Source organism: Anguilla rostrata, chromosome 5 (assembly GCF_018555375.3).
Source record: "Anguilla rostrata isolate EN2019 chromosome 5, ASM1855537v3, whole genome shotgun sequence".
NCBI classification, from domain to species: domain Eukaryota; kingdom Metazoa; phylum Chordata; class Actinopteri; order Anguilliformes; family Anguillidae; genus Anguilla; species Anguilla rostrata.
The window spans coordinates 41,677,060-41,749,148 of NC_057937.1; the positions used below are offsets into that span (position 1 = coordinate 41,677,060).

The following is a 72,089-nucleotide window of genomic DNA, read 5'->3' on the forward strand; positions in this document are numbered from 1 at the left end:
TGCAGGTTGTGATTCGAGAATGAGGCCTCACAACACAAAAAAAAATGGGTGGACCCACCACGCTATTGGCATCATATTTTTTGCCATTGTTTCAGTTTTATACATAAATAGAAAGCTTGCACCATCCTTTATGCGCTGTCAATATTCTGTGGCTCTCAGTTTAAAAATAACATCATTCAAAATACTAGGTTACTAAAATTTGTCTAATGTAAAATTTGTCAAAGTAAAATGAAAGTTCTCAATTTGTAAAAAATATCATTTTTGAATATACAATTTTTTTTCGACCATGCGGATGGCATGCTGTTGCTCTGCAATCAGCTACTGTGTTCTGCTATGAACAGAAAAATCACTCGATTGGGCCCAATACATCTATGATTGACAGCACATTGTACCTTCACTAATTGTATGGTTCATAAAGCCTCACTCTACCATCACAGATGTTATAGACAGGCAGATCCAGGGAGTGACTGACTTTGTTCTTTGTGACTGTGGACTGCCTGTATAGAATACATCCAGATATCAGTACAAAATTATTCAAAGGTACATTCACGCTAATGTCAGGACTATTTTCACACCAGGAGCTTCCTAATACATCAAACAACTCTCCAGGTTGAGTTGTAGAAGTCCAGACCCTTGGGGTGTTTAAGACATGGCTTGACACAATCAAAATGTGGAAACGAGATGGCCTGAACAGCCTGTTCTTGTTATCAAACATTCAATAATTCAATATATTTTGTTTCTATGTCCTTGGGATACAGCAATGAAACAATCCCATATGAGTCTACTTTCATCTCATTTTAGAACCGCATATTTTTGTTCAGTCAAGGGAATGGAGATTTTCCTGTTCAGTTAAATCCTCCCGAAAAAAATCTCCAAAAGAAATGTTCAAAAGTCTCCCATTTAACACAGACCAGGTATGGAGGGGAGAATATCTCGGGGACGCTTCTTAATCAGATTTCTTGGATTCCTCAGCATCACCCACTCCTCCCTGTGGTCACCCTTCTTTGGACTGACTGTCTTGACCTGCAGATACACATGTTTGCCGTTTGCTCTAGCATCTCATTCTGCCCCAGTTTAGGCCAGGTCATTTGTGAAGAGCTTGTGGTAGCTTACAAAATCATATGTGAAGGCTCTCGAGCAGGCCCACCGTGTGTCTTGCTCGTGCCTGGGACAAGATGATCTCAAAAGCCCCCCCACACGTGTGCAAAAGATGAAATACAGCAACAAACTGAGACATGCTATCATTCCCAACTTTAATACTTTTAAGTTGTCCATGGATATAGATTTCACGAGATTTCACGTCAGATTTACATGGGAAAAAATACATATTGGGCCACCCCTTGACCCAGGGCCTGGGACAACTGACCCGGTGTTCCCCCCGTGTCGGCGGCCCTGCTCTCGAGTACCCACCTCAGCAATAGTGTGGACTTGTGTGCACTTCATGGCCCAAGCTTAATCTAGACTGTGCCAGTACGACTGTAGCCATGAGTCCTGTTTAATGGGATTAATGGAGCACAGATTTGATTATTTTTCAGTGGGCATTGTATTCGCTGCCTCATCACCTGAAAGGGACAGTCTGGTCAATTTCCTCCAGTCTGCCAGCCCAACTGAATCAACTGTGCAGTATTACTGGACAGTAGTCATCGTAGCTGTGAAAAGAAGTGGTTTTGAGAGAAGCACATTCTTGTGCACAGCCCTCCCAAACTGTCAGGACGTTGCAGCGATGGAATGGGCCTACGGTTGCTACGAGGAATTTTTTGGGATGCAAAATAGGGTCAAAAAATGGTGAGTAAGCCTCGAGGAACAAGAAGCAGGGATATCATTCCTGCCACGGCTTGCTCGGTCAATGCTGGCTCATTTTTTCCCACAACCCCCTGCACCGTTGCGCAGGCTACTCTCTCAGGCTATATCAGCGACAGATTGACAACGCACTGCCCTGATACCGCAGCGGACGGCCGTGTCTGGCAGTGGTGGTGACAGCTACAGCGGAGCTTTATCTACAAGGGCAGTCGCTGTGGATGGATAGGCTCGGAATTCAGGAATCGCAGCACACAAATAAAAGGTGAGACTGGAGCTGCCAGGAAAGCAACAGGCACATGGCCTTTGACTAAACGCCACCATTTGCCTACACGTTCTTGATGTCCATTTAAATTGGTGGTGGGACAGCCTCTCTGATGATCATAGCAGTCAAGGAAGGAATTCAATAAAAAAAAAACAGATCCTGTTCTGTTCACAACATATAACATTAGTGTTACTTTAAGCCCTTTACATGTTACAAAGCAAAACATAATCATAAACCCTACAGCATTACTTGCAAAGGACTTGCGAGATTTGTTTCCCTGTTGGGCTATGGGTGAAATCATCATTTAACCCTTGAGGGTCTTGAAATGGGCAAAAGAACAATGTAAAGCATAATAGCCATTTTCATGAAACAATGTTTATCTTATGAATTATGCTACATGTTACTGATGAAATCATGTACCGATAAGAGAAAAATAAGAGGAAATGACTGAAAATGAAGCTATAAAGCCTTTAGGCACACACATACTTGTTTTAGCAGAGTGTGCAGTATGTGAGCCGTGGGAGCCTCCATTGCAAAAGCAGAAAAACAGCCAGCCATCTGGATTGACGTTCATACCTGGAGAGAACGATTAGATCTTGTACCTTGCAGACTTCAGAACCTGAGAAGATTGGAATGATTAAGCCACTCTGTCTGTTTCCCATAACACCACACCTTACATCCAATTTACCTCCCTAGACTTCAGTCAGTGGCAGTGATAATCAGTATTTCATCACACTTAGTTTGGGAGTATCTGTTGTATAATATCTCACTTCTCAATGCAAAAGTATTATGTGCAATGTGTGCAACGTTCTTAACTGGCTTAAAAGTCAATGACCTGTTCTGAATTCAATTGAACATTCAATTGAGTTTCACTTGCTGAATACAAGACTGAAGGCAAAGCATGCCAGAAACAAACAGGAACTGAATATTGCTGCAGTACAGGCCTGGCAGATCATCACCAGTGTCTGGTATGGGCAGTGATCAAACACAAAGAACCAGGTACCAAATACTTTATTTCAGATTATGTTAATTTGTCCTATTACTTTTGCTTCCCTAAAATAGGGGTTCTATGTATGAAAAGGGTGTAAGGCAGCAATTCCTACATGGATGTCTTCAATATGGACGCAAATACTGTGAAATTAAAGCTGACAGTCTGATTTTTTGATATATTCTTTGTTTTATTTCAAATCCAATGTGCTGGAGCCAAAACATCAAAAAAATTGGGTCACTGCATCAAAAGTTTAGAATTTAACTTTATATATAAATATGTATATTAGCATGTTTAGAAGGGCAAGGTAATAAAACGTAGCCTACAAATGCCTTTCAATACTAAATGTTTCAAGTATAATTGCTATTAAAGTCTCATATTTGCAATAAAAATAGGAAACAAACTGGTCTCTTTCTACATGTTCCCATGTGTCTTCAGCTCACCTTCATTTCCAAAACCATCGCCATAGCAACACCGACCTGTCATTCTAGCGGTGGCAGAGCGATGGCAGAGGAGATTCTGGAGCGTCCCGATTAGCCACGCTACCCAGGAGCCCTCCGGCCAGTCCTCGGGATCCTCCTTTCCCACCGGGATCATCAATACGCTGCTACAGTCTGTCATAAGCGTTCAAATCGAGGACAGCGCACAAATCAGTTCCCACAATTCTGCAGGGCGGCTGGCCACACACACGGGACCACATATACATCATCGGCTGGGTCAGGCTTATCCTCACGGACAATGCAACGTGACAACAAGTGACATCCAACACAAAGGGAGGGCGTGATGTCATTATTCGCCCTTCATTATCAAGTCGCGGGCATTATTTCTGATACACTCTGCCTCATCATAAAGCCTTCCATCACAGTACAGTCCTTTATGGGCAGTTGCTACGTCTTTGTCTCCAAAAACAATTCAAACTCGCACAGAGGAACTGAGACACATGCTTTGATCACAATGCGCATCCTTGGGTCCCTCAAACAATAGGTAACACAGGCCCAGAGCTGGTGCAAGTTTGTCACCAGTTAATATGGCACTGAGCTAATAAAATTAGGATATCTATATTTACAAAGGAAGACATTATCTGCATGCATCCATCAACATGTTGCACCTCTCAGATATAATATTGTTCTTAATATCCTATATTTTAGGATGTATAACAGCATTGTTTTCTTATGATAGCCCTTATTTATATGAGCTGATACAATGATAATGCAGGATGAAATCTAATTCTGAAGGACAAATATTGATATGATCATAATTATCATGGTTTTGGATGCTTTTAGAATACATAGTAACATTGTTTGTGAATATACAGTATGTGAAATGAAGTATGTGAAATCGGATAATTAAATTACGATAATAAAGTGATTAAGTGCTTCATATATTATCTTTAAGAAGCAGACTGAATGAAAACACATTGTTGAGAAAATCTGAAGTAGACTGACAACATTACATACCCTCAGTTTTCGGGAACAATTCATTAAAATGTAATCCAGAACCATATAATCCATGAATCGCTATCATTGTGACCATTACTGGCAGTTAATAAGTGGATGTTGTTCATCACCCTTTATGGCTGTGTAAGACAACGAGCCAGTTTTCGCTGGCTCCATTTGGGAAAGACCCCGAGTTCCCCATGCAGTAGCTGGGTTTCTCCCTTCCATGTGAGAACAGGAAGTTCAGACGTCGCTGATCATCTGCCATCCATTCTATTAAGCAAATAGCCCATTTTCTTTTCAGGCTTACAGTAAATTTCCCCCGGCCGTACGTCCCTTTATTTACTATGTCATAGTGGTTCGTTTTCTAAACGGCCCAATGAAATGATTTTCATAAAGACCTCTTAAATTCCTCATTGTGCAACGGCACTTGTTTTAGTTCTCCAAAAGGGGTTTTAACGTGATCAGTTTTTCTCCTTAGTACGGAATACCCAGATGCAGAATTGGCCCTTTCACCATCTCTACAGCATGTTACATTGTTTCTTGAGGGCTACACTACCATGGATGTCCTGCAAAATGATTGACATCAGCTGACCACTTCATCCCCGCACCTCAGTCTACTGAAGGGCTGCATCTGATGCAGTTGGTTCAGGACTATCACAGGTAGGTGAGCAGCCGAAGAGCTACTGAGCGATCAGACGAGAGGAGCTCTATCGCTTGAAACCCACCCATCCTGGGGGATTCTGTGGCTGATCATGTCTCTACCCACAGGGCTCCCAGCCACACTGGCACTGCCATGTTTCCAGATTCAGTCTGAACCACAGGGCACATCACTGCACCACAAGCAAGTGCCTCAGTGTGGTTCCTGTGCACTTTACCTGGGGAGATAAACATGCATTTAAAGTTAAACAGACTAAATTAAAACAATAGCGCTTTTGTCATATTTATTTTATATTCAATTCAATCAAGAGATACACTTTTGAAAACATACTGGGCATATATACTGAAAAATGTTTTGATAGGGAGTGAGAAAACCACATTAATAAGTCAAATACGTCAATTAATTTCCTCTGACTGACAGTAAACATGAACAGTAAAAAAATGTATTCAAATTACTTGTCATTAGATATGTATTTTCACTTTGTTTGGAGGCTGAAAATGGGGTTCCGGATGAATTCAGGACGAGGGATGAGACCAAGGAATGGGGAAGAGGGGGGGGCGACGGTGGGGTGGGGTGGTGGGGGGGAGGGGGGTGTCGATGGAAAGGGGCAAGGAATATCTGGCGCCAGCGGCTGGCGATCCCCACATGCCTGGGGAAGATTTAGTGCCAGGGACGGAGGGGGGGTTTTGGTGGGGAGGGGGGGAGCGCGAGGGCCCATTGAAGCGGTGAATGCGGAGGTGTTCAGGGCAGATTTCATGCCTGGCTGATCAGAGGCTGCCAGGGCGGGCCTCGCGACAGCTGCAAGGCCCGCTGGCCACCCCGGCACAAAGGCAGCGCGGCGCAGCACAAGAGAGCGCTTGACAGGTTGTTGACGATGGCAACCGTGCGAGGTGCGGGTTTTGAGGCACAAAAATACTGGTAGCGTTAATCGAGTGAGGGGAAAAAAATCACTTTCCCAAACCTCACTCTCCCCCCCCCCCCCCGTGTCATTCCTTTGTAACACTGTGCAAGGTTTTTTGTTTTTTTTACCCTTCATGATTTTTTGGCTATTTTATTTCCTAAGCATAATTTTATTCATCCACTCAAAAACATGCCACCATGCTTCCACAAAACCGCATCCAGATCCCTCCTCAGACAGGATGCTATGCTCCGACTCCCGGGGACGTTCGGAGGACTTGGGGCCGGAGCCAAGGCCGTGCCTTCCGGCTCTCCTTGTACGTTTCAGCCTGGGCTAACTTTCAAAGGGACGGGGCTCAAAGAGCTGCCATGCGCATTTTATGCTGCCCTCCCCGACGCCCTCCCCCGAGCCGTGACCTTGGCCAGCACCTGCGTGTCGGATTCAGGCCGTGCCAGAGGAATGCGAGGTTTTCGCAGGGGCTCGGGAGGCCGCCGAACACAGGACGGTCCCACGCGCCTCACATTAACGCAGGGGGGCCGCAGTACCTCCGGGCTCCAGGAGGGGGAGCACATGGAGATGGCTCCGTCCATCCCCTCAGGGCAGACGGAGGAAGCCCCTACACACAGCAGGCACCAAAGGGGTCTCTGATTTCCACTGCTTCACAGGTCTGTTTAAATGAGTTCTCTGTCAGGATGAAGGCTATGTCATATGCAGTCAATAAGCTACTAACTAAAAGCTAGCTATACCATGGGACAGCATGAACACATGAATATTCAAATGTTGAAATGTTCAAAAAGAAGACTTATTTACACTTACTGGGTGCTTTGAATGTGTCAATAATCAACAAATTAAAACATAGACTTTGTTTTACTCTCAATAACATACCACATCAGGGTAAACTTAATATATTATGGTTGATAGGCATGATACGCCAATTGGGCCTAAATGGTGTTATTGTACATTCCATGGCTCTAAATGCAGTGTTCATTGGCTGTTGTAAACAAGCCCATTGCAAATCACAAAAATATGGTATGAATCATTTGAGCTTTTGAGTAGTAAGTAATTTTGACAGAAATGCAACTGGTAGCACTTTCAGACTTCACAGTAATGATTATTAACTGATTATTCAAAATTTAAATCTGAGCAAATTTGCAAGATCTGGATTTGAAATACCGTTATTTCAAAAAACATCTAGCACCACACATTATATTTACCCTGCACAGTTCATATTTATAAAGGCACCAAAGGGATAAAATCAGGCAAACTAATTACAAATGGAGACCCAGGTAAAATTCCCATACTGTGTAGCAATTGTAATGGTAAATGGACTGCTTTACAATTGATGCCTCTCACTCGCCAGAGCAGTTAGGGTTGGTTAGGTGCTTGCTCAAGGACATTGGCCAGGCGGTTGAACCGCAACCCTCCGACTGCCAGACAATCGGTCTTACCTCCTGAGCTATGTCGCCCCTTGTACTTCCTGATGTTCATTATTAGGGAAAATGCATAGCTGAAATATAACTCATATGAACTGATACAACATGTAACCCAGATGTGAATGAATGATCCCAGGATTACAGCTCATACCTTCTGTACAAACCTAATGAAATACTTATTGAGCCCAAAAGAAATTGAAGACAATTAATTAATTGATAAATTGGTCAAATTGGCGGGATTTAGGATGGGATGGAGAGGGCGCACGGCTAACGATACATGTGAAGGTCTGTCCCATGGCGCCCCCCTCCCCAGTGTGCGTGGTGCACCTCCAAGGGGACGCGCTCCACCCAGCTGACTGAGGGAAGGAGAGTTCCCCAAATCCCTGAGCCCAAACCATCACCACCGGCTCCACCCGCGTGCCAGCTACGCCCCCCGGGCTCCGCTCCAGCGTGTGAACCGGGGCCCGAGCGTGCGGATCACCCGTCCGGTTCCACCGTGTCTGCCGGCGGACTCCGTTACCGTAGCCGGCTGCGGCTTTCAGGGCTCAGGCTCCGGGCCTTTGTGTGCCTGATATCGGACCTGGCTTCCGCTAACGCTGCCCTTTGATGGAGTGTAAAATGTAGAAGCGTGTACAGCGCTGCGGTCTCAGCCAAGGGCGAGAAACGGCATTGTCGGAGAACATGCCCTTCACGCAATCGCTAAAACCCTCAGTGGGAAAGAGATTAGGAATACACACAAGGGAAATGGATATGCTAGGAATGTTCATGAGAACGCCGCAGATTCTGTGAGAAGGGAAAACGTAGAATAAATTCAACCTGATTTCTTCTGACAAAAGCACACAGTCGTGCTTATCAGAAAAACAGCAGTCCGCAGCAAAAAAAAAAAAGCGGTGTCAGGTATGTTATATCAATCAAGCTCAGGCTGTTATTGTAGGTAACAGGCAATTATATTGGGGGGGGGAGTACATTTTTGATTTACTCAGACAAAAGGCAATTATTGCATTTACGCCCACACTTCCCATCAACACAAATCTCACATATCGACCAAGCCAAGCAGCACCACTTCCATGTTGAGAGCAAGACCAGTCATGTGACAGGAGAAAATATGTTGGATCACCATCAAATCCGAAAGGTTTTTTTTTTTAAACTACAGGTAACTGTGTTCAATGGTCCAAGACTGGATGCATTGTCCCGGTGCTGTGGGAAAGTCTGAATACTTCCTTCAAGAGCGATTACTAGGAAACTTAAGATGCAGTATCAGTGACACGTCTCACTTTTGTTGCTTTAGCAGAAATATGTACAAATCCGTGCCCCGCCATCAAAGATGACTTGGTTGAAGCGTTGCTCTCTGCCAGAGTGATATCAGCGAAAGACGAACACCGGCCTCTTATTTAAAAAAAGGAGTGGCAGGGAAGAGGAGGAGAAACTTGCAGGGGCACGGCATCACCTCCTACAGGCTTTGTTGTGAGGCCCAGGCCCTGACATAAAATCCAATACTTTGACACTGCCCACATAAACAAATTCCTGTCACAGTCAGATTTGGCTGGAGATAAAGTCGAGATGCATTAACAAGACAAGCATTGTCTCCTTTTTTAAAACAAGTTTTGCCATTTTTATTCTTAAATTTGGACCGTAAAACTGTGCCCCTCGAGTCACCACTGGAGTCGAGCCAACTTACATCTAGCTTACCCCCTATCGAATGGCTTTGTCCCACGACTGCGGGCTCACGGGCCTAGTCGCATAATGACAATGCCTAGATTTGAACTTGCAACCATAGAGAAGATAAAGAATTGTGGAGTGGAGACACTTGATGGTTGTGTGAAGCTATATACCATGAATGGGGAGGAAAGAGTACATTAGATACCCATCCCATAATTGTGGCAATACTAAATGATAATGAGGGTTACATATTTCATGTACAACCTTCTAACAAATACACAAAATGGAAGGCAAAGCAGTTCCTCCATGTAATTATATAAATTGATACAAACTAAATCTATTTAAAAAAAATGGGAACAGAAATAGAAAGGGTATCTGAACTCAAAATAGCATAACACAGATTTATAAAAAAAAATGATATGTAAGATCAGTCAACTCTTCAGCGACATGGTATAAAGAGGTAGAAGGAAACAATTAAGATGCAGAAAAATTAAGCATAAAAATGTCTAAAAATCTTTTTCTATACTTTGAAAAATACATTTTTTATCATAATAATTATCTGGATAAATAAAGAAAAAATAAAAGGAAAACCACTCAACATCTACTTCACTCTAAGAATACCTCCCATCATCCACTCTGTGCCCCCCCCCCATTCATCCTCCCCACATATTGAACATAACTTGCACACACTTCCATGAATTGCAAAAAGGATATACTACTGCCATCTGGTGGACCCTCCAGTCCCAGCCTGCATGGTAAACTTGACCAATGCGAGGACAAGGACTAATCCTTCCCTTTCAGGTAATTACAGAGAGACTGGGACAGCTGCTGGGAGGTCTTCAAATACCAATATTGACCTGAACCTTTTGAAAAACTCACTTCACCTCCTACACCAACACTCATTCTCAAAGCTACCCCCCTCCCCTCCGCCCCCTCACACACACTCTACATTCTATCCAGTTCTGGTTCCCTCTCTTTCTTCTTCTCACCTGTATGCAAATTGCTCATTCTTAGACTTATTAATCTGGGAGGGGTGCGGTTACTGGAACTGGGACGTTATTAGGGCTTCCTATCCACAGACCATTTATTGTACTTTGGCCACAAGTTAATTTTTACTGGAGACCGGGGTGGTTTTTGAGGACATTTGTTAAAGATCCCTTTCATTCGCACACCCGGCTCCAAGTTCTTTGAACTGCCGCTTTTCCCCGAAATCATTCAGCATTGACCAGGGCTTCCATTGGCTCGAGTTCCCTTGTTTGTGAAAGTGGACGTATTCTTGAGACCACCGAGACAGAGCTGAATACCAAAAATTCAAATGTATGTTTCACCATTAAACACAATACATTTTTATAAAGAGGGACCAGTGATCTTTTAGAAAACAATATGTAAAAGGCTTAGCCTTGAATTACCCATTTTTATAAATATTTTTGATAAGAGTTGGTAAACCTTTAAATTCTTTTGTTCTACAGTGACTAAAAGCTAATATGAAACTTTCGCTTCATGAAAAGTCTGGTGAGCTGTTCATTTTAGTAAATTCTCACTGTTTTCATATTAGTGAAATAGCTAACATTTTATATTAAAGAGAATCTGTTTATGGAAACAGATGAACGCTAACCTGCATTTCAGATGCTATTCTGTTGTACATAAAGTTTCCTATTTGTAAAAACTGCTAATTAGTAACCAAAGCTAGTATGGCATAAGAAATTCCATAACCTGTTTATGTATACTTAATGTCACTTATAATTCATTTATATCTGAGGGTTATATGACAAAAATAGTGTAATATACAGTATGAATGTTTACCATATATTTTACTCTGGTTAATTGTAATGACCTTATGATTCAAAAGCACAATAGCTGTGTCCTGAGCACGACTTCCGCCAGCAATACAAAGTTCATTATCACAAACTTCTAAACCAAGTTAACATTGTGAAATGAGCCTATAATAAAAAATACCTATGCCTTAGCATCAACGATACTAATATCAGTAAATGCTAACCCTAATTCCTGTTACCCTAACCCTGCTGTCCTGTTTGTTACCCCTTAGCTTAACCATTGTGCCCTGACACCCCCTTACCCAAACCCCACTGCCTTGTCACCCCCTTACCCTAACCCTACTGCCCTGTTAGCACCTTACCCTAACCCTAATTCCCTGTCACCCGTGTACCCTAACCCTACTGGCCAGTTACCCCCTTACCCTAACCCTACTGCCCTGTTACCCCCTTACCCTAACCCTACTGCCCTGTCACTCACTTACCCTAACCCTACTGCCGTTACCCTTGTACCCTAACCCTACTGCCCTGTCACTCACTTACCCTAACCTTACTGCTCTGTTACTCCCTTACCCTAACCTTACTGCCCTGTTACCCCCTTACCCTAACCCTACTGCCCTGTCACTCACTTACCCTAACCCTACTGCCCTGTTAACCTTGTACCCTAACCCTACTGCCCTGTCACTCACTTAACCTAACCTTACTGCTCTGTTACCCCCTTACCCTAACCCTACTGCACTGTCACTCACTTACCCTAACCCTACTGCCCTGTTACCCCCTTACCCTAACCCTACTGCCCTGTCACTCACTTAACCTAACCCTACTGCCCTGTCACTCCCTTACCCTAACCATACTGCTCTGTTACCCACTTACCCTAACCCTACTGCCCTGTCACTCACTTGACCAAAACTGTCCTGTTACCCGCCTTAACCCCTCTGCCCTGTTATGGCCAGTCTCTCCTCAGTGCACTGGCCTCTCACGCCCTGCTTCCTGATGCACAGGGTAGCTGCTCCTGCTGCTGCTCACAAAGAGAAGCAGGAGAGTGCAGGTGGGTGGGGTGTACCCAGTGTCCTTATCCTGACACCTCCGAACAAAACCAACAAACGGAGAGGGCCGTGACTCTGATAAAGCCCCACCTGGCCGACAGGTGCTGGGGGAAGTACGGCCGGGTCCGCGGCTTACGGATTAACGGCACGGCTCGCAATCCTCACACCCCCCCTCCCCCCTTTTTTTTTACAGCAGGCGAAAAAGGGCCGGGCCCGGCGGACAGGTGCTGGTTCGTGTGACGGGGCTGGGGCCTCCAGCCCGGCGATTGAATTACCCCGCTCGAAAGAGCGGAGGCTGGAGGGGCAGGGAGCGTAATTACAGCCAGGGCGGCGGGGCCGAGGGCCCGAGAAGAAGCGGGGCGGGGGCAGCAGAGGGGCCTCCCATTCTCCGGCATCCTTATGTCGGTCCGTCACACCTTCCCCCCCCCACCTTTTCCTTTCTTCTCCGCCTCTGCCGGAGAGCCCGGGTCCTGACTCCCACCTTCGGAACCCGACGTGATCGTTTTCCCCCCGCACTGCAAGGTGTCATTTACGCCCGGGCCCTCTAATTATCTGCAACTCAAATCCTGATATTCCGAGGCTGAAACTTAAGATCCGGCTGCGATTCGGCGGTTTCAAAGGGGCAGCGGAGAAAAGAAACAGCCCGGCATTTGCATGGTGGACACAGGGCCAAGGCAATATGGACAGATCTCATCAAGAGAACCGTACATTTGAATGGGGAGGGACCGCAAAGTGCATTGAGATAATCCATGCATTTTGTCTTGATTCACATATACCAAGAGCCGTGCAGGGATAACCCCAAGTGCGCCAACTGTACAAAACTATAGCATCCCCAAATTATACACACTAGTGATGCATATAATGTGTGACATTATGTACGTTAAACCCCTAATGCGTCACGGAAGCAAAGTCATAACAATTTGGGTTGAACTTGATAGGTAAGTTCAATGGAATATTATCACAACGGGCATGTCTGATGCCCAATTATTGCACCATCAGCCTGTAATCATGAACTTTAGGTTTAGCTCAGGATACTGCTGTATTTAAACTTGAGGAAGACAGGCTCAGAAAGACAGCACAACGAGAGCTGGGGAGGCAGGGCAGTGTAATGGTTAGGGAACTCAAAGGTTGCAGGTTTTCTTCCCAGCCAGGGTGCTGCCGTTGTACCCTTGAGCAAGATACATAACTTGAATTGCTTCAGTAAAATATCCAGCTATATAAATGGATGGTATGTAAAAATGTACTACGGGTAAAAGCACCTCCTAAGTACTGAAATGTATATGTAAATTTAGAGTCCAGAACTCTCACGCCTCCTTGAAAAAAACCGTGCGACTCGTCACACATTGCTCAGATATTGACGGCATATTGATACATATCTATTAATCGAGACAGTTTAATCTGACTACTGTAAAAGGGCAATAACAGAACAGAACTATATGCAAAATCAAACATGTACAGAATGTCAAGAAAGCAGGCCCAACGAAACCCCCCAGATTTAAGAGGCCCATAGGCGAAAGGTCACGCGTGTGACGCCTCACTTCAGACATTATCTGGCTCTCACACTATGCAGAAAGAGGAAGGGGAGAAGTGTAAAAGATTGAGAAATGCCAGCCTTTCAGCTGTCCCTCTGTGTACACACCGCAGAGTTATGGCAGCAGCTGCTTTGCAAGTGCGGCATACCTTACCCCGGCAATAACTGATAAGCCAGAGCCAGAGGGGAAGATTCCAAGCCCAACCCGTTGCCAGGGGAAACAAGACAGCTGCGCTTCAGCTGGGTCAACGGCAGAGCGGAGCACATGACTCCACAGATCTCCACGGCGGTTGAGGGACGCACAGGTATGCCGGCTCACCTGTCTACTGAGATTTGTCAAACCCACCCCCTCCGGCCCGGCCGACGATTAAGTCACATACGCATTGGAGAAAAATACCCAGCCAACGTTAAATTTCAGCCTTTACGTTTCGCGTTGTTAGGTCTGTAGACCGTTTATCGCTCAGGAAAGACCGACAAGTCTCCTTCAGTTTTACAGTCAATGCTCATAACACAATGGTTCAATGCTACCTAACGTGCCAGGAGGATGGTTTCGCACAAGTGCTCTAAATAATTTAAAGAAAAACGCAAAATCAGGGGGTACGGCTCCCCCAGAAGTTGAAGAAACAATTGGCCTCCTCACAATGGAGCAAAAAAGGAGAACTTCCCAGGCGCGACAAGAATTCCGTGGGTGGCTAATACCTCAGATGCTCTCTGCAATGGCCTGTGAATTCCTCACTTTATTTCATCCTCTTTCACAGAACATGCGAGGGGGAGTTTCAGGTCTCATCAAGGACGGTCTGACAGATCGAGCACAAGGATGATTATGCACTGGGCTGGCCTGCGTTTAAGCTGCCGCATTGCTATCATGCCACAGATGTGTTGACATCATCGCCATCACTGTCATTTTTGGCATTCCGGCTAGCAGCGGTGGCACGGTGGAGTCCTAAAGGTGTGAAGTGACATCACTCAGCCATGCGGGTAATATGGGAAGAGTCAATCAACAGAGCCCACTTTCGCCATATTTTGTCCTTTCACATCCTTTGTTCCCATCAGTGTCACTCAAAGCCAAAATGACCAACACAGAAAACAGTGGTAGGCTATGCTAACCAGTACGCAACTAATTCAATTGAACCAGCCATGGTTACAAACACGTCTCAAACAAGTCTCTCTGGCAGAGAAGATAAGTTAATAATCCAGCCAAGAGATGAGCAATATTGACGGTTATATCAGGTAGTGCTGGACTATAAATTTAAAAGTCTGCACAAACATCTGACTCATCCCACGCTAACTGAAACTAATGAACAAAGATACAACTTATATAACAAATGTGCCAGTAAATTTGGTTTGCTTGCTATGGGTTAATGTTGTGACTCACTTTGGCCATCCAGTAGATGTCCCTGAGCCATTGTTATCTGGGCCCAACTGAGGCAAATTCTTCTAGATATTTTTGTGAATAAAAAGTGAGAAATCTGTCATAAGTCCCTTTTATGAAAGCTGTTGATCTGTTCCAAAACTGAAAACAGACTGAGCATTTTTAGCCAGTCAATGGGATCTTGGTATTTAATTTGAACCTCAGCAGATTAGTGGTTTGACAGAAACACAGACCTCACCAAGGCCTAAAGTGGCTCGCGTGTGCTGTGGTGGGCGGAGCCTAACTTGGCCTGCACTGGGAGTGGCGTTCCCCAGATTGAAGGGCAAACAAACAGCGGAAGACAGCCGTCACTTTCAAGCATGACCCTCAGTGCCTAGTTTGTGCTGAGCCTGTTTTGTGTGAATGAGCTCCTTGCAGCTGCTGTGTTTGTTTGCCCAGTCTGCTGAATCAACACCCCAGTGAGAACTCTGACCACCAACCCCCCTCCCCACACCCCCCCTCTATGGCCAAACATCCAGACGTATGTGAAATTGAGACCAACTTTCTGCGCTAACACAGAAAGAGAATCACAATTGTTCACTTCACCCAGACACATCCTACAGTGAAAAAGAAGCCACTTACAGTATGTACAGTACTAACAACAGCTTATGTCTTATATCTTCTCAGAAGTACGAGCATCTGCATGCGTCTGTCTATGTGCGGGAGAATTACTGCCTAGTGGATGGGGAAAAGGATGCCATCCAATAATTTTTGCCCTTAAAAAGTGTGGGGGATGAATTGTGCTCTCTCAGAAGGTGAAGGGCACATTGAGCACAGTTAACAATGTCCATGAATGCTGTTCAACCTGTTCTGGTAGGAAAATTAAATGGTGATCCATCCATAGATATAACATTCCAGTGATGGAATTATTGGATTTTGCAACCAGTTTCCAATTGTCACGATTAAAGCCGCATGCATGATGTAATCTTGGTAGAGGAATACAGTTTTGAGAAGTATCCTTGACAGGATTCATCACAGTGGTTTTAACAGAATTAATAAAACTCATTCTAGAACAGTACTGTATCGACTAACTAAAAATGTGTAGTCACTGTTATTATTTATTTAATTATTTTTGACATAATGTATCAAAATGTTATCTGGATTCCACTACCCACCTTCTGTGCTTTCTGGAACTTATATATAGTGTGCAACTGCAGAATATAACATGTAGCGTCATAGCTTTAACTGATGGCTTCTTTTGACGAAAGCTTCTGGTTCAAGTTGGTTTCCACTGAAACTGACAGGTGATGGTATCGGCTGACTGAAGCCATTGGCATTGCTATTGTACTTCAGCCCTTCGGAGATAGTAATTTTATGACTGACAACGCATGAGACTGAGCCATTATGAAAAGTCTGCTTTGTCACCTGACACATACATGGCATCGCTGTTCATCACAATGAGCTGTCAGTCTTTCCATCAGAGATAAATGTGTTTCACCCACTGTTCTCATTCCAGCCATTTTCTCAGCTGTGGGAGGCAGGTATGTGATTAAACCTTAGTACTATGTCTTCCACCCCCCCCCACCCCCCGTCCTCACCCCTTCCACCACCACCCATGTACACACACACACGCACACACAGAACATTCAAGCTCTGTCAAACAAAAAATGAACATATGGAACAGAAAAAAACAATTCAACTTAGGTAAACAGTTAATATAAAATCATTTTTGAACAGATACCTAGGGAACCACCACAATGCTTTCTACAAAAAAAAGCATATACATATACATCCAGGAAAAGCAGTATTCACAACAGACAAACAACACAACAGATAACAGATAATGCAGTCAACATGAGTACCTTTTACCACACTGAAAACTCTGGAACTCACTCAACCATCAGAAGTAAGAAAGAATGAATTCAAATGTAGTCAAATGAAATTAATACCCTAGAACTTGTGCATCTTGCTTCTTTTGAAACTTCACTCTTAAAAGACTTCCCTTCTTTAAACAGTGCGTCATCATCACAAAAAGAAAGGCTTAACATTGTTGTAAAATCCACGTCCAATAAAACAATATTGCAAATAAAACCATAGCAAGCAAAATAAAACATTCTGTATTAAGCCAGTCTGACATTTAAACATTAGGGAACTATGTGGATTGGTGGCTATATTATCACATGACAAACTATAGCTGGGATTCAATCAAAATGTGTCCTTGACTGTAACCATTAATTTTTTTTTCATCACAGCAAGCAAGTTCAGTAATCATTAAAACTAAGTCATCCAGCTGAGATTGAAGAAAAAGTGTCATGCGTTTTACTTGTAAGTCAAAGTAAAAGACAAATGTTGACAGAAGCCGAAACTGAGTAGGCCGTTTATGCATATCAAAGCACATTTCTTAAATACAGTTTGCACCTGAGGCTTTGGTTCATGGCACAGGTAAATATAATGTTATCAAATAGGCATACACATGTCATTTGTCAACATTTGATTAAAAAATAAAACAGAATAAAGTGCACTATAGTACAGCAAATAAATTTTAAACTAGTTCACATAACCACTCGGCTTAGGAGGCCACATGTGGCGACTCAGGACTGGTGTTCATGACACATGACTGGTGATTGCAGTCATGAGCCGTTTGATACTGTACCTCTCACCATTACACAAAATGCGCTTTCCATTTTGCGTGGGAGAGCAGTGTGGAGCAGAGATGGAGCGCGTTTTGGTGGTGAGATGAGGTGCAGATTGTTGTCACTGGTTAATATTTAGGTGGGGGTGTTGGTGTAGCTGGGACATTAGTTCCTCCTCTGTGGGCTCTTGTATGTGTTCTCTGACAAATGGCACAGACAGAGCATAAGAAACATTTAGTGTGTTTGTATGGACCTTTGCTTGTGTTAACCATCCCAGAAATCAAACAATCCCATGGAAACCATTGCAGGCCAACACCACACTTGAGTATTCGTGTGATTTCAGCAACACAAGTGCATGCAGTTTGCAGTAGTGTGAGAATCTATTAAGAAGAAACATCATGAAGAAGAGGAACAAGAACCACCATAAGGAACACAGGACAGAAACAAAAGCCACGGCAACGTATCTAAACAGGAAAGTTAATCGGACTTGAGTCAGTAACATCGCTACTGCTGGCGCTGCAAAACCCGAAGCAAAACTCGAAGTCAAGTGCAAATGCAAATGTAAGCCAAAGGCCAGAGAAACTGCACAGTATCTCTGAAGTGATTATTGATTGGGTAAATAAGCAAAGCAAGAAGCGTGGCCAAATCCAAATTCAAATCCAAATGCAGATGCAAAGCCAAGTCAGCCTATTCAAATACAGGTACATTCTTCTACCTGAACATTAGCTGGACTGTCGTCTGCAACCTCGTGTTCTCCATCTCCGAGGCAGAACTGGTATGGCTCCGGTCCCACTTATAGATGAAGCTCTGTGTTAGGAGAGAGGAAGACACTGTATTTCACATTTTTCCAGAGGTGCCCATTGGGCTTCATCAAGAACACAGACTCTTTTTTTCTCTCTAGACCAGGGTTTTCAGGCTCTGAACATACCTCCAAGATTAAAGCCACAAACAGGTTCACCCACATGACTGATGAGGTAAGCCACCAGGACACGAAGTAGAGCATTGACCACCTAGAGAGCAGGAAATTAACACATGAATGACATTTACATTAAGAATGGAAATGTATTCTAAATATTGATTTCACTGCTATGGAATCATACTTCTTAGTTTCACAGAAGTTGTTTCTTTAGCATCGCTAAACACACACATGCACACACACGTACACACACAAACACATGTACGCACTGTGAAACTTTTAAATTGAGTAATTACAACTCAATTTAAAAGCGTATTTAACTTAGAAGTTAAAAACAAGGATCATTCAGCAGATTAAGTTTCCCTCCATAACTGAAGCACCAAATACTTTGATAACAAGTGCGACCTCTAGAGGACCAAACAAATACATTAATCTGTTGTTGGCCGTGTACCTTAAAACAGGACATCCCAGTCTTGGGCAAAAACAAAGTCAACAGGTTCTGGTGAACCTCAGCACTTTCCATTATCACCTGAATACTGTCTTTAAACGGCTGTACTGTAACAAGCCAATCCAGTTCTGAGACTCTGCATATTGACTGACAGCAGTTTTATATGTTAAGAAACACTATACATGAGTACTGCAGTGCTCCCTAGTGTCACCCCACAAGAATAATACTTGAACAATGGTAATTGAATGAAAGTACATAAAACAACACTACAATATAAGAACTATTGTAAAGCATTTAAATGTGTTGCTGCATTTAATCATTGGATGGTGTCTAAACTAGCAAGATCAAGCTGAAATAACAATAAAAACTAACTGTTAAAACAATGAAAAAACCATGACCATGAAAATGGCAGCCCACCTAGATGTAAACTACACGCATCAGTGCAGACATATCCTTCTAGGGCGTTCTGTTTTGCACTGAACATGCTACAAATGTCTTTGTTCTATCTCTCAAATGGTTGCTGCTGTGGTACGACTGATGCTCTTTCTACAGTCTATTCATACATTGCCTTTTGAGATGCCTATGTATTTTTACAACATACATTCAATGGTTTTCATAAAACAAACAATAAACCTGAATTAACTGTGTGGGCGGATTACAGTTCCTTACTCTAATTACCCGGCTGTGCACAAGTCCCTATTAAGACTTGTCAGCACAATAACTAGAGCAACAAATGGCTATAAAACAAGCATGAAACCGTGCAGACCCACAGCGCACCAGCACAAAGTGTCATGAGTAAAACTTGGCTAACTATATAGCTAGCTAGCCATGGCATGACCTCACCTCTGTAGCATTATTTGTTGTCCTCCGTGTGTCCATACATCTGTATCGGTGGTACGCGCTAAAGTACGTTAACTAAAGTAGGCGAAACGCTAACATGTTAGGGTTAGCTAGAGTAACGTTAGGCGATAAAGCTGTATTTAAAAATCTTGTGCCATTCGAAGTGGTGATTTCGAGAGATGCACTTGCGCATGCGTCCTACTGAACGAATCACCACCTGCACATGCGTCCCACCAAACGTCCCTCTCAGGTCATCCATGAGTGAGTAAGTGACCACAATTTGCCATGCATAGCCCACGGCGGCAGTTCCTGCGCGCCGTGGGAAAAAACAACAGGTTCCTTTTGGAATCCTCAACCATTATACATCCCTCACTTAAAACAAGATAGACTCCATTTCCAAAAGTATGTGGACACCCCTTCTAATTAGTGGTTTCAGCTATTTCAGCCACACCCACTTCTAAAAGGAGCATAAATTCAAGCATACAACCATGCAATCTCCATTGACAAACACTGGCAGTAGAACGGGTTGTAGAGACGAGCTCAGTGACTTTCAACGTGGCCTTTCCAACAAGTCAGTTTGTCAAATTTCTGCCTAGCTAGAGCTGCCCCAGTTTACTGGAAGTGTTGTTATTATGAAGTGAAAACATATAGGAGGAACAACATCAGCTGCGAACCGGTAGGCCACACAAGCTCACAGAGTGGGACCGTCGAGTGCTGAAGTGTGTAGCGCGTAAAAATCATCTGTCCTCGGTTGCAGAGGTAGTTGCAACTACCTCTGAAAACGATGTCAGCATAAGAACTGTTCATCAAGAGCCTCATGAAATGAGTTTCCTTGGCCGGGCAGCCGTACACGACAAGCATACGATCATCGTGCACAATGACAAGCATGGGCTGGAGTGGTGTAAAGCACATCACCACAGGACTCTGGAGCTCTGGAAATGTGTTCTCTGGAGTGATGAATCATGCTTCACAATCTGGCAGTCTGACAGACAAATCTGGGTTTGGTGGAATGCATAGTGCCAACATTACTGGCCAGAATAGTGACAACTGTAAAATTTGGTGGAGGAGGAATAATGTTTTGGGGCTGCTTTTCATGGTTTGGGCTACGCCCTTTAGTTCCAGTGAAGGGAAATCTTAAAGCTACAGCATACAAACACATTCTAGAGAACTGCACTTCCAAATCTGTGGCAACAGTTTGGAGAAGGCTCTCTCCTGTTTCAGCATGATAATACCTGCGTGCTTAAAGCAAGGTCCATAAAGTAATGGTTTGCTGTGTCTGGTGGGGAAGAACTTGACTGGCCCACACAGAGCCCTGACCTCTACCCCACGAAACACCTTTGGGATGAATTGTAATGCAGACTGCAAGCCAGACCTTATGTCCAACAGCAGCGCCCAACCTCACTAATGCTCTTGAGGCTGATTGGAAGTTAATCCCTGCAGCCATGTTCCACAATCTACTGGAAAACCTTCCAGCAGAGGCTGTTACAGCACCCAGGAGGCGGGGGTCCACCTTCATATTAATGCCCATTGTTTTGGAATGAAATGTGCAACAAGTACATATAGGAGTGACATTCAGGTGTCCACACACGCTACATTTCCAAAAGTATCTCCATGATAATGAAACGGCAAAACACTGTAAAACGTATGTCCATACTTCATAAAATCATTTGACACACAAATCTGCAATCTTGGCTCCTCCTTCAGCTTACCTGGTAGTGTATCTGGAGTAGGCGTCTATGAATACCTGCCAGTTGTTCACTACCATGATGTTGTAGAGAAGCACCAGTGTGGACTAGGTGTACACATGGAGGAGATGGCACACAAAAGTGTTAATGTTAAACAGGCAGAAGTAAACCTTCATATACAGTATCAGTCTTGGACATGGACGATAAACATTTCCCGAGATTTATTTTCTAGTTCTTTCATCTGTATTCACACTAGAAGCTCCCTGTTATGTAACTGCTTCAGAATGGCACTCTTTGTGACTTTTAAATACATTGTACATTACCGGTTTATTACCTCACATGTTTTACTAACTTGAACTGACTTTACATTGCTAATAGTTCATATGCAACCTATTTATATAACGCAATGTTATACCAGGTACTTTATCATTAAGGTTAAGGGTCACAATTAAGGTTATTATGAAGTGTTCACCTTAAATTACGAAACCTCAATTTTGCATTTGGGGCCAAAGTACAATCCAAGTACAATCCTGAGTACCACTGAGGTTCGGCTATTTAAATGCATCTGTAATTGGGTACAGTGCAGAGCACACTCTTAGTGTACAAAAGACTAGGCCTTTTCCTTCTTTCTTCCAGGTTTGTTTATGCATTAACAAACTGATTAAATAAGCCAAGGTATAACCTAAGAGAATTATTAATTATCAATTATTAGAAATACATGTGAGAGGAAACAGCTCCCAAACAGCAGATTCTTCTGATGAGCTTCTTTGGAGCTTCACCGGTCAGGAGTGTGATTTGTTGGTACTCACAGCAAAGTCATCAAAGTTGTTAGGCCAGTAGCCTAGTTGCTCGTATGTTCCACACTCCATGCTGAAGTTGGCAGTGCTGGAATTGGTGATCAGGCTACAGGTAGACAAACAGGAGCCTGAATTAACAAACATTGTTATTTTAAATATGTTTAAAGCTTACTGATGAGTTTTCCCATCATCTTTCAGTGCTGATAAAAAGATAAACCAAAATCAATGGCAGTCCTAGTCGCTACTGTATCTATGCATGAAGCACATTGGGACAAATTGTGTGGAGAAGAATATATTTGGAGGACGATATACAAATTGCCATGAATAAGGTTCCCTGTTAAGAAGGGCACTTATTTGTGGCCCCTGCATAAAGTGATATAGATTCCACATTGAACGAGCTTACAGATACACCGCACTCATAAATCTCAAGTGCACTCAGCTCACTGACGGGCAATCAGTTACTCTGTTTTAAAATGGGACCACAAAACCAAAAAGCAGAGGCCAGCAAGACAGTGTTTTATCCATGCTCTTGTGTGGGTCAATGAGAGACTGCTAGGTCACATTACAACCCGGTTCAGCCCATGCTAAACATTTAGAAGTGCAAATGTACCATTGCGATTTTATCTGTATTTTAATTAAGACTGACCTTCCTTTTAATTCTGTAGCTACACGTTTATTCCAACACAAGCACTGTAGGATCTCAGATATAACTCACCACCTATCATGAAAATATATATGACAGTACCTCCTACCCCTGATGCATCTGCCACAGAATCCTTTCGTCTAAGTTTCAAATTAAAAGTTTCTAACGTGCTCATAATACGCACTCTTAAGTGCAGATAGAGGAGAATTCTGATGGCATGCATGAGAAACTCAATTACGTTTTGCATTTGAAAACACGCTGGAATTTTATGTTCCACACATTTATTATGTGCAATGGTAGATTAGAGAGAGATGTACCTCGCGTTCCCTGGAGCTGGGATTGCTCCCTCGAATAGCCAGATTCCAAGGACAGCAAAGATGTAGTACACCACCTTCACACACAAGGGAAGAGGAATGTTGGAAGGATATTGGATGAGGAGTAATGTAGACTTAATCCCAAAGCTCTAAAGTGCTCGACATATCTTTTTTTTAAAATACAAGGCTTGGTGGCTTTTGTGAGTAAATCTTTTTACATGACTTGGATGGCTGTGGAATTGCTCACCACTAAAATTCCGGCAAAAGCTCTGAGGTTTTTCACCAGATCCACCAGAGTGCTGGCAACGAGGGACATCAGCTATAGAAAAAAAGCGTACATTTTTAAGTACAACAATACACAGACTTGAAATGAGAAGTGAGATATCTATTTGAAGTGTCTTCCAAAACAAAAATCTTAAACACTTAACACTTTTAAATGGGTGATCTTATGTCACGGCAATGAAAGAGAGACCTCAAAGTAAGTTTTCGCCACTGGATGGCGCCAAACACAAAGACATCTCAGAAACTAAACCTAAGTTAACCCATTTTAAATTACACAATTTTCCATGGAACAGAACTGGCAGAATACTTTCATAATGTAGCGAGGAGCCCATCAGAGAACTAGGGGGTCTGATGTGGGAGATGAATTATCCGGGAGAAAGAAGAGTTATAATCAGAAGAATGTGAATATGTGCGAATGTGTCTGAGAGCACCTTGATGGTGGGGATGACCCTGAGGAAGCGAAAGATGATGAGCATGTTGACCAGGCGAACCATTTCCCACAGCGAAAGCCTACGGCACAGGGCACACATCAAGCAGGTGCAACAGCTGCATACAGTGCTTCCATACAATCACATTCCTAATAACGTCCGGCAAGGTAGCGATCACATAATAGATTAAATAAACAAAAGCAAAATAACCAAAATAACTTACCAGTGAGGATATGGATATTTGTATGTGGCAAATATGGATATCTGGAGAACCTTTAGGTTCAAAGAAAGAGAATATTGAAAAACCTAATGAAATATAACTATTACATTAAACCACAAATATAAAATGGTCAAATGGTATTTCTAAGTATGACACTTCCACTTAAGTAAAATTATGCCATTATTTAAAAATGGCATGAAAGTGGCTCAAGCAATGTATTTCATCATTATCAGTCACCCAAGTAAAACAGTTAATATAAGTGCCCCTCCTCACACACTGTATGTGTGTGCGTGTGTGTGCGGATCATCTTAAACTTGATCTCATCATTCCACATCACGTACCAGAAGGATGATTGTCATCAAGCCATCAAATATATTATTTCTGTATGAAACGTAGCCCCTCCATCCGAATGCAAATATCTTCAGTAGCATCTCAAGCAGATACAGTACAATGAAGAAACAGTTGACGACCTGCATACAAATCAAAATTCAAACCTTTAATATCATTAAGAAAAAAAAACAAAATCTGAACATGAAGAAAGATTAATCGAGCAAACATAATCGGAGTTGGTTCAATTGCAGAATTAATGCTTCTTTTAACTTTAGGCAGACTGGGAGGCTAAGCAAAGCACAAGACCGTTTTTACAATATACATTGTTATGAGCCTGAAAGTACATGTCCTTCCAAATGGTGTTGTCATTATTTACTTAATATTCAAACTGGTGTAGTTCCTGGAAAGCATTCCGGTTGGCCGAGGTACTTTCATCATTAAAAAGATATTGTGCCCAGTAGGGAAATTGGGACGTAGCATTCCAGAAGTCTGTATTTACCTCAAACACATAGTCATCCCTTTCTGAGACAGGCTTATCTGACTCCACCAAGAGTAAGACCTGAAAGACAGCACAACAAAGACTGTACACATAAATACCCTGAACTGCAGCTTGCTAACAACCTGGTGAAGGTCAGGAGTATGCACCTGGAGATTTTATATATGGAGAAAATATATTCCACATTGAATAAGTAGTTAAATAAACTACTGAAAATGGCTTAGTAGCATCTGTACACCTTTACCCTCACTGAGAATTCCAGAATCTATGAATATGCAAATTGACAACGCTTGCTGCTGTGGTTCAGGGATATATAGGTGGCGCGGCAACCAGATTCAAAATATATTTCTTTATGAAACCCATCGACTTCTACATGAGGTTTTGGAAGCAGATAGTCATCTGTAAAATGTGCGCTACAAACACAGATTCCCTCTATGCTGTCAGATACATCCACATGAGTTTTATTAACAAATTCCACCCATTTTTGTTTTAGAATGGGATCCGTTGTTGACGAATGGAACAAAGTCCCTACCACGGGATTGCATCCTGAAACAATGTGGTCTGCCATGTTCAACACTCCAACTGTCACAACAATGTCGCTAACTAGTCAGGTTTCTGTGAGCTACGTTTATGTTTACCACATCGCTTTCCTGTAATTTGCACATCTTTGCATAGTGGACCATGATAGGTTTAAAGTATTTGCCATGTGGCAAATTTTGCTCTTACATGCGCATTTCCAACTCTGATTTCAGGGAAGTACAAAGAAGCTCTCCGACTACAGTGTAAGAATGTGATAATGGTGCTCTGGTAAAAAAAAAAAAAAAAATTCTGCACAAATATCAATCAGTATAGTAAAAGTCATGCTTCCAAGAGGAGTTAGCCATTTTTAAAAAACCTGACTGAGCCAAAAAAATTGAATTCAACTGCAAGCAGTACAATTTATTTTATCTGACTAACAGTACTTACTATTGCATTGTTAAAGGCTCAGAATTAAGTACCTTTTTCTGCAGTTACTGTGCCTCCAATTAACCTATTTGAATGCACTTACGGAACACAATTTGTTTCATCAGTCTGGAAGAGTGATTTTTACAAATGGCTGTGGTGTGTTGCGCTCTGACAGCAGCAGTAGGTTATTGTGCCTGTGCCGCAGGGTTGAAACGGTAAGGTATTTACAGCAGTACTGAAAGGTGTTGTGACAGCAGGGCATTGTGACAGTACAGTAAGGTGCTGTGACAGCAGGGTGTAAAAGAGTAGGACTTGGTATCACAGTTATTTAGCAAAGCTGTCAGTATCTGTAAGGAGCAGTGAAACTGAATCTCGCCTTCCAAAAGGTTTATGGCGTGGTTATGTTGTTGGGGAAGGGTAATTTCCAGCAGTATTTTTTCCGCCAGTGGGAGGAGGGCTACTCCTTTGGGGGAGTTTGACTAAAAACATGACAGCTGTGCAGTAGACTTTCAACTTCTGCACATCTGCTTTGTTTGTCACCAATATGACCTGCTGACCACTAGGTGTCACTGTACACCTGAATTTAACTGAGGCTTTCATGACAGCTGAAGGGCTCTGGTTATAAAATGCTTCATGTCCATGACCATGTGGTCACATGAATGCCTGCCAAAACTAAAATCTGTCTTGCACGGGTTACCTTACACAAATGCACAGCATGTTGGCCAGGGCAATGAGGTTCCCCACCACGGTCACATAGTAATGGCTAAAGATGAACTGGAGTTTCTGCAGGAAAGGAGAGCTGTACTCTGGCAGTGGAGGATGCTGGAGAAGAACATTAAAAATATAAATTATCTGTATTGCATATATTCCATTTCACTGTGGTTTACCAACTTTCATTATGTATGACATGGGAAAGAGATATGGAATATCTATACAATATTTACAGTAATATTTAAATGGTTATTATACCATGCTTTCTTGTATACCAACCTCCAAAGGAATCTCAATCCTCAGGATACAGGCTTAATCAGTGTTTGCTCTAATGTTCACTTGTATTCAGAAAATCCTCCATTTAGTTCAGCTTAAATCAGCGATAAAGAGAAAGATAGAAAGTGAAACAGTGACGAAGTGCGAGACAGGAAGTAATAAACAGTCAGACAGCCGTGGTGATGAACTGTGAGACAGAGAGCGATGAGAAGGAGACGGCGAGGCTCAGCGAGAAACACGCTAACGAAATGCAAGGCAGACGCAGGGCCGCACCTCTTCAATCCTGTCCTTGTCCAGCTCATCAAACAGTATCTGAAAGGCCTCCCTGGTGATGGAGCCTCCAGAGAGCTGCTGGGCTTTCTGGAGCCGAGAGAGAGAGTGCAATGAGAGGTGAGGTGACACGAGGACACAGCTAGGATTTCCAGGGAATTCGTTTAGGTTGAGACTTCAGGGCCCTGCTCACCGTGACAACAGCCCGTCTGTAGTAGGACTTCATCTGCACCAAGCGCATCACCTGCAGGACCGTCTCCACCTTCACACCCGTCCTGCCCATACAAGAGAGCAAGGACACCACAATCACTGCTGGGGTTCATAGAGAAACACACTGTCCTTCCCCCACCCACTATCACTCCAATGGCCACTGTAATCAGGTTAGCACTTTGTTACGACATTTTGTTTTACCAACCCTCTTCTGTGGGTTGAAGATTTCAATAAGATTTCAATAAATTTGAGAGCTGCAGTGCTTTCACTCTGCATACAGTTTGAATGACGATGAAAAGCTGTCTCAGTGAAGGAGTCTGTAGGACAGTCTTACTCGTTCTCTGCAGAGCAGGACGCTCCCTGAGCTGAGGAACACAGCACCTCAAAGGCCGCCCGGATCCCCAGCCTCCTCCTCAAGATGGACGTCTGGACGGACATCTGGAGGACAAGGGAGAGGAGGTGGGTATTGGTAAAGTGCATACATACTGCCTCAGAATCCGTGAGGCTTTTCGTCAAAACTCCTTGGCTACCTGTTTTTCTGTTTTTGTTGGTTATCTTATTATTTTCACAGACAGCAACACCCACGCACAAAGCTGGATATGAACAGTAAATCCTACGTCCAACACCAGGGCCACACCTGGAATTTGAAAACAAAAACTTGCAGCTTTTGTGTTTCCGAGTCCTGGGGCCTTATTTATAAAACTTTGTGGAAGTTCTACACCAAAAGTTCATGGTGAACAAAAGAGAACTGCGTACAGTCGAAAATATCCTAATTTATAAAGCCATCCGTACACTCACCAGCATGCAGGTTTCTCACAATCAACTTGAAATATCGTAGACGTTCACAAACCTAGTATTCTGGCTGGTCAACACCCACAATTAACCATAAATGGTCGTTGGAATCCTCATGTGATTGCTCATTCCTCATCCTCATTGAATTTATATGGAACTTTTCCTCTCACTCAAAGCCCTTCACTGTTATGGAGGGGAGATTTTCCTCAAGCACCGCCACTGCTGTGTCACCGATCTGGCGTAACCCCAAATAAATGAACATTTGTGGAGTGGTGGCACGTCACTGCAGCTGAAAACGCTACCAGCCATTTCGGAAATTAAAAAGAAGTCGTCGGGGGGTGTCTCGTGTGGCACAGCCCGTAGAGCGCTTTCCATATGCTCATTGCGAGCTGCGACGTCGTCGGTTCGAGTCCGACCGCCGACCTTTGTCGCATGTCTCTCCCCCTCTCTCCTCCTAGTTTTTCCTGTCACTCTACAATGATCTGTCAAATAAAGCTGAAAAAGCCCCCCAAAAAAAAACATTAAAAAAAAGAAGTAGTCGGATATTAAAGGGGAAGGAAAAGAGGGCGGTTCTGCACACCAGCAAAGCTTAAGTGCCACTGCAAGTGGTCAGGGGACAGAGGAGCTAACCCCCCCATGAACGTCTGGCCTATATTGGGGATACAGCCTCATCACTGGAGATGGAGGGAGACACTGATGGGGGAACCACATAAATGGGCCATTCCTTACTTGTATGTAAACACATACTCGTCATTTATGCTTATCATTTCATGCATGGATTCTGGAAAATACGCTCAGCAGATTACCTTGAATTTATTTCTTTATTTATGAATTTGTTTGGTTTCAGACCAATTCACATCATATGAACCCATAACGAAATGCATTATTTTAGTTTTTCGTAAATTAAATTTCAAATGTCAAATATATTCAGATGTCACTAATTAGAAAGTTTCTTCATGCATATTATCATTCAATGAAAATTGCAACGACTGTGTGATGGACATGGGAGAACACACTCATAAAGTAAGTATCACCAACTCACCAGTAAGTATCCCCTGAATTGGTTGTATATGATTGCAGTCAGCAGGTTCATTAAAAAATAGGTTCCTAGGAGAAAAACAATTACTTCAAAAATCATTGAAACTACTACAGTACAAAGATAGAAAAGAGCAGAAATGATAATTCCACACATTTTACCCAATAATAATAGTAATAATAATAATGTGCACCACCTGTCTTAGATTTCACAAAAGGTTCAGGCTAATTTTGAACAACTACATTAAGAGGGTCATCACAATTCCTTTATTAGTTCTAAATAAGGGCCATAACCATTTTCATGACCATACACAGACATTATGCCCAGCTTATAACAGCTGACCATAGGTGTAACCAACTGATGTATGAAGTAAACATGTATTAAGCGTTATATCCAACTGCTACAAGTCCCCTATATAACATAAAATTGTAATGCACTTATTATGCTATTGTGAACAATAGTACGTCAGACCCACTTAACATATAATGAAGCAATGAATGAGAAAGGTGCAGGTCATAGTGCTTACCAAAGCCACTGAAGAGGATGAAGAAGATGGAATACCCTCTGTTTAAAGAGTAGGCTGGTATCATCACTGTTCACAGACCAAGAAGAAAACACTTATGTGATGCAATGGTTAAAAGCTTCGAATTAAAACCATAAGAGAGAGCTTCACAGTGTGATAGAGTTTCAAGATGAAAACCACACTTATGAAACCCAAATGAAGTGTACTTGCCATCAGGATTATTTGCAGTGGTTAGAAGCACAAGTAAAGATGTCAGAGACTGAGGGAAGTTTCTGAAATAGATCCTCCATTCTTCATTCTTTTCTGGATCCTAAAAAAGGTGAAAAAAGAGAACTTGATGCCATTGAGTTTGTAATTTGATTCCACTACTTTTAGACACAAACTTAGATTAGCAATTTATTGAGACCTAAAATGGAAAATCCTTAGTCCACCTGTAAATACCCGACCAAAATTTGTCTACATTATTACAGAAGCTGTGCCATAGTGCTGCAAAATCACGGTACCACATTCACCACAAGAGGGCACCTCAATAATAACACACACATTTTATTTATGTGCAAAAATTTGCATGAACTACTGCTCATAGCTCATTTATAATAGCAGCCAATGGCTGTTTACCCATGTGAAAAATCATATACTTTAGAATACTTAAAGTGCATGAAATTTAATTACATTTCAAATATGCTGAAGCATAAAATAGAAAACTTAAACTACACTGCAGCAAGCATACTATTTTTTCACATGGGTTACTACAGTCATAACAGAAGAATGACATCACCTCTCCCTTGGAGAAAAGTAGCATGCCAAACATGGTGAAGAGACACAAGTGCAGGGCCAGGAGGAGGATAACACTAGGAAAGAGAGAGATTCAATAAGACACAGCACAATGAAAGAACCTTGTCAGGCACAGAGAATATCAGATTAACAACAAAGAGGCTAACTTCGTGGAATGCACAGCACTCCTTTATAAGAAAGAAGTGCCTTTCCAAGGTGACTTCTCTCCAAGAAAAATTGTAAATCTCAAATTAGAGCCTGTTTTAGGACTACTGAGGAAGTACAACTACAAAGCCTCATAAAAATATTTCTTAAGAAATGAAAGGACATTCTACCAAAGAAGGATTCCATTTCCATAGCAATGTCTATCACAATTCAAAATAGCATGTCTAACACAGATTCCATAAAGCCATTTTAAGTTTTAGAACCATTCATAGATACACACGCTGATAGTAAAAAAAAAATACTTTGAGAGGGACTACCTTGCAATTTCTGGCAATGTCCTTTTGATGCATTTCAAGGTTTTCTTCATCAATGATGAATTTTGAAGGAGAAAGAAGGGACGAAGAAGTCGTCTGATTCTCAAATGCTGAAAATGGCAAACATTGTTGCAATACAATTTTAAGAGCACAGTGGCTAAAACAATCCTATTACAAACACAGCTTATCTCTGCAGTCATAAACAGTAATAAATACACTGCAAAGCACAGTAAATCGTGGGGAATTGCTCTCATAAAACACACCATATGTACAATATTTCCGATTCATTCATTTACTGTAAAGAATGTAACCTTGCCTGAATCCGTTTAAATTGTACCATCACGTCATTCTATTTCTGTTCTCATGCAGTTAAAAAATGAGAATATCCCGCTCACCTCTTCGCAAAACATGCTCAGTGACAAGGTCCAATCAATGACACTTCCTGCAAGGACCACCATGTAGCCAATCAGCCATTTGTTCTTTCGGAACTCATCCCAGCCAATCAAATAAATCTGCACCAGAGAATTGGTTATTTAGATCACTGAATCACCACTGCATGTAACGCTAAAACCTTTTTAAAAAAGAAAGAAAACTGACAGAATTGTTTCCTTTGGACTGTAGTTTCAGTCATTCAGCAAACATCACGTAGCTAAAGCACAGTAATTTTTGCTGGCATTTTACAGCAAATTCAACACTTAACTAGCATCAGAATGCAATGCAAAGTTATGGGGTGTTGGGTTGTGATGGGCACCTTCAGAGTGAGGTCAAGGGCGAAGACCATGAAGCACACCATCTCAATGCTCTCGGTCAGGCCACATGGAGGCTCCCAGTGGGGCAGTTTGTAGCGGGGGTCAGACGTGGCAGTCAGTGAAGAGGGCTTCTCGATGAAGGCTAAGGCCAGGATGAGGGCGATAACTGCACCCAGGCCCCTGGAAATGAAGAACAACCACCTTCCTCAAATTTATGGCCAAAAGACAGCCACTGCGATACAAGGGCAGTTATTTATTTATGTACCTGAAATATGTATCCTTGCCAAATGGAGGGAACAAATTTGGGTCAATGTCACATCTACAAGGAACAGATTTTTCAGGGAATGGTTTCATTTATGCAATGTCTCGCCAGGTCACGCAGAGTGTTCAAGACTATTACATTACAGTCATTTAGCAGACGCTCTTATCCAGAGTGACTTACACAACATTTTACAGTTGTGTAAAAAGAGCAGGCTGAACTTAGAGCTAGATAGTGCAGGCAAAATTGCAAACCATGTCTTTTCCATTATTACAATGTAAGACTCGTGTTTCTGTTTGGATGCAATGGCCACCGATTCAAATGTCATACATGGATTCTGTGGAAGCTTTACACTTCATCTTGTATAAAAAGAATAGTAGGCAGCCGTTATTTATTACAAAATAGTGAAAAGGTTGGTTGAAAGACAGATGCAAGATTGTCGACTTTTGCAGCTTACCATTGGTAGATCCTGGAGTAGTACCATCTGTAAAGCCAGAGGGATCTTGAATCCACTCGATGATTGATCGAACGATACTATGGGGGGAGCATTAAAAAGTCTTGATATATTCAATGTATCCACTATGCATATGGTTACATACACTCAGTGGCCACTTCAATGGGTACACCTGCTCATTAACGTCAATAACCTCCTCTTCCAAACAGTGAATCATGTGGCTGCAACTTAATACATAAAGCATGCAGACATGGTGAAGTGGTTTCGTTTTTGTTCGACCACACATTGGGCAAGATGGGCATGGGCAAGATGCATCCCCTTAGCCACACTGAACGTGGTATAATCGTTGGTGACACACGTGTTAGTTGCAGAATGTCAGAGACAGCTGCCCTCCTGCGGTTTTTACACACTACAGTCTTTAGAGTTTACAGACAATGGTGCAACAAAACAACACACCTGGAATTATGAATCTCAATTTCTGCTGCAACATCCAATATGGTAGGGTCAGAATTTTATACAAACAACATGAATCCATAGATCCATCCTGCAATGTGTCCACAGTGCAGGCTGCAGGTGGTGTAATGGTGTGGCAAAAAGAATGTTTTCTTGGCACACATTAAGCCCCTTAATTTCAAGTGAGCATAATTAAAATTCCACTCATTACCTAAGCATTGTTGGTGACAATGTGCTCCCCTTTATGACTAGTCTACTTTTTTTTCAAACAGATATTTCCCACAGGATAATGTGCCATGTCACAAATACACATTATCTCAAGCTGGTACCACGAACATGACAGTGTTCATGAATGAGGTGGAACAGGACAGGAGGTTTACGGCATGAATGTGTGGGCAGAGAAATGATGTGACGCTACTGACCAGCACCTCGTTGAATCTCTGCCACAAAGAATGCAAGCTATTCTGGAAGCAAATGGGGATCCTACCCCATTCTACACAGGTGTACCTAATGCTGGCCACTGATGATATTTTATAATTCTTATTGTACACACATACTACCATGACTGCTATCATTATTATTGAAAGTAGTAGTAGTAGTAGTAGTAGTAGTAGTAGTAGTGGTGGTGGTGGAGGTGGTGTATGGTGGTACTAGATCAAAATATCAAAACAAGAAATAAAAAAATGACAAAAAGGATACCTGTATGGCATCCTCAATGAAAACAACAGCTTGCTGGATGGAAAGTGCCTCATCTCCTAAATAAGGAAAGAGGACATTGGCTGATGGATTAGTGAGCTTCAAAACCATGCTATAGAAAACAGCAACTTTAAATCATGCTAGATTTTTAAACCACACAGATGAACAAAGCTGAACAATAAGTGAACAAAAGCAGTATTTAAACCTTGTCATAATTAATAAGTGCCAATTCTGAAGTGAAGTGAGGTTTAAATACTGCTTTTGTTCACTTATTGTTTCATGAGGCTGGAAAATGAACCAGCTAATAAATGGAGTAATGGTGACTCTGAACCTAGGACATCATGGCAATTGTGATAAGCTTTTATTTGTCCAATAACACACACCCAGTGCTTGATAAAGCTGCAATTAAAACATGAACGCAATCCGACATTTTCTATACAACACATTCTTCGACTAATTTTAGCAAGCACCTCCTGATCTTTAAGTACAGCACAGAAGGGGTTGACGTGAACCAATATTTGCAAACAGACTCTCCTGAGCCTCTTTCCCACGTGCCTCGAGACGTGCACTGCTGTTTTACAGCGTAACATCTTAAACGTGTTGATAAAGAAAGAAAAGATACACGTTATCGAAATAAATTATGCATAAACACCGACTCCAATCTTGGGGGGTGAGCGGCGGCGGTGTTGAGGTGACATACGGTCTGTGTGGACATTACAGCTGTGACTGCAAAATCACTTCTGCAAGACAATGTTGGGATATTGAGTAAAGTACACCGACTTTTCGGAAATAGGATAAGGTGTGGTACAGAAGGCCCACTGATGACATGCAAGCTTCGCAAGTTATCTTGCTATAAAGACACTGAAAAACGCAGGAATCCTGCAGAGAATTAGATTTGTTTCGTACACAGTCGAGGAAGAAAGTTAAAATCTCGAATGTCGTCGACACAAGCATAACCTTTACAAATGTCTTCACTGCGTAGACAGGAGATTAGTTTCAGGTGCACTCTCCACCCAGAGGCGCATCCACAAGCTCACCTGAGTTAATATTTCCGCCACATTGGATCGACTGGTCGGGAGGTGACTGTTAATTGCTTTTGCTGCTATCAACTTACCCCAGTCGACATAGCAGGAATGTCCAGTCGCTGAGTATGACAGCCGCCTTGCTTTTGGAGGATTACCAGAACGAAAGCCGTAGTCTACGGATCTTTGGTCCGTGCTTCCAGTGAGCAATGGTTCAGTTTCCATTCAGAAAAAGAAATAGTGTCGTATCAGAAATGAAACGCCTTTCGATAAGTTTGTAGGGTACTTTTCGAAGATGACCACAATACAAAAGGTAAGCGAATTTGCAGTAGAATGTTTCCTTTTCGAAGGAACGAAGACGCCAAACATTCCATAAAATAGGCTAGTGCTAGGTCTAGAATGTATACGCCATGAGTTCCATATACACCCGCACCTGAAACCTGCGTGTACAGTTGAAAACTTTGAGCATTATACTTGTTTTCAAGTAAAGCGCGATACTCTCATGGAGCCGTCCGCCTTATCCCTTCAAAACACCTGGAATCAATGTCGGCAAACCTGTTCCTCGCACCGGGACCAAAACATGAATGTAATCGGAAGACTGGGCGTGTAGTTAAAAACTAAACTGTAGCCTTAGCGTACTGTATTTCAGCCTTGTTGTTACTTTGCTTCGGGATGATTACAGTGATCAGTTGGCTAAGTAGTAATTTAGTATACTAAAGTCTCATAAAGAAGTCAAGTGGCAATTAAGGTAAAGAAATGAATTTGCAAAGAAAATTAAATAAAAATGAATATTTAAATATGGGTCTCTTATCCGCGCATGCAGATTTATGTAGACCTCTCTCTCTCTCTCTCTCTCTCTCTCTCTCGACAGTTATTCACAAAATGTATATTCACCTTAATGATCATACTAACTGGAGTAAACATTAGACAAGTTTGTCCTGAATAAATGTGTACAGTCAACGCGATAACTGCTTATTATTATTATTTATTTATTTATTTATTTTTGCTTTCATTTGGAAATAGTTATGTACAGTATGTTGCCAATGATTCACTGTTACTGATGCTTATGGTTTACCCCCTGGAAGGAGGCCCTTCTGGATGCTAAGTGCAGTTTATTTGACTTTCCTATGAGATCAGTGCTGGAATCTACTGTCAGCCTCCCCTGCCATTTCCCATGATTCAGCTGTGGTATGTTGGTTTCTGGATGTTTGTCATCCAGTACACAATACAGATGGTGGGTGAAATGAGTCATAGATGAATACTATGATCCTTTACAGCCACAGTGTCTGCTGCAAAACTATTGATAGCTATACTCTTTTCTCCAACAGATCTTTTCTTAAACTCTTTTGTGTGTACATAAAGTCTATTTTAGGGGGTATTTACTTAGTCATGTACATACATAAATGCATACATACACACACACACACACACACATTAAGACGTATTGGGACAGTGACACCATTTTTGTTGTTTTGGCTCTGTACTCCAGCACATTAGATTTGAAATGAAACAACAAATAAAAGGTTAAAGTGCTGACTGTTTGCTTTGAAATAAGGGTATTTACATACATGACAGAGAATACCACATCAGCATAACCTCAGAGGGCATCAAGAATAAGTTCTTTCATGTCACTCCCCTGCTGAGATCATTCCATTGGCGACTGTTGCTGCCAGGTTCAAAATCCTGACCCTCGCCTAAACTGCAGCCAACGGGACGGCCCCCGCCTACCTACAGGACATGATTCAATTCTACACGCCAGCTCGACCACACCGCTCTGCTGCAGCAGGGCGACTTGCACTCCCTGTCATCCTGGTGACTGGTTCTCGCTCGTCCCTACCACGGAGCTTCGCTATCCTAGCTTCCCAGTGGTGGAACAAACTCCCTGTTCACTGAGTGGTGGAACTCCCTGAACCACTCAGTCATTGCCAACCTTCTGCCGTAGTCTGAAGACGCGTCTCTTCAGACTGTACCTGAAGTAACTATCACTACTCTGCTCGCCACTCCCAAAATAGATTACTCTTATCACTTGTATCCTTCTATTTTGTCTGTTGCACTTCCACGTTACACATGTACCGCCATCGCTTATATTGTACTTGTATTGTTGTTTTGATTGTGTAGCTCGCTGGCTTGCCTCATAGTTTGACTTAACATTCCTCTCTGACTATGCTTACTGTGTGAACTGGACTTAATGTATTAATGGCTATCAATTACAGTTACATAGTGAGTATTGTATGTTATCAGACAGGTGTTTTGTAGTTGTTCCAATGACCTTCGGTATGCACTTATTGTACGTTTCTTTGGATAAAAGCGTCTGCCAAATAAATATAACATAATGTAAGAACAGAACGACCAGATTAGAGTTTTAAAAGTATATTTTAAAAATGTGCAGTTCTGGAACAGAGTCTTACGGACATATGAGATGAGTATTAACCTGTACCAAAGTGGTGGAAAGAGAAAAGTTTGAAGAAAGAAAGGAACTGCTCACGATCCAAAGCTCCCGCTCATCTGTGAAACATGGTGGAGGTACTATTGTGGCTTGGGCATGTATGGCTGCCACTAGAACTGGCTCATTTGTCTTTATTGATGATTATTGCTGACAGCAGCAGTACTATGAATTATGAAATGCACTCAAAACTATTTGGATGGTGCTTCACTTTGCAGCAGGACAATGCCCCCAAAGATACTGTTAAAGTAGCTGAGGAGTGTTCAGGACCTAAAAGGGGATTTTCTTGACTGGCCAAGTCAATCCGCTGTCCTTAATTCAACTGAACATGTATTTTGCTTGCTGAAGACAGAAGGCAAGGGCCCCAGAAACAAACAGGAACTGAAGAATGCTGCAGGACAGGCCTGACAGAGTATCATCAGGGAAGAAGCCAGCATCTGGTGATGTTTATGATTTGCATTCTTCCAGCAGTGATTGAATGCAAAGGATTTGCAACCAAGTACTAAATATGCAGACTTTATTTCAGATAATGTTAGTATTTGTCCAATTACTTCATGTATAAAAGGGCTATCATTTTTACAGAGATCACCCAATATGGATGTAAAAGCAGACAGGTGGCACTTTAACCCCATATTCATGGTTTCATTTCAAATCCAATGTGAAATACAACAACAAAATAACTGTAACTGTTAACTGTACAGCCAGACAGTACCTTGAAACAAAATTTGTGAACCCCCTGATTTGAACTGAAATATCCTGTTGAATCACTCTCAGCCAGTGGTTCCAGTAAATGGTTTTTTTTAATTGGTGTTTTAATTATAAGGGGGCAGCAGTGTAGTATAATGGGTAAGGAACTGGGCTTGTAACCTAGCCATAGGTTCAATTCATTCAGGTTGGACACTGCCGTTGTACTCTTGAGCAAGGTACTTAACCTGCATTGCTTCAGTAGATATCCAGCTGTAATGGATGGATGCAATGTAAATGCTATTTTTTAAGTTTTTTTTTTTTTTAGGTGTAAGTCGCTCTGGGTAAGATAATTTGCTAAATGTGTGAAATGTAAAGTATAATCACAATAGTATAGAAAAATGTGTAGATACACTTGGATAATTACAGGCAACTTTTTTGGTGTGACCCTCTATACCAAAGCGTCTGCATATGCAGGAAGTAAGCACAGGTGGTTAGGGTTAGCTCACATTCATTTGCATACTGTAATTTCCTAGGGTGGAAATAATGGTCATTATTGGTACAGTAGGAATTCTCAGTTTTGTGTGTTACTGGGAAACCATTTTAATGCACTGCCTCAAGTGGTCAATCATGTTATTATCATCTTGGCATTCCCCTAAACGGCAGATGTAACCCATTGTTATGACTATATTCAAGTGAGAACATTTGCAGTGGAGTGTTCCCGAGTGGCCCAGAGCGGTTTAAGTTGCTCTTGGTAAGACTGTCTAGCAAATGCCAGTAATGTAATGTGTTTTAGTGGTAAAACTTGTTGCACAGGAAGCGTTTTCCAGCTAGTGTGCTTTCATGTTATAAATAAGACTCCTTGTGTGTAGATATGCCAGAGGTCTTGTTTGTTTTGGGTTTTTTTTTTTTTTTTTTTTTTTTTTTGGGGGGGGTGAACCCATATTGCCCAAGGGTGCACTTTTCATAATTTTACAGTAACAGTGTACAACAATCTCAGTTATACTGTGGAACAGCAGAGGCGTATTCAACATGTCAAAATTATTACCCTATGTTTATCTGACTTGTTTGTTAGCAAGACCATCTTGCAAGCCAATGCATGTGTAATTAATATTCACAGGTTCAAAAATGTTATTTAACTAACTTATTGATTTCCAGATAGAATGCCCTCTTTCAGCGGGAATATCTGATTTTTTGGAACTGATCTCACACTGCATGAAGAACTCTGTTCTATGGACAAAATGTTTCCTTTTAATAACTAACCAGGGGGCATTAAATATACTTGAGAATTATTTGAAAATGAAGCAACGCTCACTGAACTAAAACAGATTGTTTACTGTGCTGACAGGAAGTCAGGATATATGATAAAGAGACATATATGATAAAGAGCTGCAAAACATCTGATGGGATCGGCATTATGTAAAACTTAGGTTCTCCATAATACAGTGTAATCATGTTTTGTGTTGTTGGTAAGCCGATGTCATGGGGAAAAAGTTGGTGCCTTTGGTGGTGGGGTGCTGACATCGCTGGGCGATGATCCATACCTATGGATCATCGCCCAGCCAGATACAAAGGTTAAACCAGTGTGATATGCTTACAGGGACAGTGCAAGCAGGATCATTCATCTGTATCTTTGTTTGATGACTTGGTGTTTTGCTCTCATGTTTTTGTATATAAGGGGTTCGGGGAGACTAGTCAGCACGGTCTCCTGCGTTTATGTGTATAGTCATTTCACCAAACACATTTTGCACATTTGTATATTTTCATTATTACTGAACACCCTGCACAACAAGCTGCTCTCATTTCAACCTGGCATTTCTTGTAGACACTGCACACCTAGACATTTTAAGGTCATAAAATACACATAGAATGCAGGATATTTGCAACTCCGTAGCCACTCGCCTATGCCCTAGTGTCCTAGCAGGATACTAATTGTATTTATGCAGGCTACACAGGCCAGAGACATGTTCGCGTCTACCAAGATAGATTGCAATCCACATAGAGCCACACTACAGCACAGTGGAAGGGTGAAAACACTATTTTGGAGTCAGATCATTGAGGTAACATTAAATTACTCCCGTTCCAGTAGCGCCGGATATGACTACACGCATTCCTTCACCACTCAGATACTTCGGCTGTTTGGTTTGCGGAAACATTTCTTACAGTTTGTGACCTCGACACGCCGTTTGGTGTATCTGAGGGGTTTCTTACATGTTGATTTATTTGAATTCCTGTATTCCACAATTCCTCTACTGGTGTCATTCTAAATACTGCCTCTTGGTGGTCATATACATAACTACAATTCTCATATTTGTCTTCATCAGGAGTGGAAACCCGGCAACTGAAATGAAACCATTTGTTCAAAGACAAAGCATATGACAAGCCAAACCTACCTTGTGTTAAATGAAATTAAATGAAATTTTGTTTAGAATTTTTCAACAACATGTTTTCAACAAGATTAATTAATCAAGAGATTGGTTGTAACAAAAACCACCATACACAGAGGGCCCTCTGAGAACAACTGAGGTCCAACAGAAAACATCAACTCCATTTGCTTTTCATCCTATTGGTGAACTCCAGTTGTCGCCACTGAGGAAGGTTCCAAGGTTTAATTTAGCTTTCGAACAAGCCCTGTCAGCTGGTAGCTTCGTTTTGCTGTACTTCTGCTTCTTCAACTTGACCATTGCAGTAACTAGCTACAAACGCTCAGCTGAAACCTGATCTCACCCCACAGGCTTTGTAGCCACATACACCCCTCCCACACAGAAAAGCTTGTCACGCCCAGCAGCTTCCCAAACACATTTTAGAAGAAGAAATATAGTCAGTGGAGCACAGATTTGGCAAATGTGTACAAAGACAGAGATTGCCAGAACATCATAGATATCAATGAGCGTAATTATTTTATAATGTTTTCAAGGTAAAAATCCTGCATAGTATTCCTTTAATATTTGACAGAGGATTTATCAGCCCCGGGTTTTTCATAACTTTTTCAACCGATAATCACCTCAGAATTGCCAAGTGGTTGACAACAGTAATTCAAAAATGATGTGCCATATGCAGTGCTTATCTGGTTCCAGCACACCTGTCCTTTGGTAGACTTGTCATCAATTTATGAGTCTACTCCAGAGCTAACTGAAGGATGGACGGTATTTGAGTTAATAAAAGACAAGTGTGATATATAAAATGAGTTTCCTCAAACCTCTAAGCATAAATCTCACTGCCAATGTGAGTGTTTATCTTTAATTGAAAATACTTCAGCAGATGGTATGGTACAGTTTACTTTGGAATACAGCATGACATATAAAATATTTTAAAGACAACAAGCACACATCTTTCTCTGGCCACAAACTATTCAAATGAAGATTATTTCAGGTTTTAACTTTCTTAGACCTGCACCCCAGCCTCCCAATTGCATTTTTTGACAATTACATTTAAAGGCAGGCCTACTGGTTGTTTGGAGATGTGTATATACTGTAGTTACACCTGGATAATACTACAGTGCTATGAAACATATTTGCCCCCTTTCTGGTTTCCTCTATTATTGCATAATTGGTACACTGAATTATTTCAGCTCTTTAGACAAAATGTAATATCAAAGGGATTCTGCACAAAACACATTTTAAAAATGATTTAATTTTTGTAATGAAAAACAGTGTGGCAAATATGCAGTAATAGAGGAAAACAGGAGGGGGCAGATACTTTTTCACAGCACTGTATGCCATTAATGTGGGTATTTATCTCTCGGTTAATGATGGATGAGTCTTCTGTCATCTGACGATATCAATGCTTCACAACTTCTGTTTTGAGCAGAGTATTATGTTAATGCTCAATTTTTATTTATTATTTATTTATGTATTTGCTCAATTCAGTTTTTTGTTCAAAACAGTCTGATGCATATCAGAGGTTCCGCTGTGTACATCTGTCATTTTATAACCCAGTTGCCCTGCCTTCACCTACGATAACTGGTCGGCAGGGGAAAACTGGAGGTTGAAGCTAGTGGCTTGAGAGCCATTGTCCAATCCTGAAGCGAAGCTACTATATGGTGCCGGGTTTGCTGAGACGCTACTGGTTGGACACCATCATTTAAATTAACATATGCATGAAAGGCGGTGCGATGATACGACCATGCACTTTTTTCATGTCGTTTCATAAGCGCCTGGAAAGCCTAGATTGGAAATATTAGTGGACAAAAACTGCCTTTCTGGAAGAAACACAAGTGAGTAAACGTTCGCCAGTCAGACATTTTCGTATTTGATTATAATTGCTGTCGTGAAATCAAATTATTTTCGTTAAGTTTGTTTGCAAATGCTAGGATGTCTCATATTAGTCAGCTTGCTGGCTAGCTCTCAATAGTAGCTGTCTACCGTAGGCTATTTTCAATCAAATACATGCTCTAACAGGCCTAGCTATTTAATAAATTCATATTGAAATGGCATAGTTGCAAGATTGTTACCACAACATGTTACTTGCGGCAATAGTCCGTATTGATGCAGCGTTAGTTTAAAACATCGAGACGACGCAACGACTTCAGCTAATTTACAGCCAAAAGTTATGTTATTTCCATTGCTTAAACATGAAGATAAAACCTGTGGATGGAAATGCATGAACCTTGTAATCGGTCGTAAGCAAAACGCTAATCTCGCTTCAGGGTTTTTTATGAATGTTCATGTTTATGTGCAAAATCCTGGAACTGTCGCAAGAGGTCCCAGTGGGAGCATCCTGTTTATTCCTTTATTAGACAGTCCAAATGACATAAGACGCAACAACCTGTAGGCCTATAGCCTACTGTAACGGTTTCGGTATTGTTGCTCGTCTCGTTTCCTGATCACATTTTTTTCTTTCGAAGTTCAACCTAATAAAAAACAGTTAATGTGAGTTTGTAAACCAGCAATGCTACTTGCATGAAGTCTGGGCGATCTGCGTAGCAACCGTTTCAGTCAAAACATTATGTTTAAAACATACAAATATTTTGTAATGGTAAAATTCCAAGTCAAACTGAATGCCATTATGAAATAAAAAATAAAGCAAAGATGACACAGTGGATTAAGTTAGCCTACCACAAATTCATTACAATTCAGAAACCTCAACTTGCTATGTAATCAAGTCTAAGTTACTGATGTGAGCATGATGTGACCATCTTGTGTACACGAGAGCTGAATTAAGTTTATTCTCAATCAGACCTGCTTGTACACGGCAGCAACTCATTATGGTTAACCTGCTCACGGTACACTACACCCAGGTGTGTAATATTAATGATTAACGGTTTTTCTATGCATTTCCAGATTGATGTCAGCCATTCTTTGCCAGTTTGTATCTAATTGTTAAGTTATTCTTGAAGGCTTTATCTTCTGACTTGATCTGAGAGATATTTACTTTAGTGAAATTGCTTTGTTGCAGTTTGTGCTATAATGTTTCAAAGGGGCTCGAGTTTCAGTAATTGAAAACAAAGGCATACTCGCAGCATATTGCATCCACGAAACAGAAATATGGGACTTAAATTATAGCTGACATGACTACATGTTACGCTCCATGGACACAGAGTAGTGGTCCAAGAGCAAAGCATAAGGCTGTGAGGTTGTGGATTTAAATCTCGGGTGTAACCCTATTGCACCATAATGGGTGTAGCTATTCCGTACTATAAATCACTGACTTGTATGAACCCAGCTATATGATTTGTCAATAACATTTTATCATGTTGCTCCACCCATTTTGAGGTTTGCATAGTCTTTTTGCCCCCTGACTACACTTGAGAAAGGTAGTTAACCTGTTTTGATTCTGTAGATATTCAGCTCTATACATGTACATTGACAACATATCAAATGCATTAAATTCTAAGGCTGTATTTTAAACCAATACATTCTGCATTATAGAGCTGGGCAAGGAGGGCTGTATCTCTTTCTGGATTTCATGCCAACTTGTGGTCTTAATTATTTATTAGCCTTAGCATTTACGGTGTCTGACATTTAGCTATGTTTATTGAAGCACATGAATGACAGCCAATGACTGTTCTTGTGTCCCTATATGAAAAGATTAACTGGGATCTAATCTAGTGAGTTAACCAGCGTTGATGTATACTGCCAGTTAGCTCATTTAGCCCAGGTAATCAGTGGCAACAAAAACCTGCATATGCACCAACCCTCCAGGACTGGAACTGCCCAAGCCTGGGCTAGACTAAGGTAGTTAAATACCTGCTTGATGCACAATGAAGAAAAAAAAACTAGGAACACCTTTCTTAACCCTTGGGACAGATGAATTGGTCTATAGCTGTACCAGCATTCTGATCCTGATTTAAGGTTGGTCTCCTTGAATAGCTTGCTAACGTCCTTCTAGCTTTTGTGGTATTACAAGGGCACATGCTTTCCTTTTGATTTTCAGGGTTGTTGTGTTATTTATTTATATTGTGTTTTTCTGGTATGCACCCTAGTGTTCAAGGTGTGTCCTTTTGCACCTCACTCTGCCAGGTAGAATGACTGCCGTCGAGCCCACGGTGGTGACCCAGAGACGCACCAAGGCCAGCGCCAATGGAGAGGGGCCTAGTGATGAGACTCGGGGCCAGTGGGGAAGAGCTTGGTGAGGAATAGAACATTTCAGATAGGCCCTTTGCAGATGACAAGTTTAATATTATGCATTTTATTCAGGATTCTAACTAACTCAAATAGTTGAAAAAAATAACTTTAAGCCTGAGCAAATTGTATGAATATGTGCAAAAAGGCTTGTATTGCTGGATCAACATAGTATGTTTCCTTCTGACAATGGCTATGTTCAGACTGGCACGCCATATCCATTTGGTTTGCATATCCAAATTGAATCTAATGATTGGTTTTATTAAGTTTAAACAGCAAGAAATTACACAAAATCAGATTTTTTTTCCCAATCAGATTTAAACCACGTGCGTATGTGGTGTTGAAATGCGATTCAAATCGCATGTCTGAAAGTGCATCTCAGTCTGCTCAGATCGGATTTCAAGTGTTTTTTTTTTCATCATTTGCAATTCGACAAGCATGACATCACATATGGAATGCCTCAAAGTAACAAACAAAATAAAATGGGGTGCACAAATCAACTCCTCAGTTGCTAATGGTGTCATAAGTGATGTGTGAATTTTGAGCAATGACTAGATCTTGCCATGTTATAAAGGGTGAGAGGAAAAATCGCCATTCTTCAGCTAGATTGCCGCACTGTGACTAGTTTCGTATCAGAGAAATGCACCACCATCATTCATGTGTGGACGCCTGCATCGTTACCACAGCAACCAATGTTGATGGCCACAAATGAATGCACCGCCTGAACTCACAAATGCGATCTGATAAGTGTGGACCGTCAGTCCGAAAGATTGGATTTGAAAAACAAATGGGACTTGCCTGCCGCATGAGCATAGTCATTGCAACATAACCACATATTTTATTCTTTTATAGGGCGTGGTTCTATGTTGTGTAAAATACAAATTCAGCCACACAGCCATAGATAGTCATTGTCTTTGTGTAGGTTGTACTGTTTGTCGACTGACTGTGCATAAGAAACTTTCAGACTGATCTTAATCAGTCCAGGTTTGCTATTGCTATTCTGTCAAGGAGCAGGTGCCAGAAGTGCTCCTTAATTTATGTATCAATAAAGCAGCAGGACCTTCACCACTGAAAATTCAATAAATATGATCACTCAGGCACATAGTCTATACCTTAAACAAGACCCAGTAGAATTATCTGCACCCGATCTGAGTATGTTTCCTTGGGTCTTGCCAGGGAGGTGGACTGGTTCTCCCTGACCAGCGTGGTCCTGCTCCTGTGCTTTGCCCCCTTCATCGTTTTCTACTTCATCATGGCCTGCGATCAGTACCAGTGCTCTGTCACCGAGCCCCTCCTGGACCTGTACGCTGGCAAGGCCACCCTCCAGTCCATCTGGAACCGTGCCCCGTCCTTCACCTGGGCTGCCGCCAAGATCTACGCAATCTGGGTGTCCTTCCAGGTACAGGAAAGCTGAGGTGGGGCCAGGAAGGGCCTGCTTTCTAGATATAGTCCAATGTACCATTACTGATTGCCAAAGCTGAAAGTCCTCTAAGAGGCTTTTTTATTGTATCAGACTGTGAATGTGTGTGGCTGTGTTCTCAAATTAGCTTTGAATGAATGTGTGAGTGGCGCTCTTTTTCAGGCTTTTAACATGAACAACCACAGGACCAGTAAAACCATGGCCAGCTGTCTGTCTGAAAGTCACTGCAAGCAGGATTCTGCCTAACAATGTACCATTTTTCCACCAGGTGGTGCTTTACATGTGCGTCCCGGATGTCACTCACAAATTCCTGCCTGGCTACATGGGTGGAGTTCAGGATGGAGCTCGTACTCCTGCAGGTACAACAGTACTTGTTTTAAGATGGCCATGTTTACTTAGACACATGCCCACATTGCAGCTACAGAACCGGTTTATAGACTTAGCAGCTCTAAAGGGCAGTTCTGTGTTAGCACACTTCTCTGTGTCTATGGCTAGTTGTGCTATTGTAGCAAATTACCACCACAGGTAGAAAAAGAAGGCTTTTTTCTGCTTAAAATCATGGAAAATTATTATACACAAAGATAAGTTAACTGTTGCTGCCTTTCGCCCAAGTGCAAACAGTAGTGCAAACTGTAAAAACTGAATAAAGGCCTGTGCATTAATTTATTTCCAGGGCTTATTAACAAGTACCAGATCAACGGTCTGCAGTCTTGGCTCATCACCCACACCCTGTGGTTTGCCAATGCCTATCACTTCCACTGGTTCTCCCCCACCATCATCTTCGATAACTGGATCCCCTTGCTTTGGTGCACCAACATCCTCGGCTATGCCGTATCCACGTTTGCATTCGTCAAGGCCTACCTCTTTCCCACCAATGTAGAGGACTGGTACGTGCCATGCTGTCCCTGCCAGAACATGTATTTGCAGTGTGCCGAGACAACTGAAATTCACCTGTCAGGACAAGGCATTTTCTGAGTGTATTTCCTGGATTTCTTCTGCAGCAAATTCACAGGGAATTTTTTCTACAACTACATGATGGGAATCGAGTTCAACCCCCGCATCGGGAAGTGGTTTGACTTCAAGCTCTTCTTCAATGGGAGACCAGGCATAGTGGCCTGGACACTCATTAACTTATCCTATGCTGCGAAACAGCAGGAGCTCTATGGTGAAGTGACAAACTCTATGGTTCTGGTAAATGTGCTTCAGGTAAGAGGTCATCATGATATTCCTACTAGTAATATTCCTCTGGTGCCCTTTTGTTATAATTACCATGATAAAACTAGACTGTCCAAAGTCCTTGCCCCTTAAGGCCTTTCTCAAATCAGATCTATAATTATGTTCAGTGAATCCAGTTGTCCATATGCTCTTAAGGCTTATCAGTAATGGCTGATTTTGAGTGAAGATTTCAGCACTCCATGAGCAGTGTATTCTAAGATACGGCTATGTTGTCAAAGGTATCATTGCTCATGATATGGGAAAGCTGCTGTAATGGTTTCTTTAAAAAATCTAACTCAATACCTCATTACTTAGTTATAGTTATGAGAAAACCAGCTCTGATACTGATCTTCAACGAGTTATCAAAGTTATGCTGCTATCTAACTGTAGTTGTAATGATTAGTAACATTATGGTCTAATATCTGCTTCAGTCCAGTTATTGTGCTTTGACAACCCGTGGCTTTCGTAGGGGATCTACGTCCTGGATTTCTTTTGGAACGAGGCATGGTATCTGAAGACCATCGACATCTGCCACGACCACTTCGGCTGGTACCTGGGCTGGGGGGACTGTGTTTGGCTGCCCTTCCTCTATACCCTGCAGGTGATAATTTTCTCAATTCATCAGGGTGTTCCAGATACAGTGTATAAATGGTTACAATAACACACACTGTCGATAAATTCTGCCATCTACTGGCATGCCTGGGTATGACATGTACACAGTTGAATAGTATGCAGTGGAGTTGGTGATGTGCCCTCTTAGTTTGATGTTTGCAGCTCACATCTGAATTTCCCTTCTTGTGTCATTCTCAGGGCCTGTACCTGGTCTACCACCCGGTCCAGCTGTCCACCATAAATGCTGTTGGGGTCCTCCTCCTGGGCCTGGTGGGCTACTACGTGTTCCGCATGACCAATCACCAGAAGGACCTCTTCCGCCGGACCAATGGCAATTGCACCATCTGGGGCCGCAAGCCAGCCTACATCGAGTGCACCTACAGCTCAGCAGACCGCCAGACGCACCACAGCAAGCTAATGATTTCGGGCTTCTGGGGCGTGGCCCGCCATCTCAACTACACGGGTGACCTGATGGGCTCACTGGCCTACTGCATGGCCTGCGGGGCAGGGCACCTGCTGCCCTACTTCTACATTGTTTACATGACCATCCTGCTGGTCCACCGCTGTGTGCGTGACGAGCATCGCTGCCAGAACAAGTATGGCAAGGACTGGAAACGCTACACCGATGCCGTACCGTACAGGCTACTGCCTGGTATCTTCTAGAATGAACACAGAGGGATTGCCACAGCTTATGTGATATCCCTGCTGTGTACCAGTGTGATGTTGCAGGGTTACAGGACTAACATTATGTGTTGAATTGGCTGGGGCATTTATTTCTTTGCAAATGCTTCTACTGTGCTGATATTTTCTGGGAACAGTGTCTGTGTGTTTAAGCACAATTGTGTGTGAGTGCATGGGTGTCAGCATAGGTTTCATTCCAGGTGTCTTCTAATACAGGACTAAAATACTGGTGGGGAAGAAGGGTAAAACTGCTGGTTTGGTTTTAGATTTACCGCATTAACATTGACAATTGCTACATTTTATTATAAGAGATTTAGGTGGCTAGACTGTCAGTCCTTATTTTTTAAAACTTGCTAAACGTTTTTTATCAACTTCAAAAATAAATTAGTAAAAAATGTGTAAACAGTTTAATCTTTCCTTGAACTTAGTGAAACATGTGAATGACACTCTTATTAGGTTATTATAGCCTAAGAAATGGTAGTGCTCTCCACACACAAGCAGCTTGCAGTCATTTAAAAAATGTTAAAATTGTTAAAATTCTCAGGTATTCAATAATTGAGTGTATCAAAGAAACAACTGCCTTACTGCATACTTTACACAAAAGGAAAATAGCTTGTTTTGTGATCCAAGTAACTACTGCAGAAGTATATCCAGTTTCCATCTACATCTCCATCTGCGTTCACCATTAAACACCATAACATGTTCACAGGAATATTTCTCTTGTGTGTAATGATGCTCATTGTTGGAACTGAAAAATATTTTACTTCATATCCGAACCTATGATCAATCCAGTGACACATAACACTGCCACATTTCAGTGAATTTAGTCACTGCTTCAAATGCAGCACAACCTTTCTTTCAAACTGAAAAGCCGGGAAACTATACTAACGTAGCCTGTATTTTAAGGCGACCATCTTAAGTGCTCTAATATAATCACAGTTTGTACTTGTAATACGTTTAATGTACATTTTTCAAATGCATAGAATTATTATCTTAACTACAGATTTGTTAATGGGGAATGATTTAAGAAAGGGAAGTCGGACTTCTGTACGAGGGAAGCACAGCACACCCCAGTAATTGTGGACAATGATTTCTTCAGACTCCTGTAATTTCAAAGAATCCACATTATTCTATACCAAACTGCACCAGTGTGAAAGGATTTTTTCAAAGACATTTGCTCCCAGTGCAATAACAGACACTTCTCTTTTCTGATTATCTGCATTTATAGTTCAGTAAAAATGGGGCAGTACTGTGGAGTGTTATCTGATGTGAAAACTCAAAATCCCAAATTCAGGAATTTGAAGAGTTTCTTATATGGTGCATTTTGCGATATTAGGGGATCTCACTATAGAGTTAAAATAACCAGCAGCAGGTGTGTTCAGCCCTTCTTGAAATTCACACTTGGGATAGTTATATTCTCCCCTTAACACCTCATTCTCATTGTTTTTTTCCCCTCACATGGACCATTCCTGTGGCTCTTATGATGAGATTGTCAAGATTTGTACTTTCCAATGCATGATGTGCCTATGTGTATGTCCCTGTTTTAGAAATAAACCAGAATATTTGATACACAACTTAGAGAAGTTCCAAGTTTTTTTTTTAAATGCATTTCCCCAGATTACATTGATGTGAGAGATTATATAGGGACACCCTCCAGTGTACCTGTGCATCAAAACATGGACTCCATGATATGGAACAGTATGCCAACTAAATGTCACAAACCCCTGGTTGTGTTCAGGACACTGCTCTCTCATTACCGCACAGGGAAGACAGCCAGACTCCCACTCCACTTTGTAGGGTGCTGTGTCACCTTTTGGCGTTGTTGGCTGGCATTTTGTCCTTTGTTCACAAGTGGTAACTGAAAGATTCATGGGACAGGCATACTGAGTTATATTCTATTACTGATTAATTAATTCATAAAGAGAATATGTTTAGGCACAACACAGAAAGTGAAATGGAACATACAAATTTACAAAGGGGGGCCAAATTCGATCCACTATGGGCAAACTCTAGGCCCTTTGTTCACTGAAGAAATAGAAGTGTCCATGTCTATCAGTAATTGTGGCTATGTCCAGCCTTGTGGCTATGTTTATCTGCAGAGTGTTAGCATACCTCCAGTACCAGAATAGTAATTACTGTGTTTGAAGAAGGAATATACCTTGTTTACATACATGTCCAGTACAAAATAGTGTAAAATGTATTTCCTAAGAAAAGACTGAAGTACTTCAGACAAGCATTTCACTTTAGGGAAAGAGACACTCCTTTAGGGTATCCTGGCAATGGGGCCTTTCTAGACCCTATAATCTTTCTACAGGTGTCTGGTTCTTTTACCTCTTACCATTGTTTTTCATGCTGAAGATACTCAGGTTCTTATTCTTCATGGCATGTCTAGTTATGGCTGAAATAATGTGGCTTAAGAGGGTAAATAATCCATATGAACATGAAACGCACCTAATAAAAGAAAAATTAACCGCTTGTTAAAATTTTGGGATTGCACTTGTGTTTTATTATGGTTTTACCACCAGGTGGAGACAAAGTTTGCATTTAGTAGAGTGCAGCATTCTACAGCCTTGAGTTTGCAATTATTTCTCAGAAATGGTCTTGATGGGCTACTTACCTTATAATAAATTAAGGTCTGCATTTTACATCACTTTACAGGTCTATATGGAAAAATGTGTAACTGGAGGCATGGCGATACTAATAAAAGGTCTTTATACCTCTTAAATTGAAAATGCTGTTGTTATTCTGTAAAATGTCATTTCTTAACATGAAGTACTTGATAATAAATAGATGCAACAAACAATGCAATCCATTTAGTCAATCAAGAGAGTAGGACTTTTTTGGGAGATTTGTTTATACATATATATAGTGTCCCCATTTTAGGGGAGCAAAAGTAATTGGACAATTTGAAATAGAGTTATCATATTTAGTACTTGGTTGAAAATGACTGCCTCAAGTCTGCAACCTATAAAAATCACCAGATGCTGGGTATCTTCTCTGGTGATGCTCTGCCAGGCCTGCACTGCAGTCATATCCAGTTCCTGTTTGTTTCTGTTTTACCTTCAGTCTTGTCTTCAGCTTGTCCAGGTTCAGTTGGATTCAGGATGGGTAATTGGTGTAGGTAGTGTAATGGCTTGGGCATGTATAAGCTGCCAACCAAATGCCTCAGGACCCATTAGACAACACTTGTGTTACTGTCCTAATACTTTCCATTCAACTGTATATATCAATGAAAGTATACCAAATAACAACTTGTATCACTTATTGTTTTTGTAACATGAATGCACATCAAAAAATACACACATTTAAGAAAGAGCTCAAAGTAGACAATTGTCAAGTGATCCTTTGCTCCTCCGTGATCACCACTTGAAAGTCCTCAAAGCTGCTTCATAAAGGGATAAGGGGGGAAAGAGGATAGGGGGAGGAGAATGGAGGCCTCCATGCAGTTCAGCTTTCAGATGCAGTAGAGGTAGTAGAGGTAGTGCGTGCAATGTCCGGCTCACAAGGCTGGTGAAAGCCAATCTTGGTCAAAATGTATTGCTGCGTATATACAGGTGAACGACTTACTGAACCCGCATTTGATCAAATATATATTGTATTAGACAGTGTAACATTGATACTTTAAAAGTTTTGAAATACCTGTGATTTGCCTTGTCCAGTTGGACGATGGATTGTCTAAGCAAAATAATTCAAATTAACAGCAACAGATAAATCAGATGTGACTAATGGAAATTTACCTGAATTCATACAAATGATGTCAGTACACAGTGCAGTTACAACATTAAAGGTTAGGTTAGCGGCCTTGAATTCTATTATCATGCATATTTCACGCACTTGTGCCCTTAATGAAAGCCATTTAGTTTACGGCAAGAACCTCCCATGCTTGTAAGGATCAAAATAAATGAGAAACTGATGTTTTCTCAATGAAATTTGGTCGCGAATGACGTCCCTGGACCACAAATTATCTTCCATTCATAGTGCTCAGGGAAAGATGAAAGGAACCTGTCTGTAATATTTGAGGACAGTGATATACAGCATGCAATTAAAGATAAAAGACTTTCCTCTGTATTTTTGTCAAATGTGTTCAATGGGTGGACTGAATTACACTGTGTGTCCCATTTAAATACTAGTATTTTAAGTTAATTAAAATCATATTAAATACGTGATTATTAAAAGGCATATATTGTTAATACTATCTCAAATCCTATGAAAAAATATAGCAAAAATAAGTAATACTCCAGACTTACAAAATAGGAAATACTTTACTGCCAACATGTTTTCATGAGGAAATTACAAAGGCAGGAACTACCATAGGTATCAGTTAAGCGGAACACAAAAAAACATATATAGCTCGGCAGATGGTCACCTTAAAAACATGAAAGAGTATTAAAGGAGTTTCAGTTTTTAGGTAAGATAAAATTATATATATCTCTGACTAATCCTACATGAAACAACAAAGATTGATAATTTTTCCTGGACCAAATTTCTAGCTTTTTCATCACATCCTGTGATAATGATAATCATGTCTGAATCTCTGAGATTTTATTAATTCTACCATTTTATCTCAGTAATACAGGTTGCTTGGGACTGTGTTGTTGTTTGTGTTCGAACAACTGTTGAAGTCAACTGTTCAGCAATTCTAATTGATGCTGAGACATGTCATAAGCATATTAACCTTAGGCCACAATTGTTTATGAAATGCATTTGCTTTTGTACTGTTTGCATTGTAAATACATTTTCTCATTCTGTACTTCAGCACAAGATAATAGTAAATACACAAACAATCACAAGTTCATAAATAAAGTTAAAACTATGGCTGTTGAGGTTTCATAAGTGGTTGTGCTTCAGATGCTACATGACAAAACTCAGTAAGGTAGCTTGGTTGAGGTCATGTACGGTACTTCTGTACTCTAGGAAGGTTTGACAGAAGTATTTCAGGAGTATTCCACACACTCTCTCTGCACTTCACAGTTCTAGAGGGTGACCTGACACAAACCACACTGCGGCATCTTAACAGTGACCCGTAGCATGGTATCAGTTCAGGTAACGGAAAGAGGGGACAAAGGATAGTGATCTCTGTACCTCTGTGTTTCTCACTGTGAATTTGGTGAATGTTGCAGTTCCCAGTGGTCCATAGAATGATCTTGAGTGGGAGCAGTGCTGCATAGAGAACTGCACCAGCATGCTAAATCGCAACTCCTCATGCGTTGTTTACCTCTACTGTCAGTTATTAAATAAAACATGAATTCTGACAAAACTCAAAGCACACTAGATCATGACATATAGTTTTGACATTTGCAAACTTTTGAAGTTTTTCTTCCATATTTAACAGTTGGGCAGTTCTGTTCCTTACATGAAGGCTGTACTTCTGAAGATCCACACACAGTACATTTAACACAATCATTGGATTCAGGCAAAGAACTGTAATGATAATGAATTTTGTAAACCCAAACAGACTGCCTAGCCCTTCAAGCAGCTTTCTGAATCATGGAATGCCATGTTGTTTTTGTTGCATTCATAGTGATGAAATGTAACCTCTGCTACCTTTGTGACGTACCTGGTTGGACAGTCTGGTCAGTCTGAGCCCTGGCTCCTGATTTGTCCAGACAAGAATGTGGCTGTCTTCTGCGGTGCCTTTAAAATGACAAACTTGTGTCACATAATCTGTCCACGCAGAACACATTTACTGAGAAAAATCGCCACAAAAATATAATGGCCCGTGGAGGAATATGCAAATAAAACAACCCCACCTGTTTGTTACAAATGAAAAGGACTATACTTCCTGCCTGTTTATTCAAATATAAGCAGAGAAAATACTTAACAGCCCTAAAATCTAATTATTTATTCCTTGTTCAAAGCCAATAATCCCACAAGCAGACAGATGCATACTGACTTGATTACGTCCATGATCTACAGTATAGTATGTTAAGAAACATACATAATTAAATTAAAAATAAAATTAATTTTACAGAATTCACATATCATATTTTTCATATTAACTATTTGACTGGAGAGTTTAATCCCATCTCCTGAGTGTAGAGCACCTGGAGTTAACAGGAAGTAAAAAAATGCTGCAAGCAGACCTTCAGAAACAACAACATATGTATGGGCTTTTATACCATCTTGTATTATGCTTAATAAATACCAAGGCACTGCAAGTTACATCGCTGGAGACAACATTCTTTATTTGCTGGGCTCGTTCATTGAAACTGTCAGTCAGTTTCTTTAGTTGAGATAATTGTACTTTGTACGCACAGCACTTAATACAATGTCGGCCTACCTGCTTAAAAGAAAACATATTTTGAACAATGCTGTCAATGTCCTATTGTGTTTATGCACAATTCTGGACGGTAATGCTCAGGCCTATATTGGAGGGAGCATCACCGCATATTATTAGACATAATATTGTGCTTGACAATATATACATATTTATGCAAATGATATAAAAATATATTCAAATTCATATCAATTTTAGAAGGTTACATTCAAACTCAATTGTATGCCAATGTTAACAGCTCTACTGCATAAGATTAATATTTGGCTACCACATTTCCTTACAGCTGCGTACTTGGTCTAGTGTGGCCACGGCGTATAATGCATTTCAATGTCAACACATGCACAGCTGATTTATGACAGGACCGGCTCTAAACAAACCTGGCCTATGAATAATGAAGTGGGACCTAAAGGTTTATTTGGAGTGCTGCCCTGGAACAGAGCCACTGGCAGGGTCTCTGGTCCCGGAATAGTTGACTTAGCACACTCTGTTCTGGCCTGGCACTCTGCAGTCGTGTCTCCCGATGAGCGGCCCAGCATACCAATCGCCTCATCGACTGCTTAGTCACAGAGCAGCGGTAACTGGTCTGGGGAGCAACAGGCTAAGGTGACCGAGCACACTGCATGAGCAGAGTCCGTAAAGTGTGACAGACCCTGTTTTTTTTTGGACATTTGCAGCCTTGAAGGTTTTCCTGTATTATTATTTTTAACTTCGTTGTACGGCTGTAAACATTGAATGCTAAATTTTTTCGGGGGTCTGGAGGAGAAAGAGAAAAGAATCTCCTCCAGCCAGCATTAGCTCTCCGCTATAGTACTGTGTGGAGAGAAGGGTGTGAAATATACACGGGCTCACAGCCAGGTACATTGGGGAGCGCATGTGCTTCAGCAGCAGTGTTGTTGGTAAGAGGGTGTGAGTGGCATAGCAATGTAATGCTCGGAGAGTGGACTGGTTGAGGACACACAGCTCACAACAGTCTTAATTCTCCAACCGAGCGCAAGGAATGTCCCTCACTAATTGACAACCCAATTCAGACACAGTGCTGCCTGAAGAGTAGTACTGGTAGACGTAATTAATAACCTGCAAATACACTGTTTTCAGTCTGGTGGCCAGTGGTGGTCCATCATGCTTGACAGGTGCTTGAGTTACCAAAATCGTCACTGATTAAACTTGATATCCAATGTTCCCTCATGGAGTTCCATCACATCATCCATTTTACCGTTTATAAACACCATAAAAATTTTAAACTGAGCCATGACCATACTCTAACAGATGCATCTTCAGGAAAACATGATCTGAATCATGGATTTTGCTCTAGCACTCCCAACATGCTCTACTGATCATGCAAAGCTAGCCTCTCAGTGATGGACTGAACTAAAAAAAATCGACTGATTACGACTGATTATTGCTTTTTTTGCGAAAGGGATTCGTCAATCCCATTTTACATGTAGGACTGGCTTCCTCACATGATCTGTTGTATTGAATGTATCAAAAAAGTATCAAAATTTACAATGGGCTGACACCAACATTATTAATGTGCTATTCTGTGTGTTTTCCTGGTAGACAGTTATTGTAATTTATGTGTTTTGTTCAAGAATAACTGATTCCTGATATGGTTTATCTGTAGCTACATGTATCTTGTTTAAACTTGTATAAAAATAATATACCATCAGACAAATTGGATTTCCCAGGGCTGAGCATTTTAGTAATAGCTGTCACTGACCAGGAACACAAATGAGACCCCATCTCTAAACAGCAGTGATCACCTTCATCATTATCTCAGCTCTTATTAATGGATTAAAATGAGATGATTCAGTTCATCACCTCATTTATTCAGTGATAAATTTGACCAAAACTCACTGGCAGTAACTCAAGAATCACACCTGGTCCTTTCAAATTGAAGAGAAACATTTTTTTTTATGTTGATGTTGAGAGATTTTTGTTGAGGGAAAAAATTATATGAAAACTACTAACTTGAGAAAAGCATATTCCTGGGTGGGCTTGATCCTGTTCCAGCTCATAGTAAACTTATAGTGAACATAGTTTATGTGTTCATAATGATGGAAATTGTGATGAAAATGGGTGGTTGTAAGAGCTGCCCAACAAAAATGGATCAACATATGGATCAACGGAAAACACAAATGCACATCTAATAAAGCAATTTGAATACAATTTCCTTTCCAATTTCCACTTGACTCCATGATTTCAGTCACACCGTGTAATAGTATTTAACGGTTTACTGAAAAACAACTCATTAATTAAAACCAGAGAGTTTCTTTTCAGCACACTAAGTGCAGTAGATTTTATTTATTTATTTATTGATTGATCAATTGATTTGGGCCTTTCTATGTGGAGTTCACATCTTCCTGTGTCTGCATGGATTTCCTTCAGGTTTACAATCCAATTAAATGCAGGTTAGGCTAACTAGAGAGTCTAAATTGCCCACAAATATGACTGAGTGAATGGTGTGATGGAGTGGCAACCTGTCCTGGATATATTCCTGCCTCTTGCCCAATGCATGCTGGGATAAACACAAGCTTCTCCGTGACCCTGACCAGGAATAAATGGGTTAGATAACGGATGGATATATTTATTTTGTTTTGTAGTGGAGGGTTTTGTTCTGATAGCTGTTCAGCAAATCCTAAAGGTAATCCAAGAGTACAATGTCCTGTGAGTCTAACACTAATGAGTAAAAGCTGGTAAACTAACACAGGTCAAAGTTTTTACACCCACTTTTAGCCTAATATAGTGTTTACAGGGGAATATGACACACTTAGTGTGTACTGCATGGACACACTCACTCAATCTCAGTCCGAAGTGCACATGCACGCAAACTGCATCTTTAAAGGTTTTATGGTAGTTATGGGCTGGTGGGGACGGCATACATAAGGGCCCGTGATGGGGCAGGCTTGAGCTCTGAGTTCTGATGTGAGGAGAAAGACAGCGGAGGAATGGCCTTGCTTTTGCAAGATTTTTAAAATTGTTGTCCTTGAATACTTCTGCGTCAGCTCCTTTCTGCTTGAAAACACCTCAGATTGACTCCTGAAATGACTCCTCAAAATGATTCTGTGTTTTCTCACGACAGCTGAAATTGAATAGGCTGATGCAGTACATATTGTGAAGTTAGGGAGACCATATTTTTAAAAAGAAAATACAGATTTGAACACAGGCAATGTGATTAGCTGACTATGGCTAGACGCCCACAATGGTTTGACAAAAGCTGTTATCTTGACCTGAACATGGTTAAGCACCTTGGTCAGCTGTTTGTAATCCTGGGTCCTGAATCCTGTCTAATTCTGCTCAGTAGACAAGAGTATACTATTGAACATGCCAAAACCATGCAATTTTCCGTTTGGTTAAAACATAATAAATAACATTGCCCTCCTTTTTTGCCACTGGTTTTTTCTACAATGCCCCTGCTGTCGCCATGTCAACTGTGTTTCTTCAGCAGGATCGCTCTGTTCCATGATTTCTACACCACCAAACCCACAAGTGAAATCATAGACCTGCCCCAAAGTAGTTAGCACTTCTAGGTTCTGGTGTGGACAAAACAAACTGTTCTAGGACAATAGATCATTCAATCCTGCTTCTCTCTTCTCTGCTATCTATGGATTTTAAAGCAGAGGAACCATTTACACAGGATAAGACATGGGAAGGGGGGGAATTCAGGTTTTTGTAAAGTTACCTGATTGTGTCCTTCTGTGTAAGATGACAACGGACTCTTCATATCCCTGCCAACTCAGAGGCAGCTGCTGTGAGGCATTACACTTCTGGGATAGAGGGAGAGGGTCAAAGTTCAAGCTTCCTGCACAAATGCCCATGTAGTATTCTGGTCTTATTTCCTTTGTGCCACTATGCACTATGGCAAGACATGCAAGGTAGTTCACTTTCTCCAATTTCAAAGACTCAAACTGACAATAATCACACACAGCAACCCCCATCCCCCCAAAAAAAAAGTATATCAAACTGCACTTTGAGGCAAATTGGACTGTAAAGCTTGGCTTGGCACAAAACTGTCACTTTCCCAGCACTGCTAAGATCACTTCATGAAATAGTATAGAGAGGAACACATTACAGAAGCCATTCACAGAAGTAATTTTTATTTGCCTCTGGCAAAGTGGTCATCAGGGAGATTCAGAAGAGGCAGATAGGTGTGTGTGTGTGTGTGTGTGTGTGTGTGCCTGCGTGCGTGCGTGCGTGCGTGTGTGTGTTCTGCTCAGAATCCGTGATGAAACATTCATGGGCTCATTTACATGCCAAATCATCATTAAAAACAATGCATTAGCATTTTGTTCACATTAAATGTGAAAACAAGGTCTTATATTTTCATCAAGGGTAAGAGCACTGAAATGGCTGCTCTCATCAGATCTTGGCATTGGAGATTAATAATTAAAAAGAGAGGACATTTGCTACATTCAACTCCAGAGAAGGTCCTTAGATTGAGGTGTTCATTTAATATGTTCATGAAAGCAACAGAAGCGCATTAACGTGAAACAGTACTATTTATACCATGCGACTCTTGTCCTTTCTTGCAACCCTCTGCTTTAATTGCTCTTGTCTCTTCATTACCTGTCAGGTACCTCCTTTCATTTTCACTGTCACAACTGCTACTCTGCACCTGCATTACAGCATAGGCTGTATGCCCCCCTACTGTATTGTGCCCCTTGATTTTAAGCAAGTTTGGGCAAAGCCAGTAGACCCCCAAGGTCACAAGTGCTCTTTGAGTAAGTGGAGCTGCAGCCAGAGGTGTATGAGTGACTGAGCAGCAGTTTCAGAGGGGAGGGAGGCAGGCGGCTTAGGGATATCGATCCATGACGCAGCTCTGAGATAAGCCCGGCCACAGCTCAGACTAGATCCTCCGGGTACACTCGCTTGCCATTACCATTTCACCATGATCATAACTGGACACATTCTAACCATTCCTACACAGATGGGACCTGGCGGCACTAATGCCTCTCAATTTCCTTCACCTCGCTTGGCTCCTCTCCCTCCCCTCCGTTCAGTAAGTTGCTATCGTGTAACTGTGGGTTTGAGATTTTAACCCCAGCACTGAGGTTTTGTAGTTTTATGAATATTTCTATAAAAATCCTGCTGTCAATTTGGATTACATGCGAAGCGGTCTCCCTGCCAAACAAATAAAATACTGTGACCATGAACTACTTTATAAATACAGCTCCCCTGGTCTTGGCTGTAGTCAAGCTGAGACCTGTTCTGAGTGGGGAAACTCAAAAACTCAATACACCTTTAAACACTAAATCAATTATCATAGCGCCATTCGCAATCAGGTGTACTTAGCAGTGAGTATTTTCCAGATTTTATTTATTTTAATGTTAAAAAACACACACAAAAAATTACAAAGGACATTTAACAACTCCTTAAGAAGTGATCAAGTTCAATTGAGGACAAAAAAAAACAAAAAAAAACATTATTTCAATTCAGTGCTATTGTCTACAGTTCCATGCATTCAGTGCCAGGGCCAATTTCCTGCCATTAAGATACAGGATTTGGATGCACTATCAAGGGTGCATCAGTCAATATGTGCTCCTTCTTCTCTTCTGGCATCACACTTCCAATTAGTCAGACTCAACAATGTAATGACTTCATGCCCAAAGTCACCTTGAGTTGGGATCTCGCTAATAAAAACCGATGGAAATGGCCTTTCTGTTTGATATGCAGCTTGATCCTGTGCTTGCTTTCTGAAAGGGCTTTTGTGAACAGAACAGTCTTTCAAACCCTGTTCACAGAATCCCTTTAATGTTTTATATTCTTTTTCACACTGTTTCATTCCGAAAGAGCAAAGGACATAATTGCATATTGAGCCAAGTTTCTTGTCTGAGTGAGGTCACTACCCCTAGCCTCAGTGCAGGTACTGAGAGGCAATTTCTTGCAATACCTGCCCCAGAAATATACTGATTTCCTCCCATTTTTGCCTGGCTGGCCGTTCCAACAACTTAAGAATTAGTAGTAAATTTTCATAAAGCATGAGACTTAATTCTGAGGAATGTGACTTGGGGGTCTGATTTTTTTCCTTGAATTTCACAATTAGAAATGAATTTACTATAATTAATTATAAGAACCTATCACCTGATTATTTGTGTGGAATATATCAATGACAATGTATGTGATTTATGTTTATATACAGATTTTTTTTACTGATTTTATAATGCCTTAATAATTGACTGATGGTTCTCCTACAACATTTCAGGTGTCCTGCACACAAAGAACGTTCTTTGTAATGAGAGACATGAGAAGAAAATGAGAAAATGGTGTGCCATTTACTTTGGTGAAGTTTTTTTCATCCATTAGTAGGTTCGCAATGCAGAGTATGTGTCGTAATGCAGACACATATAGATCACAGACTAGAATAATTTTTCAAGCTGTGCAATTTGTTTCCCAGTACCACTAGGACCAATCTTTCATAGCAGCATCTACTTTTGGGAATTGAAAACATTGAATTGCTGAGCTCCCACTGCCTACCAAAGATGTTTTACAGATTGCTCTCCTTTTTTATTTTTAATAGAATCAAGTTACATTTGGTAATCTGCTGTCAATGGATTATTCACCTTGGCAAAATTTCACCTAAACAAATTAGAATAAAGGATTCACACACTGTTTAGAGACACAAGATCAGAATATTCTTAATGTATTTGTCCATATCTGAAAATATTGTTTAGTTAAAAACATGGATTTAAACAAATATATCTTATAAATAGGGCCACCAGTTTGGCTCCACCATGTGGCCTGCTGAGATTGAAACTTGTATTTCAATGTTTAATCTCCAGGAGTTCCCAACAGCACAGTCAAGTGATTAATCATACAGTTGAGTTTCTAATCGAGACATCAATAGAAACAATTAATTGATCAAACATGTGGAGAGTCAGGAAGGAAAGTGAACATGGATTAAAGTTTAAATGCTATAAAAAAGCCTTTGAGCCAGTGGTCCTCAGTCCTGGTCCTGGAGAGCAGCAGGATCTAATGACTAATGACATTACTCAGAATTTAGCGCAGCAATTGATAAATTAAAGCAGTTGATTACACAGTTAACTCAGGTTCTTGGATTTGAATTGGTCACTGATCTTAAGGAAAAATCAGTGGCTCTTCAGGACCAGGACTGAGTATCAACACATTAAAAAGAAAAAAAGCATCCATAGGAATGTCCAACCTTATCTGAAAACGGCCGGTGTGGAAGCAGGTTTTTGTTACTCACTGAAATCTGAAATTTTTTCCTGTAATGTTGCATACATAAGTGCAGTGCCATGAAAAAGCATTTACCACCTTCCTGGTTTTCTCTATTACTGCATATTTGTCAAAGGGTAATGGAGTAAACACAAAACATTATTTATTGATTTATTTAATGAAAAATGTTGTCAGACACCCATATCACTGATGTAATTGCCCCCTTAGTTACACAATCAACCAATTAACCAAATTTAATTGACAATTAGATTGTTGATTGAACACGGGCTTGATTGCAGCCAGGTCCATTGAATCTGAACCTCACTCATATCGAACCGTACATTGAACCATACTTTGAGTGAAGTAGTCACTACACTATTTCCAGAAACATACTATGCCACGATTAAAGATAATTTCAGAAGAGGAAAAAAAAAGTTGTCAAAATATCAGTCAGGAAAGGGATACAAAGCCATTTCTAAGGCTTTGGGACTCCATGAAACCACAGTGAGAGCCATTATCTCCAAAATGAGAATACTTGGAACAGTTCTGAATTTTCCTAGAAGTGGATGGCCTGCCAAAATTTCTCCAAGGGTGCAGTGATAACTCCAGGAAGTCACAAAAGATCCCAGAAGAACATCCAAAGAACTGCTTCTATACAGTTCCATTTCAATTGTCCCTCCATAGCTAAGCAGTCATTCAAGTCAAAATCAAAAACTGAAACATGTAACGATCATCCCCCAGTCTCCAAATGGAAACATTTAAAACTCTGATGATGTTCTTGAGGAAAGAGAGATTATATCTGTAAGCGGGCAAAAGTGCAAGATCTCTCTCCAGAGATAGGTGATGGAAACTCAGGGACCAGAGAAGATAGAGCAGCATCCTCCCTGCACCGAGCAACGCCACTGCATGTTGGACTGAACACCGCTTAGTATAATGGTGTGGGGGTGTTGGAGAACCAGAAGCGACTAATATAGGGGAACGAAAAGCTAACGCTACCGGAAGCGTTAGCCACAAAGTCCCGAAGGACAAAGGAAAGGGAACACCCGAAAGTAACACAAAACAAATAAGATCCTTGGGAGAGCAACTCCCGCACACAAAGGATCATAAACAACAAAAAACACGGAGTAAAAAGCCACTCCGAAGGACCACCTTGTCCAGCCGTAAAACTGGCTCGCGAAACCAAAAGCGACCCGTGAAAACCAGGGCGAAAAAGAGGACCAGTGGTACAGAGGCGAAGCTCTGGTACCAAACCCAAAACTGGTCTTAAAAGAAAAGACAACTGAGTAGCAAAACTTACTCAGCGAAAAGAAAAACCTGAGACGCAGCTCAGAAAAACACAAACAAAATACATTACCAGGGACAACGTCCCAATACCCACTGGCTCACACGAGCTCAAAATAAAAGTATAAATACTCTTAAGGCATCAGAATGCGCTCACTGCGCTAAGAGACTGAATCGCCTTAAAAGAGGATACAGAACCAACCACAAACACAATTCTGTAAACTGTGGACCGAGCACCTATACCAATACCGTACCGGCTTTGTGATAATGGGGTTTTACACAGAAGCGCTGATGGCTGTTCTGTCAGTGCTTATAAAGGCACCTCCCCAGGTGAAAATAATTGGGAATCAGACACCTGGAACAAATTAAGAAATTCTCAAAGTGTTACGTTCAGAGTAAGGACCCACGCGCAGACCAGGGAAATCCAAGAAAACGTTGTCTTTATTCCGTGCGAAGTTCGAAGCCAGGTGATCAGAGAGAGTGCGGTACAGAATCGAGTTTCCAGAAGAAAAGTAAAAAGACAGGCAAAAAGTCAAAAACCAGGAGATCAGAAATAGCGAAGGTACAAAGGGGCAGGCAAAAGAGAAGTCAGGCAAAGGGGTGTCGCAGGAATCTCAAAATACAAAGGCTTACAAATAATCGGCACAATGAATTTGATCAACGTTCTGACAGGGACATGGTGGAAAAGACTGACATTTATACACTGGGGAAGGTAACAATCAAGGAGGGGTTACGTGAGTGAGGGCGGAGTAACAAACAACATCCAGGTGAAGAACATTAGGATAACTAATTAAATGACAGGGGACTGACAAAACGCGGACTGGAATCACATAGACAACAATGATAACAGACGGCCTGGGTTTAGCAGGTAAAACACGTGCAGAGAGAGAGAGGTGCAGTTAGAGCAAGCTAGAAAGAAAAGGGGCGGAGCTACAGCGCAGCATGGAAAAGGGGAGACTGGTTAATGTATTAGTATAGTGATCTAAACTATCAAAAACCCAAAACTAGTGTGTGTTAGTCCATTAGTAATATTCACATGTTAGTATATTAGCGAGGTTAGTACTTTACAATCTATAAGTTAGTAGGGATTAGTAGAAATTAGTAAAACTAGAAATCAGCAGGAAGAAAGTAAAGCGAGACTGGAAAGAAGGGGGGAAACCACGAAAACCCGGAACCACCCGAATAGTGAAATCACGCAAGTACAGGGGAGTGAAGCAGCTCAGGGAACACAGACACAGAGACAGTACTGGGGAGACAAGTGACCGGAACTACAGACTACAACAGTACCCCCCCCCCTAGGAAACGCCTCTTGGCGTTTTCACCGGTGGCACAGGGTGTTTAACATGAAAGTCCTTAACCATCTGCTTATCCAAAATGAAGCGAGAGGGGATCCAGCTTCTTTCCTCGGGGCCGTAGCCTTCCCAGTCCACCAGGTACTGAAGGCCGCGACCCCGACGACGAACATCCAGCAGTTTGTTCACGGTGTAGGCATCACCACCATCAATGAGTCGGGGGGAGGGGGGGCTCAGGGGCAGGGCAGAGGGGATGGGTAACAACGGGTTTTAAGCGGGAAACATGAAAAGTGGGGTGAATTCTGCGCATGGTGGAGGGTAACTTTAATATAACAGCAGTGGGGCTGAGGATTTTAACAATAGGAAAGGGGCCAATAAAACGAGGAGCTAATTTCTGGGACTCAACACGTAGGGGAATGTCTCTGGTGGTGAGCCAAACACGCTGTCCAACTCTGTAGGAGGGGCTTTAGAGCGGCGGCGATCGGCCGTCACCTTCATCCTGGCGCTGGCGCGAAGCAAGTTGAAGCGAGCGGTCTTCCATGTCCTTCTGCAGCGCCGGATGAAGGCTTCAGCTGAGGGGACCCCCACCTCCTCCTCCTGACTAGGGAACAGAGGCGGCTGGTACCCTAGGCAGCACTCGAATGGAGAAAGTTTGGAAGAGGAGGTGTGAGAGTTTATGGCATACTCTGCCCAGGGTAGCTGATAAAACCATGAGGAGGGATTCTTGGAGCAGAGGCATCTAAGGACGGTTTCAATAACTTGATTGGCCCGCTCGGTCTGGCCATTGGTCTGGGGGTGAAATCCTGAGGATAGACTAATGGATGAACCCAACAGTGAGCAGAAAGCTTTCCAGAAACGTGCAGTGAACTGGGGGCCTCTATCGGAAACTATGTTAGTGGGGATGCCGTGTAGTCTAATAACGTGATGAATGAGTAAGTTGGCGGTTTCTTTAGCAGAGGGAAGCTTGGTGAGGGGGACGAAGTGAACAGCTTTAGAGAACCTATCAACTATGGTGAGGATAGTGGTGAAAGTGTTGGATGGGGGTAGGCCTGTGATGAAATCTAACGCTATGTGAGACCAGGGGCGGTGTGGGATGGGGAGGGGTTGTAACAGACCTGAGGGTGGGTGGTGAGAGGGTTTGTTCTGGGCACAGACCAAGCAGGCAGCCACAAAGTCCAAGATCTCTTGTTTCATGGAGGGCCACCAAAGCGTCTCTGAATAAAGGTTCTGGTTCTGGTGGCCCCCGGGTGGCATGAAAGTTGCGAAGCGTGGCCCCAAAGGAGAACTTGAGAGCGGACTTGGGCAGGAACGTAGAGACGATCCGCTGGGCAATTACTTGGACCAGCCTCATCCTCCTGGGCCTTACGAACCCTCTCCTCGATGTCCAAGTGGATGGCATTGATGAAACAGCTCCGCGGGAGGATGGTGTCAGGTGAGGGATCCTTGGTGGGTGGTTCAAACCGGCGGGAGAGGGCGTCAGGTTTGGTATTCTTCGACCCAGGGCGGTAAGCAAGGGTAAAGTCAAATCTGGAGAAGAAGAGTGCCCATCGGGCCTGGCGAGAGTTGAGGCGTTTGGCTGTGTGAAGGTACTCCAGGTTCTTGTGATCAGTCCACACCAGAAAAGGTGTTTGAGAGCCCTCCAGCCAGTGGCGCCACTCTCCCAAAGCCATCCTCACCGCCAACAGCTCACGGTTCCCAATGTCGTAGTTCTGTTCCGTGGGTGTCAGGCGGTGAGAAAAGTAGGCACAGGGATGGATCTTATTGTCTCTGGGTGAACGCTGAGAGAGAACGGCTCCCACCCCAATGTTGGAGGCATCAACCTCTACGATGAACTGGGCAGCAGAGTCAGGATGAACAAGGATGGGTGCAGAGGTGAAGTGGTTCTTGAGGGCTCGGAAGGCTGTTTCAGCCTGGGCGTTCCACTGGAATCGGGTCTTAATGGATGTGAGGGCGGTGAGTGGGGCTGCCAGAGAACTGTAATTACGGATGAAACGACGGTAGAAATTGGCGAAGCCCAGGAAACGTTGCAGTTCCCGACGACAGTCTGGCTGAGGCCATTCCACAACCGCCCGGATCTTCTGGGGGTCCATCTGAATGCTGCCGGCGGAGATGATGTACCCCAGGAAAGAGGTGGTGTTACAGCTAAACTCACATTTCTCCGCCTTGACGAATAAGCGGTTCTCCAAAAGTCTCTGGAGCACCTTGCGGACCTGGATGATATGTTCCTCCTTAGTTTTGGAAAAGATCAGGATATCATCCAGGTATACGAAAACAAACTTATTTATCCAATCCCTCAGAACATCATTGACCAGTGTCTGGAAAACAGCTGGTGCGTTTGTGAGCCCGAAGGGCATCACCAGATACTCCCAGTGTCCGGTAGGGGTGTTGAGGCTGTCTTCCATTCGTCGCCCTCTCGAATGCGCACCAGGTGATAGGCGTTGCGCAGGTCCAGCTTGGTGAATATCGTGGCTCCTTGCAGGAGTTCGAAGGCGGAAGCCATGAGGGAAGTGGGTAACGGTTCTTGACCGTAATGTCATTGAGGGCACGGTAGTCGACGCACGGCCGGAGTGAGCCATCCTTCTTCCCCACGAAGAAGAATCCGGCCCCCGCTGGTGAGGATGAAGGACGGATGATGCCGGCAGTCACGGACTCCTGGAGGTATTTGTTCATAGCTTCCGTCTCCGGCCGAGACAGGGAGAACAATCGACCTCTGGTGGGAGTGGTGCCGGGCTTCAGGTCAATGGCGCAGTCGTAGGGGCGGTGAGGAGGCAGAGAGGTGGCTCGGGATTTGCTGAAGACCTCTTTAAGGTCCAGGTACTCGGGAGGAACCGCCGACAGATCCGTCGGCTTCTCGGATGAGGTGACTCGGGAACAGAAGAATGGGCCTCTCGCAGACAAGATGCTAAACAGAATGGGCTCCAGCCCAAAATCTTGTGCGAGTTCCATTCCAAGGTGGGTTGTGCTTCTCAAGCCAGGGGTGCCCGAGAATGATGGGTGAGTGGGGAGATTCAATGATGTGGAGCCGAAGCTCTTCTTGATGGTTACCGGAGAGCCGAACCTTGAGTGGAACGCTGGTGTGGGTGATGTTCGCCAACTTCTGACCATTGAGCGAGTTGGCCACTAGGGGCATGATACCTTCTCCAAGGGGATTCCCCATCTCTCGGCGGCCCCAGCGTCCAGGAAGTTCTCCTCGGCCCCGGAGTCGATGAGAGCGGTGGTCCCTTTGGTTCGTCCCCCCCACTCAATGGTGACAGGCAGGCAAGTCCGGTGCTTTGAGGAGGATTCAGTCGGAATCATGCCCACTAGTGCTCCTCGATACACTAGCGGGCGTTGTCTTTTAACGGGCAGGCTGCGACATAGTGACCTGGTTTCCCACAGTAGAGGCAGGACCTGGTGTGCATCCTTCTATCCCTCTCCTCCTGGGTCAGGCGAGCACGGTTGACTTGCATGGGTTCGGGTCCGGCATCATGACTGGAGGAGGTTTGGGGTTGGTAGGGGATGCAGCAGTGGTCCTGGACCTCTCAGTGACTGCTCGGTTGTAGACACCTTGACTGCGAGCCCGTTGGCGCTCCTGGATGCGTGAATCCACGCGGATAGCCAGGGCAATGAGATCGTTGAAGTCCTCGGTAGGTCCCGGGTCAGCAGCTCGTCCTTCACGCGCTCAGACAGGCCATTGAGGAAGGTGTCGTATTGAGCCTTCTTCTCCCAGCCACTGGCGGTAGCCAGAGTACGAAAATCGATGGCGAAGTCCGACACCGTCATACCACCTTGGCGCATGTGCAGGAGTTCTTGCGCCGCATCGTGGCCGTGCTTGGAGCGGTCAAAGACCCGTTTCATCTCTTCTGCGAGCAGCGTGGAGGTCTGCACGCAGGGAAGCCCCTCCTCCCAGGCGGCCGTTCCCCACTTCCTAGCTCGCCCGGTGAGCTGCGTGATTATGTAGGCAACTCGGGCCTGCTCAGTGGGGAAGGTAGCTGGCTGTAGCTGGAAGATCAGCCGGCACTGGATAAGGAATGGGCGGCAGCCACCAGGTTCTCCGTCGTACTTCTCCGGAGGAGGAAGGTGGGTTCACGAGCACGTGCAGGTGGGATGTCAGGCGTAGCGGGAGCCGCAGGTTGCTGGGAGCGAAGCCAGGCGAGGAGGCCCGGAGTGCAGATGTCAGCTCTGCCACGCAGGAGGTTAGAGTCTGCAGCTGGTGAGAGACCGACTCCAAGTGGGACTGGTGGCGTCCCAACATGGCTCCCTGCTGCCCAAGTACAAATTGTACCTGGGCAGGGTCCGCTGGGTCCATCCTGGTCAGAACGTACTGTTACGTTCAGAGTAAGGACCCACGCGCAGACCAGGGAAATCCAAGAAAACGTTGTCTTTATTCCGTGCGAAGTTCGAAGCCAGGTGATCAGAGAGAGTGCGGTACAGAATCGAGTTTCCAGAAGAAAAGTAAAAGACAGGCAAAAAGTCAAAAACCAGGAGATCAGAAATAGCGAAGGTACAAAGGGGCAGGCAAAAGAGAAGTCAGGCAAAGGGGTGTCGCAGAATCTCAAAATACAAAGGCTTACAAATAATCGGCACAATGAATTTGATCAACGTTCTGACAGGGACATGGTGGAAAAGACTGACATTTATACACTGGGGAAGGTAACAATCAAGGAGGGGTTACGTGAGTGAGGGCGGAGTAACAAACAACATCCAGGTGAAGAACATTAGGATAACTAATTAAATGACAGGGGACTGACAAAACGCGGACTGGAATCACATAGACAACAATGATAACAGACGGCCTGGGTTTAGCAGGTAAAACACGTGCAGAGAGAGAGAGGTGCAGTTAGAGCAAGCTAGAAAGAAAAGGGGCGGAGCTACAGCGCAGCATGGAAAAGGGGAGACTGGTTAATGTATTAGTATAGTGATCTAAACTATCAAAAACCCAAAACTAGTGTGTGTTAGTCCATTAGTAATATTCACATGTTAGTATATTAGCGAGGTTAGTACTTTACAATCTATAAGTTAGTAGGGATTAGTAGAAATTAGTAAAACTAGAAATCAGCAGGAAGAAAGTAAAGCGAGACTGGAAAGAAGGGGGGAAACCACGAAAACCCGGAACCACCCGAATAGTGAAATCACGCAAGTACAGGGGAGTGAAGCAGCTCAGGGAACACAGACACAGAGACAGTACTGGGGAGACAAGTGACCGGAACTACAGACTACAACACAAAGGCCGGGTGCCTTCTAGTGGCAGCACAAGGCCACTACACCCCAGAACCATGACACTTAGCTGTGATATAATGACAATATACCACCTGTTGTGAGTTATTTCTTAATGCATGAGCACTAAACCAATGCAGACATGTAGCACTTTTGAATCCTCAAATATTTTACCCCTTTCAACCATGGTACGTTTCATTTCATACTTCTTCCCCCAAATCTATCTTTTGAAAACGCACTGCCTCATAATGATTCAGTGAACTTACAGAGTGAGCTTCAAGAACCAAAGGTCAATTTTCCAAATGGTCTACGCTCCACACCATGAATCTGTCATTAAAGTCCAGCCCCCTTGCTGGCCTTTTCAACAAGAACCTCTGCATAAATTTCCCCAGATCAGCCTACCTGCCTCACAAAGAGACAAAAATAATGAGGGAGACAATCTTCTTGACAGCTGTATGATTGACACCCCAATAAATTCTGGCTTTTACAGAGACACCTGTTTCTCTCAGTAGTCGTAGTCTGCTTGCAATGCAGTATATCACTCAGGACACACAGTAAGATGCTTTAACACTTAATGATACTGAAGTTTCAGTCTAAGTGAGGGCATACACTTTCACCCTCCATTTTGCTATATTGCTTTGAGGAGAGAGTGAGCATTCATGAATCGTAATGGATGGAGCTACCATGGGGTGTCATCCACTTCATTTCTTTGGAACGATCAAGTGATTGCCATTCTCAACAAAATGCTGTGGTTGCTTTGAAAAAGTGAGTCACTGATAACACGTAAGAGCTCCACCCATTCACTTAGGAGCTAATGTCCGGAAGGTGGCATTTACTGAGCTGAAAATAGATGGGGCAAAAGCATTCCCCTTAAACTGATCATTGGTCTCAACCTGTTTTCATTCATTTCCATTGATTAACAAGGGTGCCAACGGTCCGAATAACCCATTAGCAGGTAAACAGTTTCATTCCTCACATCATGTTAGGGAGATTTAATGATAAATTAAATTTAGGAAAATCAGTTCTAATCACTGAGTACATGTAATAAAAAAGATACTCATTCTATTAACCACCGCATTTGCTTTCAGCACAAACTTCAACAAAGGCTCCAAAACATATTCAATAGTAAATAAATGAAATAATTATTTTAAAAATGTGTTTTGATTTTAACCAGTTTCCCTCTGTCTAATATTACTTTTTGTTTAAATATCAGAAAAAAATTTAGTGTGAGAAATATGCAATAATAGAGGAAATCAGGAATGGGGAAAATACTTTTTCACAGCAATGTAATTCAAATTAACTCAAAAGACTATATGACCAGTTCCGCACCTGGTCTGTTTAGATTCACCCCGGAATCAAAGGTTCCTTCACACAACACCCTCCATCTATTTCAAACTGTAATATTATGCAATAGGGGCATTTTGGTGAAAGAGCAATCATTTAATCACTATGGAGGTTTTTGGTCCTTGGCCTTTTTCTTTTCATCATTTGGAGCAGATAGAAAGATGATGCCATTTTACTAGTATAAAAATAATTTGTATTCGTATTACAATGTTAATTAGCTATAACTGTGTGAATGTGAATGTGCATGTGTTTGTAAGTAATGAATTTGAAATCCTGAATAGAAAGATGATATACAATGTAATGCTTTCATTTATCTATCCAACTGGTTAATCAGGCTGCACACCAAAATGAGAACAATAAAAACGACAAATTAAATACAAACTGAACTGAACATCAAATTGTTGGTTCATATGCTGTGGGGAAAAAAAATGTTGGAAGCAAATCCAATCCAAAAGATACAAAAGATAAACTATTCATAGGTGCTATACAAAATAAAGATTAATTATGTTCTACTATCAAGGAGCTGCATCATTGTCTGCATACAATACCATGTTATGCAATTTACATGCAGTATAAAACTTGTAAAACAACTTGTAAAACAACAGTTACCAACATTATATACCCATAATATAACCCTACAATGTAGTAACAATGAACCTAATTCTGTGCTTCTTCCTCAATGTCTCTGGGTGACTTCTTTGTTTGAAAAATAATTTTGATAGTTATTTTGTGGCATATTATTTAAAACTAACATTGTTTCTATGAAATGTATTCAGTGACAATTGCTACAGAATGCCAAGTCTCATTAATTGTTTCATTGTTTCTTTATTTATACACCCTATCTTTATTTCCATTTTACAATGGCAGTGCTTCACTTGGGAGCTGTACCTACAGCTCCACAGAAACAGGTCCAGTTCCCAAACTTGTTGCACTGCCACTCTTAAAAAAGAAAGTTTTGTAGTGTTAGTTGTTGAAGAACCAGTGAGAGCAGAAATCTCAGATCTAAGTTCATCCCCAAGAGTAGCAGACAGGCCCAGTAATCTTCAGAGTCTGTTCTGATATATGTCAAACTTTCTTGTGCTCCACTTATTCTTTCTAACTATAAAACATCAGCTAATCTACTTCCACTACTCTCCCAGACCTCAATTCTCACCTCCAAAATCCACATGAAACTAATGCACCCCCACACCACAAAAAAAGAAGAAAATGAATACTGTTTTGTTCTTTGTTCACAAAAATGATTGCATTAATGTATACCATTGTCAACTGATCATAAACACTTCCTATAAAAATAATATATAATATTTTTTAAAAATTAATTTCCCTTCAAAAATGGCATGGAGCACAGTGTATATTATTCTGGTGCATATATGATGATTGATTTCAACAGAAC

At 42.1% G+C, this 72,089-nt stretch overlaps 2 protein-coding genes across 3 annotated transcripts; one reads left to right on the top strand and one right to left on the bottom strand.

Annotated features, from left to right (window-relative positions):
• Positions 1–14,565: 14,565 nt before the first annotated feature.
• LOC135255296 (two pore channel protein 2-like) lies at positions 14,566–35,231 on the bottom strand. The gene is made up of 25 exons (XM_064336269.1): positions 34,611–35,231; positions 33,500–33,555; positions 32,351–32,427; positions 31,637–31,814; positions 31,281–31,397; positions 30,889–30,995; positions 30,411–30,483; positions 29,843–29,942; positions 29,636–29,701; positions 29,116–29,180; positions 27,616–27,719; positions 27,265–27,346; positions 27,075–27,161; positions 26,517–26,636; positions 24,873–24,932; positions 24,385–24,513; positions 24,047–24,096; positions 23,827–23,905; positions 23,361–23,432; positions 23,117–23,190; positions 22,169–22,262; positions 21,384–21,466; positions 18,399–18,480; positions 18,186–18,277; positions 14,566–17,670 (listed from the first exon to the last, which is right to left on the bottom strand). The coding sequence occupies exons 1-25, from the start codon at positions 34,741–34,743 to the stop codon at positions 17,592–17,594; spliced, it is 2,259 nt and encodes a 752-aa protein (XP_064192339.1). The 5' UTR covers positions 34,744–35,231; the 3' UTR covers positions 14,566–17,591.
• Positions 35,232–41,704: 6,473 nt separating this feature from the next.
• Positions 41,705–49,710, top strand: dhcr7 (7-dehydrocholesterol reductase). Of its 2 annotated transcripts, none has more exons than XM_064336267.1 (8): positions 41,705–41,861; positions 44,107–44,215; positions 45,385–45,607; positions 45,897–45,987; positions 46,302–46,515; positions 46,630–46,834; positions 47,313–47,444; positions 47,654–49,710. In XM_064336267.1, the coding sequence occupies exons 2-8, from the start codon at positions 44,112–44,114 to the stop codon at positions 48,116–48,118; spliced, it is 1,434 nt and encodes a 477-aa protein (XP_064192337.1). In that variant the 5' UTR covers positions 41,705–41,861; positions 44,107–44,111; the 3' UTR covers positions 48,119–49,710. The 2 variants fall into 2 exon arrangements, with proteins under 2 accessions (XP_064192337.1, XP_064192338.1); XM_064336268.1 differs by having other exon boundaries at positions 41,744–41,861; positions 44,111–44,215.
• Positions 49,711–72,089: the final 22,379 nt, after the last annotated feature.

Coding starts and splice junctions, on each gene's coding strand:
- dhcr7 (XM_064336267.1), top strand. CDS start 44,112: ATGACTGCCGTCGAGCCCACGGTGGTGACCCAGAGACGCACCAAGGCC. Junction 46,835..47,312: donor TTCTGGTAAATGTGCTTCAG/GTAAGAGGTCAT, acceptor TGGCTTTCGTAG/GGGATCTACGTCCTGGATTT. Junction 47,445..47,653: donor CCTTCCTCTATACCCTGCAG/GTGATAATTTTC, acceptor TGTCATTCTCAG/GGCCTGTACCTGGTCTACCA.
- LOC135255296 (XM_064336269.1), bottom strand. CDS start 34,743: ATGGAAACTGAACCATTGCTCACTGGAAGCACGGACCAAAGATCCGTA. Junction 26,637..27,074: donor ACAAGGACAGGATTGAAGAG/GTGCGGCCCTGC, acceptor GTTCTTCTCCAG/CATCCTCCACTGCCAGAGTA. Junction 17,671..18,185: donor ACAGTCCAGCTAATGTTCAG/GTAGAAGAATGT, acceptor GCCATTTGTCAG/AGAACACATACAAGAGCCCA.